Consider the following 72,089-nt stretch of genomic DNA (forward strand, 5'->3'; position numbering starts at 1 on the left):
CTACCCTTGGTGGGCGGTTCTAGAAGTACTCCTAGTGTGCAGTACTAGAACTACCCCTGGTGCCGGTGTGCGCTTCTAGAACTACCCCTGGTGCCATGATCGGTTGTAGAACTTCTTCTAGATTGCGGTTCTAATACTATCACTGGTGGGCAGTTCTAGTACTACTCATTGTGCTGGTGGGCACTTCTAGAACTACCCCTGGTGGGTGGTTCTGAAACTACTGGTGCCGATGGACTCTTCTAGAAATACCCCTGGTGGGCAGTCATAGAACTACCTCTGGTGCTGGTGGGCGCTTCTAGAACTACCCCTGGTGGGCGCTTCTAGAACTAACCGCAGTGTAGTGTGCGGTTCTAATACTGTTCCAGGTGGGCGCTTCTAAAGCTACCCCTGGCGGGCGCTTCTAGAACTACCCCTGGCGGGCGCTTCTAGAACTACCCGCAGTGTAGTGTGCGGTTCTAATACTGTTCCAGGTGGGCGCTTCTAGAACTACATCTTGTGGGTGCTTCTATATGTACTCCGTGTGCGGTTCTAGAACTACCCCTGGTGCAGGTGGGCGGTTCTAGTACTACCTCTAGTGTGCAGTTCTCGAACTACTGCTAACATGCAGTTCTAGAACTACCCCTGGTGCCCGTGGGGGGTTCTAGAGCTACCCCTGGTGGGCGCTTTTAGAACTTCCCCTGGTGGGCGGTTCTAGAAGTACTCCTAGTATGCAGTTCTAGAACTACCCCTGGTGCCGTTGGGTGGTTCTGAAACTACCCCTGGTGCTGTGAGTGGTTCTAGAACTTCTACTAGTGTGCAGTTCTAATAATGCTCCTGGTAGGTGGTTCTAGAAGTACTCTAGTGAGCAGTTCTAGAAATACCCCTGGTGCCGGTGGGCTCTTCGAGAACTACTCCCTCGTGGGCGCTTCGAGAACTACTCCCTCGTGGGCGCTTCGAGAACTACTCCCTCGTGGGCGCTTCGAGAACTACTCCCTCGTGGGCGCTTCGAGAACTACTCCCTCGTGGGCGCTTCGAGAACTACTGCCTCGTGGGCGCTTCGAGAACTACACCTAGTGCCGGTGAGCGGTTCTGAAGCTACCTCTGGTGGGCGCTTCTAGAACTACCCCTGGTGGGCGCTTTTAGAACTACCCCTGGTGGGCAGTTCTAGACCTACTCCCGGTGCCGTGAGCGGTACTAGAACTACTCCTGGTGGGCAGTTCTAGAACTACACCCTGGTGTCTGGGCAGTTCTAGAGCTACATCTGGTGGGCGGTTATAGAACTACCCTGGTGCCGTGAGCAGTTCTAGAACTTCTTTTAGTGTGCGGTTCTAATACTGCTCCTGGTGGGTGCTTTTAGAACTTCCCCTGGTGGGCGGTTCTAGAAGTACTCCTAGTATGCAGTTCTAGATCTACACCTGCTGCGTGACCGGAGGACGGTCCTGAACCACTCCTAGTGTGCAGCTCTAGAACTACCCCTGGGGGTGCTTCTAGAACTACCCCTCGTGGGTGCTTCTAGAACTACATCTAGTGTCGGTGAGCGGTTCTGAAACTACCCCCGGTGGGCGCTTCTAGAAGTACTCTTAGTGTGCAGTTCTAGAACTACTCCCGGTGCCGATGGAAGCTTCTAGAACTACCCCCGATGGGCGCTTCTAGAAGTACTCCTAGTGTGCAGTTCTAGAACTACCCGCAGTGCCGTGAGCAGTTCTAGAACTTCTAGTGTGCAGTTCTAATACTACCCCCGGTGGGCGCCTTCTAGAACTACCCCCGGTGGGCGCTTCTAGAACTACACCTAGTGCTGGTGAGCGGTTCTGAAACTACCCCCGCTGGGCGCTTCTAGAAGTACTCTTAGTGTGCAGTTCTAGAACTACTCCCGGTGCCGATGGACGGTTCTAGAACTACCCCCGGTGCCGATGGGCGCTTCTAGAACTACCCCCGGTGCCGTGAGCGGTTCTAGCACTTCTAGTGTGCGGTTCTAATACTGCTCCTGGTGAGCGCTTTTAGACCTACCCTTGGTGGGCGGTTCTAGAAGTACTCCTAGTGTGCAGTACTAGAACTACCCCTGGTGCCGGTGTGCGCTTCTAGAACTACCCCTGGTGCCATGATCGGTTGTAGAACTTCTTCTAGATTGCGCTTCTAATACTATCACTGGTGGGCAGTTCTAGTACTACTCATTGTGCTGGTGGGCACTTCTAGAACTACCCCTGGTGGGTGGTTCTGAAACTACTGGTGCCGATGGGCGCTTCTAGAAAAACCCCTGGTGGGCGCTTCTAGAACTACCCGTAGTGTGTGGTTCTAATACTGTTCCAGGTGGGCGCTTCTAGAACTACATCTTGTGGGTGCTTCTATAAGTACTCAGTGTGCGGTTCTAGAACTACCCCTGGTGCAGGTGGGCGGTTCTAGTACTACCTCTAGTGTGCAGTTCTCGAACTACTGCTAACATGCAGTTCTAGAACTACCCCTGGTGCCCGTGGGGGGTTCTAGAGCTACCCCTGGTGGGCGCTACTAGAACTACACCTGGTGGGTGCTTCTAGAAGTACTCCTAGTATGCAGTTCTAGAACTACCCCGGTGCCGTGAGTGGTACTAGAACTAGTCCTGGTGGGCAGTTCTAGAACTTCTTCTAGTGTGCAGTTCTAATACTGCTCCTGGTGGGCGCTTTTAGAACTTCCCCTGGTGGGCGGTTCTAGAAGTACTCCTAGTATGCAGTTCTAGAACTACCCCTGGTGCCGGAGGGTGCTTCTGCAACTACCCCTGGTGGGTGGTTCTGAAACTACCCCTGGTGCTGTGAGTGGTTCTAGAACTTCTACTAGTGTGCAGTTCTAATAATGCTCCTGGTAGGTGGTTCTAGAAGTACTCTAGTGAGCAGTTCTAGAAATATCCCTGGTGCCGGTGGGCTCTTCTAGAATTACTCCTAGTGTGCAGTTCTAGAACTTCCCCCTAGGGGGTGCTTCTAGAACTACACCTAGTGCCGGTGAGCGGTTCTGAAGCTACCTCCGCTGGGCGCTTCTAGAACTACCCCTGGTGGGCGCTTTTAGAAGTACTCTTAGTGTGCAGTTCTAGAACTACACCTGGTGTCTGTGGGCGGTTCTAGAGCTACATCTGGTGGGCGGTTATAGAACTACCCCTGGTACCGTGAGCAGTTCTAGAACTTCTTTTAGTGTGCGGTTCTAATACTGCTCCTGGTGGGCGCTTTTAGAACTTCCCCTGGTGGGCGGTTCTAGAAGTACTCCTAGTATGTAGTTCTAGAACTACCCCTGGTGCCAGTGGGCGGTTCTAGATCTACACCTGGTGTCGGTGAACGGTTCTAGAACTACCCCCTGGTGGGTGGTTCTGAAACTACCCCTGGTGCTGTGAGTGGTTCTAGAACTTCTACTAGTGTGCAGTTCTAATAATGCTCCTGGTAGGTGGTTCTAGAAGTACTCTAGTGAGCAGTTCTAGAAATACCCCTGGTGCCCGGTGGGCTCTTCTAGAACCACTCCTAGTGTGCAGCTCTAGAACTACCCCCGGTGGGCGCTTCTAGAACTACCCCCGGTGGGCGCTTCTAGAACTACCCCTAGTGTGCAGTTCTAGAACTACCCGCAGTGCCGTGAGCAGTTCTAGAACTTCTAGTGTGCAGTTCTAATACTGCTCCTGGTGGGCACTTTTAGAACTACCCCCGGTGCCGATGGGCGCTTCTAGAACTACCCCTGGTGGGCGCTTTTAGACCTACCCTTGGTGGGCGGTTCTAGAAGTACTCCTAGTGTGCAGTACTAGAACTACCCCTGGTGCCATGATCGGTTGTAGAACTTCTTCTAGATTGCGGTTCTAATACTGCTCCTGGTGGGCGCTTCTAATACTATCACTGGTGGGCAGTTCTAGTACTACCCATTGTGCTAGTGGGCAGTTCTAGTACTACCCATTGTACTGGTGGGCAGTTCTAGTACTACCCCTGGTGGGTGGTTCTGAAACTACTGGTGCCGATGGGTGCTTCTAGAACTACCCCTGGTGGCCAGTCATAGAACTACCCCTGGTGGCCAGTCATAGAACTACCCCTGGTGGCCAGTCATAGAACTACCCCTGGTGGCCAGTCATAGAACTACCCGCAGTGTAGTGTACGGTTCTAATACTGTTCCAGGTGGGCGCTTCTAGAACTACATCTTGTGGGCGCTTCTAGAAGTACTCTTAGTGTTCCGTTCTAGAACTACCCCCAGTGCCGTGAGCGGTTCTAGAACTTCTAGTGTGCGGTTCTAATACTGCTCCTAGTGGGCGCTTTTAGACCTACCCTTGGTGGGCGGTTCTAGAAGTGCTCCTAGTGTGCAGTACTAGAAGTACCCCTGGTGCCGGTGTGCGTTTCAAGAACTACCCCTGGTGCCATGATCGGTTCTAGAAATTCTTCTAGATTGCGGTTCTAATACTACCCATTGTGCTGGTGGGCAGTTCTAGAACCACCCCTGGCGGGCAGTTCTAGAACCACCCCTGGCGCCGTGAGCGGTTCTAATACTGCTTCTGGTGGGCGCTTTTAGCACTAACCCTGGTGGGCGGTTCTAGAAGTACTCCTAGTATGCAGTTCTAGAACTACCCCTGGTGCCGGTGGGCGCCTCTAGAACTATCCCTGGTGCCAGAGTGCACTTCTAGAACGACTCCAGGTGGGCGCTTCTAGAACTACCCCTGGAGGGCGGTTCTAATACTGCTCCTGGTGGGCGCTTTTAGAACTACCCGTGGTGGGCGGTTCTAATACTGCTCCTGGTGGGCGCTTCTAGACCTAACCCCGGCAGACGCTTCTAGAACTACCCCTGGTGGGCGCTACTAGAGCTACCCCTGGTGGGCGCTACTAGAGCTACCCCTGGTGGGCGCTACTAGAGCTACCCCTGGTGGGCGCTACTAGAACTACATCTTGTGGGCGCTTCTAGAACCGCACACGAGGAGTACTTCTAGAACTGCCCCCGGTGCAGGTGGGCGATTCTAGAACTACCTCTAATGTGCAGTTCTAGAACTACTGCTAATATGCAGTTCTAGAACTACCCATAGAGAGCGCTTCTAGAACTACCCCTGGTGTCTGTGGGCGGTTCTAGAGCTACACCTGGTGGGCGGTTATAGAACTACCCCTGTTGCCGTGAGCAGTTCTAGAACTTCTTTTAGTGTGCGGTTCTAATACTGCTCCTGGTGGGCGCTTTTAAATCTACACCTGGTGCCGGTGGACGGTTCTAGAACTACCCCTGGTGGGTGGTTCTGAAACTACCCCTGGTGCTGTGAGTGGTTCTAGAACTTCTACTAGTGTCCAGTTCTAATAATGCTCCTGGTAGGTGGTTCTAGAAGTACTCTAGTGAGCAGTTCTAGAAATACCCCTGGTGCCGGTGAGCTCTTCTAAAACTACTCGCAGTGCTGTGAGCACTTCTACAACTACCCCCCTCGTGGGCACTTCTACAACTACCCCCCTCGTGGGCACTTCTACAACTACCCCCCTCGTGGGCACTTCTACAACTACCCCCCTCGTGGGCACTTCTAGAAGTACTCCTAGTGTCCAGTTCTAGAACTACCCCTGATGCCGATGTGATCTTCTATAACTACCCTTGGAGGGCGGTTCTAGAACTACCCCTGGTGCCATGATCGGTTCTAGAACTTTCTTCTAGTGTGCGGTTCTAATACTGCTCCTGGTGGGTGCTTCTAGAACTACCCCTGGTGGGTGGTTCTAGAACTACTCCTGGTAGTATACATCTATTCTATATTTTTAGATTTTAACTATTGTATGTACATTGGTGTGAGTGCCTGTCTCTAGGGTGTCTTACTTAACCGTGTATTTATTATAGGTTTTTTAATTTCCTATTTATGCATAATTTGACAATTTTGTTCGGTTGTTCTTGATTGGTTCTTTGACATTCCTAGTTTGCCTATGGGGTCAATGCACCAAAATGAGTCATCTAGCGTCAATGAACTTTAACCACCTTCACTGCACACGTCAGTGTTGTGCCCTTCTCCCCCGCCCCCCCAAATAGCTGCAAAGTCCCACCTGTATACTGGAGCCCAAGACCACAAGATCACAAGATCACAAGATCACATGCTGGATCTCTGGCACTCATGAAGTCATGTGCAGGGGCCTCAGGAGCCTCCGAACACCACACTGACATCTGTCTGCTCTCCTCCACAACTGAGCAGCATCCGAAACCCAGCTAACAGACATTGCTGTCACTGCAAACACTCATTGGATTAACTGACACAATGTCAGCAAGTTGCTGAAGATCTGGATACTGCAGCCATGAGATCTGTGGCAGCATTAGGCAGATGGGACACTACAGCTAATAGAGAGTAAGAGTGCAACAGAGATGGCCCTAAACTGCATTTAAAGGGTGTCAGGAAAACTTAGTCAGACTTTGCAGCCCTCTGGCGCCCCCTTATCCTGCTGGTCAAACACGGTATTGACTGAGGATAAGCAACAGGGCGCAGCTGCTCTCATTTATGTCGACTATTGTGGCACGTGATGTGACAGGACGTATATATACCACCAGTTCCGTCCAGGAACGTATATATACCTCAATCCCACCACCCTCAACCACAATATCACATAAATACACCGTATGCTGCCACCACCGATCTCTTAACAGGTGGATCGGGTACCAGTTAGGTAACGTGAATTAGCGGGTGAGGAACGCGTTTGCTCGACATAGGACAAGAAGAACGAAGCTGGTAAATAATAATTTACTCCCGAAAGTTGGCAGTGTTTACAAAAGATATACAAGATTTTATAAAAGACAATTTACATATATGCATAAAACAGTTATTAAAATAAAAGGGGTAAATAATAGCAAAACCTGCGCCACGAGGTGATGGTCTCAGATTCTGTGGCGGGACGGCTCCCCGGAAATTAGGTGTGATTCCTCCATGCAGCGAGGAGTGCTTGCATCTGACGTCCCTGGGTTGGAATGAGCCAACATGGACATTCTGGTTTTTAGTAAGGAGGCAAAACACTAGGACACACCCATGTTGTTTACCTCACGCGGGGGCTCTGTTTTGTGAACCCACCCAGCTGCACAAGACATAAAAATCCTTCATCTTCCATATCTTGGTATGGGGGAGCCCCACATCCAAGATGAATACATCATTTTTTTATTTTTTTTTTTTAAGGTTGAAGGAAGACTAAGTCCATCTAGTTCAACCCATAGCCTAACATGTTGATCCAGAGGAAGGGAAAAAAAAACCATGTGGAAAACACTAAGCTCCACATTGGGGAAAAAAATTCCTTCGACTCCATACGACAATCAGACTAGTTCCCTGGATCAACGCCCTATCAAGGAATCTAGTATTTATAACCTATAATATTATACTTTTCAAGAAAGGCATCCATGCCCTTCTTAAATTTAAAAAGTGAATCACTCGTTACAACATCATGCAGCAGAGAGCTCCATAGTCTCACTGCTCTTACAGTAAAGAATCCCCGTCTGTGATTATGATTAAACCTTCTTTCCTCCAGACGTAGAAGATGCCCCCTTGTCCCCGTCTCAGGCCTCAGAGTAAAAAGATCAGTAGAAAGGTCTTTGTACTGTCCCCTCATATACTTGTACATAGTAATAAGATCACCTCTAAGCCTTCTTTTTTCCACAGTAAATAACCCCAAGTGTAATAACCTGTCTTGGTATTGCAGACCCCCCAGTCCTCTAATAACCTTGGTCGCTCTTCTCTGCACCCGCTCTAGTTCAGCCATGTCTTTCTTATATACCGGAGACCAGAACTGTACACAGTATTCTAAGTGTGGTCGCACTAATGACTTGTATAGAGGTAAAATTATGTTCTCCTCATGAGCATCTATGCCTCTTTTAATGCATCCCATTATTTTATTTGCCTTTGCAGCAGCTGCCTGACACTGGCCACTAAACGTGAGCTTGTCGTCCACCAATACACCCAGGTCTTTTTCAGTTACAGTTTTGCCCAGTGTTTTACAATTAAGCATATAATTATACATTTTATTTCCTCTGCCCAAGTGCATTACCTTACATTTATCCCCATTAAAGCTCATTTGTCATTTATCAGCCCAAGCTTCTAGTTTACATAGATCCTCCTGTAATATAAAATTGTCCTCCTCTGTATTGATTACCATGCAGAGTTTAGTGTCATCTGCAAATATTGAAATATTCCTCTGTATGCCCCCTACAAGGTCATTAATAAATATGTTAAAAAGAAGGGGGCCCAATTCTGACCCCTGTGGTACCCCACTGTTAACTGAGACCCAGTCTGAGTGTTTTCCATTAATAACCACCCTTTGTTTCCTATCACTGAGCCAATTCTTAACCCACATACATATATTTTCCCCTATCCCCATTGTTCTCATTTTATGTATCAACCTTTTGTGTGGAACCGTATCAAAAGCTTTTGAAAAGTCCATATACACAACATCCACTGCATTTCCTTGGTCCAGTCCCGAACTTGCCTCCTCATAAAAACTGATCAGATTAGTTTGACAGGAACGGTTCCTCGTAAATCCATGTTGATATTGGGTCATGAGGTTATTCTTCTTCAGATACTCTATTATAGCACCTCTTAGGAAACCCTCCAGGATTTTACACACAGTAGAGGTTAAGCTTACTGGCCTATAAATTTCCAAGTTCAGTTTGTCCCCTTTTTGAATATTGGCACCACATTTGCTATACGCCAGTCGTGTGGACCCTGTTATTATTGAATCTTTAAAGATTAAAAATAATGGGCTATCTATGACGTTACTTAATTCCTGCAGTACTCGCGGGTGTATCCCACCTGGGCCTGGGGATTTGTCAACTTTAGTGATTTTTAGACGCCGCCGTACTTCCTGCTGGGTTAAGCAAGTGACATTTAATGGAGAATTTTTGTTATCACTAATCATGTTTTCGGTCATGCGATTTTCTTGTGTAAATACGGTTGAAAAAAAAATCATTTAGCATATTGGCTTTTTCCTCATCCTCATCCACCATTTCACCCAGACTATTTTTAAGGGGGCCAACACTATTATTTTTTAGTTGTTTACTATTTATGTAGTTAAAGAATATTTTGGGGTTATTTTTACTTTCTCTGGCAATGATTCTCTCTGCCTCAATCTTTGCCGCCTTGATTTGCTTTTTACATAATTTATTTAATTTTCTATATTTATTTAATGCCTCATCACTACCTACATGCTTTAGTTCTCTAAATGCTTTCTTTTTGTCACTTATTGTGCCCCTTACAGCTCTATTTAGCCAGTGGTTTCCTCCCATTTCTAGCATGTTTATTCCCAAAGGGTATATATTGTGCACAGGTCCTATTCAGGAGGTTAATAAATGTCTCCCATTTGCTTTGTGCAGCTTTATGTCTCAGGATATCGTCCCAGTTTATTGCACTAAGATCATCTCTCAACCGTTGGAAATTAGCCTTCCTGAAGTTTAGTGTCCTTGTAACCCTTCTACTACACATCTTATTAAAGGTTACATGAAAATGTATTATTTTGTGATCACTATTACCCAAGTGACCCCCAACTCGTATATTTGATATGCGGTCTGGCCTATTGGTTAATATTAGGTCTAGCAGTGCCCCCCTTCTTGTTGGGTCCTGAATCAGTTGTGAAAGGTAATTGTCTCTCATAGTTGTCAAAACCTATTACCTTTGCTTGAAGTACATGTTTCTGTCCCCCAACGTATTTCAGGGTAGTTGAAGTCTCCCATAATAATGACTTCTCCTTGAGTCGCTGCTTCATCTACTTGCTTTACGAGGATATTCTCCGCTACTTCCATTATTTTTGGAGACTTATAACAAACCCCTATCAGTAATTTATTATTTTTTCCCCCTCCCCTTATCTCCACCCACAGGGACTCTACATTTTCATTAGATTCACATATATCCTCCCGCAAGACAGGTTTTAAGGATGATTTTACATATAAACACCCCCCCCCCCCCCTCGCTTGTTTGTACGGTCATTTCTAAACAGACTATAGCCCTGTAAATTAGTTGCCCAGTCATGGCTCTCGTCCAGCCACGTCTCAGATATTCCTACCATGTCATAATTATTTTCCAACAAAATTAATTCTAATTCCTCCATTTTGTTGGTGAGGCTTCTGGCATTAGTGTACATGCATTTTATGTATCTCTCTGTACCTCTATTCCTTCTTACTTTATTGGCTGTTCTAACCCCACCCCCAATTTATTTGTGCCCAGGTCACTATCTGCACTATCTTCCCCACCTATAAAATGAATACCCCCCCCCAATCCCTAGTTTAAACACTCCTCCAACCTTCTAGCCATTTTCTCCCCCAGCACAGCTGCACCCTCCCCATTAAGGTGCAGTCGGTCCCTAGCGTAGAGTCTGTAGCCAACTGAGAAGTCGGCCCAGTTCTCCAGGAACTCAAATCCCTCCTTCCTACACCAGTTCTTGAGCCACTTATTTATCTCCCTAATCTCCCGTTGCCTCTCTGGCGTGGCACGTGGTACCGGTAGTATTTCAGAGAATACCACCTTGGAGGTCCTTGCTTTCAGCTTGCAGCCTAATTCCCTGAAGTCATCTTTAAGGACCTTCCACCTACCTTTAACTTTGTCATTTGTGCCAATGTGCACCATGACCGCTGGGTCCTCACCAGCCCCTCCCAGTAATCTGTCAACCCGATCAGCGATGTGCCGGACTTGAGCGCCAGCTAGGCAGCACACTGTTTGATGATCCCTGTCTTTGTGACAGATTGCCCTATCTGTTCCCCTAATAATTGAGTCGCCCACTACCAGCACCTGCCTGGCCTGCCCTACTCTCCTATTTCCCTCTTTACTGGAGCTGACACTCCTCCGGCTTTCAGGATACATGCCTTGCTGCAGCAGTGCTACCCCTGTACCATCACTCCCCTCATCTGCCAACTTTGCAAACTTATTGGGGTGTGCCAGATCAGGACTAGCCTCCCTTGCACTCTTCCCTCTACCCCCCCTTCTAACTGTCACCCAACTAACGGCCTCACTGTCCTGCAGCTCCAGACTACCACCCTCCCCCACATCTACCCCAGTGAGCGGCTGCTCAGTGAGCAGCAGACTCCTTTCCATGTTGTCAATGGATCTCAGTGTTGCCAGCTGCTCATTTAGATCCAGTATCTGGGCTTCCAAACGCACAACGTGCTCACATCTCGCGCAGCAATAAGCAACCACGACCGGCTGTTCAGGATTGCCTACATGTGGCAAGATGTACACTGGATAGCATTGTCAATAATGGAGCTCATTTCCTAATGGGGATTGCAATAGACAGAATGTTAAGTAAAAAGAAAAGCAAAGAATTAATGAAATACAGACAGCAATTCAGTCCAAAGTCCTGCCTTCCAAACTTCCTGAATCCAAGTCACTGAAAAATAAGTCACACACTTACTTTCGTTCGCACTTACGCTCTGGTCACACTCCGCTCGTTCACACTCGCAAATTAAGAGATTTAAAGAGGTTTTGTTTTTTCCCCTTTTCCAGCAATACACCCTTCACCTCAATGCACTTCCAAAGGCAAGTTTGCCGTCACCAATATTGACGGAGATTGATATCAAATATAATATTTCTATGACGTTCAGAAGCTCAGAAACCATTTCCTAGGTTTCTGGTGGTTTCCCAGTTATGAAAGATACACCATCATAACTGGAAAAAGGCGAGCATCCCAAAAATGTGGTCCATGTGTTTGTGACAGTCATGTGCATTATTAAACTTGACATTAAAAGTTTGTACAGTTACACAATAGGGCTTTGGAGGGGAAATCCAGTGTAAACCAGTATGCTTGCCCTGGGCTGAGGTTTATGGCGGTTATAAAAATTCCTTGTTTGGGGGAAGCAAGAGTAGAGTTCTATGGAGGTCCCTTCCAAGTGAACAGGGGACGGAGATTTAAGACATCTCTGGCTGTCCTTTCAACATTTTTAAAACTAGGACAAAAATACATTTTGCCTGACAAAGGGAATGTCACTAGGTTTATTGCCACCTGATCTGAGCACAGCACAACGTGTGGACAAAGATCCCCAATTCCAACGACATGTTGCTCTCTGGGCTGACTGATGTAGTTTTGATAAGTGATCCTCCACCAGCAGGAGACTGCCACCAGAGGACTAGTAAAGCTGCTGCCATGTAGTCCAACCCTGTCCCCACAACTGATGAATAGCTCTGTACACTGTGCATTGGTAGCTTTCTGCCTATCAGTGGTGTGGGTTGGGTTATAAAGAGCCCAGCATTCAGAGAATTAGATCTGCAGCAGACACAGAGTATGTGCCCACGAAGCGTTTTTCAAGAGGATATGCTGCAGAATTTCCGCAGCGTAAAGGCTTTTTTAGCGCTATGTTATCCGCCCCCCATGGTCCCCAATGTGATTACGCAAGTTCAATGCCCATGCTGCGTTTTTTTCCGCAGCGTTTTTCCGGCAGGGAAAAATCCGCAGCACGCTCATTAATTTTGCGTTTCCGCAAGCGGAATTGCCTTTGCAGTGCAATTAAAAACTCAAGGCAATTCCGCATGCGTTTATCCGGGAGAGGACATGCAGAAATGAAGCAGAAAATTTCTGCTTCATTTCCACAGCATGGGAACATAGCCTTACTCTGAACTGCACCAAGCGATCCATCACTGTAATCAGGATCTCTGCCCCTAAATCACCCTGCTCTCAGATGGGGCAGCAAAATCCTGGTGACAAATTCACTAACCCCATCCAGCTTCAGATGCAAGTATTAGAATTGATTCTGATGCTCAAAATTAAATGTAATGGCCAGTGGCTAATGGCAGGCAATAGGTACAGCAAAGTGTGGAAAAGTTACCTGCAGGATTGTAGGGAACTAACTTCTCAGTGTCGGGGTACTGCTGCTCGTCTGTCTTATCAGAAGTGCCAGAAACCTAGTGGGGAACAGGAACCAGGTCACAAGCTTCATTTATCCAGGGTTTACCATTAGGTTCTCCATATAGGATCTGAAAAGTAGTGTTGAGCCACCCCCGTAGTGTTCGAGTTCGGTTCGTCGAACACCCGTATGTTCGCCGAACACCTTCGAACACTGTTAAAACCAATGGCAGGCAAACAAAAACACATAGGAAACACCTTCAAAAGGTGTCCAAAAGCTGACAAACTGCTCAGTAGACACAACTAACACATGGAAAAGTGACAAGTACAAATAGTCATGCGAAAAGAAAAGAGGTGGAGGAGTAAAAGGAGGGGGAGACACAGATATAGGCATGTCATGCCCTTCTAAAGCCAAAAAAATGCGAAGCTAACACGGCCAGTCCGTTCCTGCCCGTGCGACCTCCGTGACGCCGGGTTTGTGCCAGAGCTGCGGTGGACCCTGACGGCTAGCACCCTCTCCCAATACTGGTGCCTGTCTGCTGGTGGGTCGAGGGAGCCCCCCTGCGGTGGAGACAGGTCTAAGCTTTTTAATTTAAATTGTCTCTCTAATTTGAATGAGTACACTTTAAATCCTTTTACAAGGATCTATTGGAGGGCAAGTCTGATGCCAGTAGCCGCGGGAATTCCAGCTCTAGTAGCGTCCACTAAAGCTGCTGCAGTTAAAAAGCTTTTATAAGATCGAGCTCGGCGGTCCACCGCAAGGCGTCCTACCGCCAGTCCCAGGCCCTGTGCCTTGGGGTGCCTCCCCGAAGCTCTTCACTGAGTGTCCCGGGGGCCCGAGGCATTTCCTTTGAAAAAATTAAGTGTCCAAACTACAGGTGGTGCAGCTTGCTTAACAGTTGGGATAATCCGCTGACTAGCAGACACTGCTACTAGGTCCAAAGTATTTCCTGGGCTAGATACAGTTAAAAATTTGTAATTAGATACTCTCGTTGGATGCTGAGAAAGCATTCCATAGAGTCTCCTGGCACGCCATATATTATTTTCTTAAAAAGCTTGGGGTAGGGATCTAGGGGACCCTTTCATAGGCAAAATCACAGCCCGGTATCGCAATACGTCACCTAGGCTGAAGATGAATGGAACATTTTCATCACCTTTCATAATCACCAATGGGACAAGGCAGGGATGTCCTCTGTCCCCTCTCTTATACATCCTAGTGATGGAGCACCTGCTCTCATCAATTCGCCATAACCCCAATATTAGGTGGATTGAGGTGGCAGGCACAGAGTACAAGTGCTCTGCATTTGCTCATGATGTCCTAGTATATAGCACTCAATCACATATATCCATCCCTGCTGTTATGGCTGAAATAGATCACTTTGTTACATGGTCAAATTTTAAAATCAATGCAGCGAAGTCTGAGGCCCTCGATGTCTCCCTCCTCAAATCCATACAGGATTCCATCCAGTCCAACTTTCCCTTTGCCTGTCCCTCACAGGGTATCAAATACTTAGGAATTCGTATTCATAGAGACCTTTCCCGTCTAGGTTATCTTAATTTTGGGCCCTTTATTGAACAACTCCATACAGACCACGGTTGGCAAGTTAGAACTGTAAGATTCACTACGTGAACCACTGGTGTTTTGTGGAAAAGCACATGTACACTGTGTTCCAAATTATTATGCAAAAAGTGTTTAGGAGTGATAAGGGAAGAATTTGTTTGTTTGTCAGTTAAACTCATTGATGGTGATGTGTGTCAGGGCTCTTTATATCACTGTAAGCAATTGCAGACACCTGTGCTAATTAGTTTGGCAGGGGTGTCCAATGAAAGGCAAGACTTCTTAAGAAGGCTGTCCCACATTATTAAGCAGCCTACATTTTCTGCCAAAATGGGAAAGAAAAAGGATGTGTCGGCTGCTGAGAAGCAACAAATTGTGGATTGTTTAGGTCAAGGCATGACTACAATCAACATTGCCAAGACACTTCATCCTGATCATCGCATAATCAAGAAGTATGTAGCTGATTCACAGTACACATGTGTGCGTGCTGATAAGGGAAAATTGAGGACTCTTTCCTACAGGCAATTACGTCAGGTTAAAAGAGCAGCGGCAAAAAAGCCTTGTCATAGCAGCAGACAAGTTTTTGAAGCTGCTGGTGCCTCCAACGTCCCCCGAACAACAAGATGCAGGGTCCTTCAGAGGTTTGCAGCTGTGCGCAAGTTATCCTGTCGACCTCCTCTATCTAATGTACACAAGCAGAAAGGGCTACAGTGGGCCAAACAATACATGAAGACTGACTTCAAAACTGTTTTGTTCACCGATGAGTGCCGTGCAACGCTCGATGGTCCAGATGGATGGAGTGGAGGATGGCTGGTTGATGGACACCCCATGCAAACACTGCTACGGCACCAACAAGGAGGAGGTGGAGTAATGTTTTGGGCTGGAATCATGGGGAGAGAGATTGTCGGCCCCTTTAGGATCCCTGAAGGGGTAAATATGAACTCCATAATGTATGTGGAGTTTCTCAAACAGCACTTCCTGCTATGGCTCAAGAAGAAGAACCGTGTATTCCGCAGCAAGATCATTTTCATGCATGATAATGCACCGTCTCATGCTGCACATAACATCTGCATCTCTGGCTGATATGGGCATAAAAGGGGACAAAGTTATGGTGTGACCCCCATGCTCCCCTGACCTCAACCCCATTGAGAACCTCTGGAGCATCATCAAAAGGAGTGTCTATGATGGCGGGAGGCAGTTCACATCTAAGCAACAGCTCTGGGAGGGTATTCTGTCCTCATGCAAAACAATTGAAGCAGAAACCATCCAAAACCTGACAAATTCAATGGACGAGAGAGTTCAGAAGCTCCTTTCGAACAAGGGGTCCTATGTGCAAATGTAACATCACCTAGAATAAAGTTTTGAGCTGAAAACTGTTTGATTACAGTTTGTAATAACCGGCTAATGCTTATAATTTCAAAAATGACCATTTTTTTGCTCTTTATTAAAATGAAAAGGTTGATCGTAGAGTGTGGGGGATCTAAGAGTGTGGCAACCCAGTAGTCAGGATTATTTCGAATTCTCACAATTCGAGGGTCATGTTGCAGGTAGTGCAGCAAGAAGGCACTCATGTGTCTTGCGCATCCAGGAGCACCAAGTCCCTGTTGTGTTGGTGGCGAGGTAACAATCATGCTTCCTTCCTCTGCCCTCTCCCCCCAACCTCGCACAACAGAAATGTGATCAAGGTCTCCCTCATCTGATGAGTCTTCCATCAGTTCGTCCTCCACTCCTGCACCTTCCTCACTAGTTTGGCTGCTACCATGCGCCCTGGTAAAACCATCTCCCCCACCCTCACATGCCTGCCGCCTTGGTGCTGCCGACCATCTGGACCTTGCAGATGTTAGCCCTTCCTCATGCAACTCCTCCTCCTCTACTTCCTCCACCTCCTCTTCTGCCACCACCTGACTCCGAATTCTGTTTAACATGTGCTCCAGCATGTAAATCACCGGAATAGTCATGCTGATAATGGCATCGTCAGCACTAAACATCTTCTTCGCCATTTCAAAACTGTGCAGAAGGGTGCATAGGTCCCTGATCTGAGACCACTCCTCCAGCGTGATTTGCCCCACCTCTGGATCTCGTTGGCCCAGGCTATACGTCAGAACGTATTGCACCAGGGCTTGTCGGTGCTGCCACAGTCGCTGCAACATGTGCAGAGTTGAATTCCACCGGGTAGGCACATCGCATTTTAGCCGGTGAAGTGGCAGGCCCAACGACTTCTGTAGAGATGTAAGTCGCTGAGCTGCGGGATGCGAATGGCGGAAGCGAGCACACAGCGACCGTGCCCTCTGCAGAAGGCCATCTAGTCCGGGATAGTGGGCTAAAAGTTGCTCGACAACCAGGTTCAACATGTGAGCCATACAAGGCACGCGTGTGACATTGCCTCGGCAAAGGGCCGCACCCAGGTTTGCAGCATTGTCGCACACGACTTTCCCTGGTTTCAGGTCCAGTGGAGACAACCATTCATGAAATTGGTTCTCCAGAGCTGACCACAACTCCTCAGCTGTATGACTCACATTTCCCAGACATTTCAAAGTAAAAACCGCCTGATGACGTTGAACCCTGCTGCCAGCATAGTAAGGAGGTGTGCAGGATCCCTTCTGCGCAGTTAGAAAGCTTGTGGAATGACCAGACAGGCTTTGGGTGCAGGTGGAGGACCGAGAGGAGGTTGAGGAGGCAGAAGCAGTGGAGGAAATTCGAGATAAATAGGATTGACGCACAACTCATGGGGACGGCAAGACTTGGACAGCAGCCCCTTGTCCTGCTGTCACCATAGTTACCCAGAGCCCAGTCAGCGACATGTAACGCCCCTGTTCATGCCTACTCGTCCAAGTGTCTATGGTGAAATGCACCCTGTCACACACAGTTTCTCAAAGAAGCGGTGATGTGTGCGACATGCTGGTGGAGGAGCGCAGGCACACCTTTCTTTGAGAAGTAGTGCCAACTGGGCATCTGGTACTGGGTCACTGCGACAGACATAAGGTCTCGAAAATCCTCTGTGTCCACCAGGCGGAAAGGCAGCATTTCTGTAGCCAAAAGCTTGCAGATGGTGAAATTCAACGTCTTAGCTTTCTCATGGCTAGGAGGAAATGGTCTTTTACTTGTCCACATCTGAGGGACCGAGGGCTGGCTGTTGTGCTTAGACGGGGTTGAGAAGGGTGTCACCGGCAAACTGCCGGTCCGTGAGGAAGATGCAGGCGGACATGTTAGGTTGCCTTGATCCAAAGGTGGTGCTATCGATGTCGGACAGCGCTGAACACCAGCTGGTGTTTCCACCTCCAAAGAAAATGATGACCTGCCAATCACGCTGGCTGTTGCAGGTAAAGAGGTGGCAGGTCTGCGTCCCAAAACAGGTGTGACTGCTGTCCCCCCAGTCACAGAGGATGAAGAGGCCGCGGATGCACAAGATGTGGCAGACGGCGGTTGGCCCGGCCGGCTAGGCCGCATTGTAGCACAGTGAGCTTCCCACTGCAATTTATGCTTCATATCCATGTGCCGGTTCATGCATGAAGTGCTCAAACTATGTATTTTTTGGCCTCTACTTAGCTTTTGCTGACAAATGTTACAGATAACACAAGTTGGGTCATCCTCATCGATCTGAAAAAATGCCCAGGCTATGCAAGGCTTAGCACCCATGCGACCTGAAGAGCCACCACGACTTGTGGTCAGAGGCAGAGTTGTGTTTGAGGATGCAGTTGTTGACGTGCTTCCAGTACTACGTCTGTCCAGGAAGGCGCAACCTGACCTCGTCGTCACTAGCATCCTCCTCCACCTCCTCTGCTGACCTCATCGACTGGCTAACTGTGGGTTGACAGTAAGTGGGATCTCCAACCTCATCATCATCACCCTGTGTGTTATCACACCCGTCGTCCTCAGAGCCAACCTCTTCCTGCCCTGACAAAAAACTAAAGTTGTCGCTCCAATCAGGTATATGAGTCTCATCATCATCTTCCTCATTGTCTCCACCAACAGGAGTTACAGTTTGGGAACGAGGGTCTACATTATGGTCAGAACCTTCTGCCTCTGGTCCTGGATCCGACTCAAAGATTCTGGGCATCAGTGCAGATCATTTCCTCGTCTGGATTCACAGAAGCTCTGGAGCCGACCTCTAATTCCCAGGCTATAGTATGAGTAAACAGCTCTGCAGACTCCACCATCTGTGTTACCCCATACTAAGACGGGCAGCTGGAGACTTGGGAGCTGTGAGGAAGCAAGTGCGATTGGGGTGACACCTCTGAGGACTGGAGTATTTGTGATGTTGAAGTTGAGGTGGAGGAGAGCCCACTTAAAGGAGCACTTGATATCTGTTGAAGCACATGCTGTTTTTGTGCCTCATCTGGAATTTGTAGCGATTGGCGTGGCCGTAAGAAAGGGATCTTCTCACATTGTCCGCTAAAAGAAGTAGACATCTTAGTTTGGCTGGAAGATTGTCTTTCTTCAGCAGATGTTACTGTTGCTTTAACACCTACCCCATGGATACAACCTTTCTTTCCCTTCCCAACATGCCTATTCCCCTTTCCACAAGCAGCAGGCCTTTTTCCACTCATTTTGGTGGTTAACTAATTGACAACTCTGGAGTTGTTTGCACAAAAACAATGAATGGGAACCGAGCAGAGCTGAGTGGCCAAACTGTGGTATTAGCCCAAAAGTATTGGCTGGGTTAGATGCAGAAAAAAATTATTTTGAATTTGCAACCTGGTGGAGGTTAGTATAGATGGACTAATAGAACAAGTCCCACACACTGCTACAAGCCAAAATATTTTTTTTTCAGAGCAAGATGCAGATAAAAATTATTTTGAATTTCCAACCTGGTGTAGGTAAGTATAGATGGACTAATAGAATGATGCTATGCCCAAAAGGTTTTCCTTCACTAGGTGCAGTAAAAAAATTTGCATTCTATACACAGGTGGTGTAGCTTGCAACACAGATAGGCTACTCCACTGACTAACACACACTGCAAGAGGCCAAAAAGGATTTGCTTTGCTAGATTTAGCCAAATGCTGTGAAAAAAACTTGCACAGCACTAGTACAGACCTGCCTGGCAAAAAGTGATAGGAACTGATGTAACCTAGTCCTCAAAAGGACTGCAATCACAACTATTCCCTACTCCCAAGCTATCTGTAGATTTGTGCGAAAATTGGCTTGAAATTAACACAAAGTATAGCGCACACAGCAACAGCAGTGCAGTCTAACACGCAGCTGCAACAGTGAGAAAATGGTGGTGACGGGGAAAATGGCTGGGTCTTATAGGGCAAGGACATGTGACATACACTGCCAATGACATGCCCTTGCTTGTGTGAAAAAAAGCAGTTCGCTCCATGTGTGCGCTGCTGATAGGCTGACAGATTGCACCTCCCTACTGTAAATGCGGGAAAGAGAAAAAAAAATGGAGATCTTCATTATTTATGCAGAGATCCATCCCCTGCCCCTCCCCCCACCCCGCTGTACACTCAAACTGCGTATTTACATTAATTTTCAGCATTACTGAGAAAAAATCCAGTTATGATTTTGGTGCACGAACAGTTATCGAACATAACCTCGAACAGCCGAATTTTTCTCAAATTGTTCGTGTTCGCCGAACGGCTCGAACACCGCCCAAAACAGCTCGAAGTTGAGATTGGCGAACAGTTCGAGTCGAACACCGCTCCTCTCTACTGAAAAGGAGTCAGCCAAGTCCTTGTGGCATAGCTGTGGCCTGGCCATACACTATTTGGCTAGCAGCCATCTCTCCCAACATACAGATGAGTTCTCATGTGTTCTGTGGGGAGGAGGGTAATCGCCTGCCTCTAAGCAATTTGTGCCTAGAGAACAAGGAGCGGGTATTTGAACTGAACATTTGTTAGGGCAGCTATATTAGCCAGATATTAGCCCACTTTAATCAAACAGAAAACAATGGGACTTGTAATTGTGGTGCCCCTGATGGTTCAGTCACCACAGAGATAGTGCACCTCACCCAGAGGTGTGGAGTCTCCTTCTCTCAGGTGAGGAGGGAGTGCTGCCCAGAACCCCAACACCCACATTCAACACTACACTGCTCCAGGCCGGCTGGAGGGGCAACATGCATGAGCGCAACTGCTGAGCCCTGTCCCAGGCTGGAGTAGGGGGAACCCAGAGGTAGGGGGAACCAGTAGTGGGTGTGGGTGGAGGAAGTAGTTTAAGGGAGCACTATAGTAGTAGGTATATAAAGGGGAGCCATTTTAGGGTGGCAGGAGAGTTCGGTAGAGGAGTCAGTGGAGAACAGTCAGGGATCAGAGTCTCTTTAGGAGCTCTGCTCCACAAGCAGGGCCCAGTGCTAGAGGCCCAGGAGGGGAGCAGAGGAGTAGGCTCCGATCTAAGGAAGGGATCCTAGGGGGTACGGCGAGTGCAGGACGGCACCCGTATGCCCCGCATCTGTCAGAAGACAGGGATCGTAAGCCGCAGGAAGGGGACGGACCCCTGGTCCAGCCGTGTAACTCCAGGTCTTGGCTGGGAGGCTTCTGGCTTATATAGTCATTTGCTGAAGCCTCATTCTAATCCCCGTGAGGGACAAGCAGGTCCGGGAACTCCAACGTACAGGAGGGGCTTCAGAGCACCCAAATGGGATTGAGAGTGGGAAGCACAGGGCAGGAGGGAGACAGACCCAGTGTGAAGACTGTCTAGCTAGGAACACAGAAAGTGGAGTTCTGTCAGGTGCTCCTAATCTACCTGAGGAAGTGCTGAACCCCTGCCTGGTGAACGCAGCGCGACGTGGGGAGGCTGACAACTGTACAGTGCACCAATGGAACTGTCATAAGAACTGTGAGAAAAGACTCGGATGACTGCATCGCACTGCCTCAGTCCATTCTTTATCTGCGCCATCTTTCCCTCCCTGCACTACAACGCCCAGTGCAACTTTCACTGCCTTACACTGCCCAGGAGCAAGCTCTACCTGTGGAGAGCCACACCATCCCTGCTGCCGTAACATCAGCTCCAGAGGACTGCTCCGCAGCGGCAGCTCCCTTTGGCTGCCTTCCACAGGTGGCGTCACAAACACTTTCCCCAGATCCTCCAATATCTTCCCCTTTTTACTGACCGCCCTGGGTCACGGACCGGGCCAGCCACGGTGATATCCCCTATACCGGCATCCATAGGCCCAGCTGCCAGGGGGCGCGTCAGCTCTGGAGTCATGAACAAGATAAGTGACCAACCCGTTATCGGTGGGTGAAGTGTGCCTAAGGAACTGTGTAATGATACTGATGTGGTGCCCGCCCCAGAAGAACGGGCGCCATTATGTGCGTGATCAAAGACAACAGTATGGAACCTCCCATCGTGGGCCGGGTCCCAGAATGGCGCCAAAAGCATACCCTGCCCCTTGCAACTGTGACTGTCCGCATAGATGTGTCCGTCAAGGCAGGGAGGCCGTCACAAGGAGTGACCGACAGCAGATTGCCATGGGACCGACCCCGAAAGAGGAGGAGGAGGAGGAGGAGGAGGAGGAGGAGGAAAGAAGGAATGGAGACAGGGTGTGGTCTTAACCAGTCTAGACCAGGGTTCCCCAACTCCAGTCCTCAAGGCCCACCAACAGGTCATGTTTTCAGGATTTCCTTAGTATTACACAGGTGATAATTGCAAAGGAAATCCTGAAAACATGACCTGTTGGTGGGCCTTGAGGACTGGAGTTGGGGAACCCTGGTCTAGACAGACCGCACCCGGCAGACAACATGGACGGAAGTCAGGATCAAGCCTCCGCCTCTGGCCTGCTGCCGTGGCAAGCGACCCCCCTCACCCTGGAGGGAGAAGCCAGTAAGTTATCCCCGGAGGACGCGGAGTTCCTCCAGAGTGAGATTCTGGAGCTGAGCCAACAAGTGGACCGGGCCCAGCAAGCCGCAGTTACCAAGTGGAGGAGCGAGCTGTTGGAGAAGTTTGCAGCACGGTGTAGAGCAGCACAGGATGCCAGCAGCGGCAACCCAGCGGAACCCGCTGAATACCAGGAGGCCGTGTGCAGCACAGGAGCAGGTGGGAAGAAATCCCCTGTCCCAGACGCTGCAAGCGCCGACCTGCTCCTGGGCTTCCTACACCAACACTCTCCGTACCCCGCCATGCCCTCCCTGGAGCAGCTGCTCAGCCCGGAACCTCCACCCCAGGGCACTGACTGAGGACCTTCCACTTGTTGCCCTCCCGGAACCTCCACTCCCAGGCACTGAAGTCAGGAACCTTCTGCTGGGTTCCCTCGCGGAGCCTCCACCTCCGGCACCTGAGTGGGTGTACGGCGCGCCGGGCTTAGATTGGTCCACCCGGTTTGAGGACCAGCAGCCGTGCACGCTAGTGTTGATCGAGCACTAAAATGCTCGGGTGCTCAAATCTCGGGCCGAGCTCGCCGTGATACTCGGGTGCTCGACCCGAGCAACGAGCCCAATGTTAGTCTATGGGAGACCTGAGCATTTTTGGCATGGCACTCCCGGACGTCTTTTAAAAGCCTAACAAGTGCCCAAAACAATAGTGACAGTGCTCAAATGACATGGGGACAGCATGGGGATCGCCCCAGGAAGCATTTCTGATGCCCAGGTCACTGCTGTCAACAACGTGGTCAGAGGTATTAAGCCACTTTTAAGGGCTCACAATAAAACATTCAAAAATGAAACTGAAACTGCTTTCCTGTGAAATATGTTAAGGAACTTCCTTTCCAGGGTAAAGACTTGTGTATAAGGTAAAATAAATAACCCCCCCAAAAAAATACTCCTCCACACCTTGGGCTATGTTAACAAGTAGCATTTTTTAGACGTTTTTGCACTTTTGTATTGCTTTCAACCGTGACAAATGCATTCACCGGGAAATGTCATTTTAACATTTTACAACCTTATCTGACCATGTGCTGTGTGACACATGCATACAGTGCTGAAAATACATGGGAACAGCATGGGGAATACCCCTGGAAGCATCTCTGACACCCAGGTCACTGCCTAAAAGTGTGCCCATCAGAAATGATCCTTGCCGCGTCAGAAGATGCAGACTTGCAACTATCCCCGTGCAAGTTCTTGTCCCAGGGTATTGTTCAATTGTACCTCCCCCATTCCTTGCAATGCAAGCGCAAGTATGCAGCCTGCCACCCACCCACCCCCAGGCTGCAATACCATACTGCTTGCTTGCTTTCACTTGAAATTGGGCCTTTTAGGCATATGGAGGCGAAATCTGGCCACCACGTCATGGCTGCGTTGGCGGCCTGGAATCCATACTCCGTCCCCAGCCGCCAGGTAGCCGGGCATCCACACTGGGTCCCCAGCCGCCCCGCGGCCGGGTGTCCACACACGGTCCCCAGCCGCCTGGGGGCAGCCGGGTGTCCATAAACGTTCCCCAGCCGCCCCTATTTCTCCTGTCAACTTCCCCCCACACACTTTTCTTAGCCCAGCCTGCTTTAGGGCAGCATTGGACGACACCACCAGAGAACCAGACTCCTCTGGTAGGCCCTGGCTTCTCCATCAGGGGAGTTGAGAATGCCAAGGTGAGGAGCATGATGATGATGAAAGTTAGCATCTGCTTTGTTTTCTTGGAATGCAAGCATAAGTGTGCAGCCTGCCACCCACCCCCAGGCTGCAATGCCATACTGCTAGCTTGCACTTGAAATGGGGCCTTTTAGTTTGGAGGAGGCCGAAGCTGGCCACTACCTCATGGCTGCTTCGGCAGCGAGGTATTCAAACTCAGTCCCCAGCCGCCCCCATTTGTCCCTCTGTGCCTTATACATAAGATTAAGCGCGTATACCAAAACATTACCTGTGCCCTCCCCAGTGCATTTAGTGGGAAGGACAGCCTATTCCGCTGTAGTGTGTGCATGCCAAACCCCTGTTCATGGTACATGCGAAGATGCCTCCCACCCTGCACCTGTCGTTGCAGACTTGCAACTATACCCGTTCAAGTCCTTGTCCCAGGGCAGTGTTCAATTGTACCTCTCCCATTCCTTGCAATGCAAGCGCAAGTATGCAGCCTGCCACCCACCCACCCCCAGGCTGCAATACCATACTGCTTGCATAAACGGTCCCCAGCCGCCCCCATTTCTCCTGTCAACTTCCCCCCACACACTTTTCTTAGCCCGGCCTGCTTTAGGGCAGCATTGGACGAGACCACCAGAGAACCAGACTCCTCTGGTGGGCCCTGGCTTCTCCATCAGGGGAGTTGAGAGTGCCAAGGTGAGGACCATGATGATGATGATACAAGTTAGCATCTGCTTTGTTTTCTTGGAATGCAAGCGCATGTATGTAGTAGCGGCTAGGCCTGAGGTGGTCAGCGTTTTGGCGCATATCCTACCTCCTCCGAGGATTTCTGGATGTTTTCCTGCTACTATCACAGTTCTATGACTCCCATTAAAACAAAGCTTCAGGTGAAAAATGATGGATGAGGTAGTGGCAAAGGAGAAGGAGGAACAGGGACCATTCACATCAATATCAGGCCAGTCAACCACATATGTCTTGTAGGATATGTTTCTGTAACAAAAAGGAGCAGTTCGGCTACACAGTTATAGGGCATACAGTGAGTGCAATGCCTACCAAAAATTTTGAGGCACTCCAATGCCCCTTGGAAATGACATGGAGGTCAGAGGGCCTTAACTAAACAGTTTTTTCCATTTATACCAACTGGGTCTCCTGTACACTGTTAGCCTAAGCAGTGAATGGAAGGCTTTCCAAAAATTATGAGGAACTTGCAATGCCCCTTACAAGAGCCATGCAGTACAGCATATTACAAACATAAGTCCCATTATTGGGGAGTGGGTCTCCCATAGTATTTGCTTATGCCTTCCAAGCAAAAGCTTCAAAAAATTAGGAGGAAATGCAGAGCCCGTTCAAAGACTCGTGGAGGTCCCAGTAGCTTAACAAGACGGTTTTAATGCCCCTTACAAGAGACGTGGAGGTCAGAGTGGTATAACAAGACGCTATTAATGCCCCTCAGAAGAGACGTGGAGGTTAGAGTGGTATAACAAGATGCTTTTAATGCCCCTTACAAGAGCCAGACAGTACAGCATCTTAAAAATAGTATTCCCATTATTGGGGAGTGGGTCTCCCACAGTCTTTGCTTATGCCTTCCAAGCAAAAGCTGACAAAAATAAGGACTGAGAAACTTTCAATAATGGCAACACGGACCACGGTCACCCTGGTGGTATAGTGGTGGTGGAGGCTGAGGATAAGGAGAACATAAAACAGCCGAAATGAGGAAGCGTATACCCATGTGTGGGTGTGAAGTGGTGCATGGGAATACACCTCCCGAAATAACACCGTGGATTTGACTTTATGTTACTCTGCTGTCATTTGGTGGTGATGAGAAGTCTGGCCCAATCTAGCCCTTGTTCATTTTGATAAGGGTCAGCTTGTCAGCATTGTCAGTTGACAGGAGAGTGTGCTCATCAGTTATAATTCCCCCAGCGGCACTAAAAACAAGCTCCAATAACATACTAGCGGCAGGGCAGGCCAGGACCTCCAAGGCGTACAGAGCGAGTTCATTCCAAGTGTCCAGCTTGGATACCCAATAATTAAAAGGCACGAAGGACGCTGGTACGGTCGGCAAGGTACTCCCTCACCATCTTTTGAAACTTTCCACTCCTTGTGAGAGTACCCCACGCCTCAGGGTCTGAGAAAACTGTCCCAGAACGTTGACAGTGTTCCCCTGCCTCTACTAGATTGGAGTTGCCTCTCTCTCGCTTGTACGCTTTGGTTGGTCAACGAACTGTGACCTCTGCCGCTAGCGTGTTCAGATGGGAATTTTTTTTTAACAGTTCTGCAGCAAGGGCCTTCTGGTACAGGCCCATTTTTGTAGACCTCTCCACCTCAGAAATAAGACAGTGAAAGTTCTCCTTGTAGCGGGGGTCTACAAGTGTCACCAACCAGTAATGACTGTCACCCAACATTTTGACAACGCGAGGGTCACAGTTAAGGCAGCGCAACATAAAGTCAGCCATGCGTGCTAGACTGGTAATGGGCAAGATTTCCTTGTCCTCACCAAGATGACGACTGACCATGCTCTCCTCCTCCCCCCTGTCCTCAGGCCACCCACGCTGAACCGACGGTATAACACTTGTACAGGTACTACCATCTACAGCACTTGATAGCAGCTCCTGTTCCTCCTCTCCCTCTGTCCCCCAATGCACGTTGGGATGAGATGAGGCTGGGCTGTGTGTAATCGCCCACTACGGCTTCTTGATCCATCTCATCATACTCTGGCTGCAATGCCTCCTCTTTAATTCTCTGCAGAGAGCGTTGCAAAAGACAGACAAGTGGGATGCTGACACTAATGATGGCGTCATCGCCACTCACCATCTTGGTGGCCTCCTCAAAGTTTGTCAGGATGGTACATATGTCAGACATCCAGGTCCACTCCTGAGGTCTTATGTGTGGAGTCTGACCTGAACATCGACGGCCTTGTTGTATCTGGTACACCACAACTGCTCTCTTCTGCTCACAAATCCTTTGCAACATGTGGAGGGTAGAGTTCCAACGTGTGGGGACATCACACACCAGTCGGTGTGCTGGAAGCTGCAAACGCTGCTGCAACACAGCAAGGGCGGCGGAAGCTGTAGCAGACTTGCAAAAATGAGCTGACAGGCGGCGTACTTTCACGAGCAGATCTGGCAACTCGGGGTATGATTTAAGAAACCGCTGAACCACGAGGTTAAGCACATGAGCCAGGCATGGTACGTGTGTGATCTCACCTCAGAGCCGCCACCAGGTTACGGCCATTGTCACACACGACCATGCCGGGATGTAGGTTCAGCAGTCTCAGCCACAGATCTGCCTGCTCTTTCACAGCTGTCCACAACTCACAAGCAGTGTGAGGTTTATCACCTGAGCTTATGAGTTTCAGCACAGCCTGTTGCCACTTGGCGGAGGCAGTACTGCAGTGCTTCCAGCTTGTAACTGATGTGGTGATATCTGAGATGGAGATGGAGGCTGAACAGAAGGAGGAGATGGGGGCTGAACAGGAGGAGGAGATGGAGATGGAGGCTGAATAGGAGGAGGAGATGGAGATGGAGGCTAAACAGGAGGAGGAGATGGAGATGGAGGCTGAACAGAAGGAGGAGATGGAGATGGAGGCTGAACAGGAGGAGGAGATGGAGATGGAGGCTGAACAGGAGGAGGAGATGGAGACGGAGGCTGAACAGGAGGAGGAGACGGAGATGGAGACGGAGGAGGAGGCTGAACAGGAGGAGGAGCTGGAGGAGGAGGCTGAACAGGAGGAGGAGATGGAGATGGAGGAGGAGATGGAGATGGAGGCTGAACAGGAGGAGGAGATGGAGATGGAGGAGGAGATGGAGGAGGAGATGGAGGAGGAGATGGAGGAGGAGATGGAGGAGGAGATGGAGGAGGAGGCTGAACAGGAGGAGGAGATGGAGATGGAGGAGGAGGCTGAACAGGAGGAGATGGAGGAGGAGGCTGAACAGAAGGAGGCGGCTGAACAGGAGGAGGAGATGGAGATGGAGGCTGAACAGGAGGAGGAGATGGAGATGGAGGAGGAGGAGATGGAGGCTGAACAGGAGGAGGAGATGGAGATGGAGGAGGAGGAGATGGAGGAGGAGGCTGAACAGGAGGAGGAGATGGAGGAGGAGGCTGAACAGAAGGAGGCGGCTGAACAGGAGGAGGAGATGGAGATGGAGGAGGAGGAGATGGAGGAGGAGGCTGAACAGGAGGAGGAGATGGAGATGGAGGAGGAGATGGAGGCGGAGATGGAGGAGGAGATGCAGGCGGAGATGGAGGAGGAGGAGGAGCTATAAACTATGGGGGCAACTATGACTGACATAGGGCCCGCAATCCTCGGTGTGGGGAGGATGTGTTCCGTCCCAAGGTCCGACTGGGTCCCGGCTTCCACTATGTTTACCCAGTGTGCCGTCAGAGAGATGTACTGTCCCTGGCCACAAGCACTTGTTCATGTGTCTGTTGTCAGGTGGACTCTCCCAGTAACTGCGTTGTTGAGGGCACGGCAGATGCTTTGGGACACGTGCTTGTGTAGTGCGGGGATGGCACACCGGGCAAAATAGTGTCGGCTGGGGACCGAGTACCGAGGGACGGCCACCGCCATAAGATTGCGGAAGGATTCCATCTCCACCAGCCTAAAAGGCAGCATTTCCAATGCAAGCAGTCGTGAAATGTGCGAATTTAGGACTGTGGCCTGTGGGGCGTTAGCTGCGAATTTCCGCTTTCGTTCAAAGGTCTGGGATATGGACAACTGAACGCTGCGGTGGGACGTGGACGTGGATGCTGTTTCTTGAGAAACTGCCATAACAAGTGAAGACTGAGAGGAGGGGGAATCTTTACATGCAGTATGGACAAGGGATTGCCTTGCACACACAACAGGGGGTTCTATTGCACGCACAACAGTAGAAGAAGCAGTGGTGACACCCGCTGACACTGGTCGTGGACCCTGGGTTTCGCCCCACAAAGTCGGGTGCTTTGCTGCCATGTGCCTGATCATGCTGGTGGTGGTCAGGCTGGTAGTTTTGTCACCCCTGCTGATGCTGGCATGGCAGGTGGAACATATGACCTTTTTGGGGCTATCAGCAGAGTCTTTAAAAAAATTCCAGACTCTGGAAGACCTACTGCTTGTACTGGCAACGTCCCTCGTGTTGGTGTTACGGGGAACGGTTGCCCGCCTTCTGTCTGCGGCCACCACACTGCTTCTTCCTGCCTGTTGAGGTACTCTGCCTCCCTCCCCCTGTGTGCTGCTGGCCTCACTCTGCATGTCCTCCTGCCACGTTGGGTCAGTTACTAGATCATCCACCACCTCCTCCTCTTCCACTTGCGCACCACGATGCTCCTCCTCACTTCCTGGCAATTGTGTCTCGCCATCGTCCACCTCTTGTGACAAATTGGCAGCGTCGACTTCCTCTGGCCGTGGCTGTTCAAATATTTGGGCATCGCTACATGGGATCTCCTCTTCCACCACAAGCGTATCAGGCGAGGGGCACAAATATGGAAATGGACCAGTGAACAGCTCTTCAGAGTGTCCAAGTGTGGGATCAATTGCTGTCTGACGACATTCAGCATGGTGGGAGGAAGGAGCATCAGGGTGAGGAGGAGTATGCGGTCGAGACTCACGGCTACTAAGAGCTGACTGTGTGGAAGACAGAGCGGAGGTGGTGGTGCCCATGTAACTGGAAGTATTATCTGCTATCCAATTAATAACCTGTGCACACTGATCAGTTCTCAATACTGGTGTTGTTCTGTGCTTCCCTAATAATTCGGTCAAGAAGTGGGAGCGAGAAGATGTGGCGTTGGTTGTGGCACGTTTTCACCTTGGCCACGGCCCCGTCCTCTGCACAAACCATTACCAGAACGTCCAGTTCCACGTTCCTTGCCACGCGCCTTGCCCATTGTAAAGGAAGTAAAATAGCTTACACTCACACTATCAATGGAAAAAGGGTAATAAAAAGTAGATTAGATCCGTGGAAGAGGAAAACCACAGTTCTATTTCTCTGGCCTACACCCGACTCTTTTAAACAATCTGAACAATCAGGGAGAAACTATTACTGTTTTTCTTTACGTAAAAACTACTAAAACCTGAATAGAGATTTTTTACCATGGGATGGCAAAACCACAGTTATTGTTTACTGGGGTATACCAGACTTTTTTAAATAGATATAATTGCGGCTGAACAGTGAGCGACACACTCAAACCATGTTTTTTTTTAGATACAAATGGGCCAAAGTGGATAATACAGAGGTTTGAACCGTGGAAGTGCAAAACAACACTTCTGTTTCTCTAGCCTACACCTGACTATTTTCAACAGATATATTTGTGTCTGAAAAATCAGACACGCTTTTTTTTTTTTTGGGGGGGGGGGGGGGGGGGAACAAAAGGTTAATAAGATGGGTATTTGTACAGTGTGAAGGAGGAAAAAAAAAAAAAAAAAAGGATTTTTCCTGTCCCCTGAGACCTGGAGCTAAGTCCAGCAATTTCAGCAACAGGAGCACACAGGACTGTAATGCAGAGTTTGCTGCTATAACCACTGTGTCTCCTATACAGCCTGCCTGCCTGGTAACTGGGATGGATATTAGTCCTGAGAAGGACTGTTTGTTTGATCTGGCAGCCTTTACAGACCCTACACTAACTATTTCGCAGTTTATATCTCTCCCTAAATCAGCAGCGCTGTCTCTACACTGTCTGATCCGGAGCGACTGTGTCCAAGATGGCGGCGCCCGGTTTTAAATACTCGAGGTGACGCTGTGCGGCCAACCAATCACTGTAATGCCCACAAACATGGCTGCGGCATTACAGTGACTGGCTGGCAATCCCTGCATGTTCATTGGCTCTGTAAAGAGCGCCAAACATACAGGGCGGAGACCCGAGCTCCCGCCCGAGTAACCCGGAAATGCTCGGTGCTCGCTGAACATCCCGAGTAGTGAGATGCTCGGGCGAGTACTGAGCAGTGTCGAGCATGCTCGCTCAACACTAAAAATGACCTCTTGAACAAATTGAAGTTTAATAACAATAGGACAAATTTCATCAGAATTTCTTCCTTTGTTTTTATATTATAAAATACTCATCTGAAGACTTAATAATACAGATACATGGATACAATCAGACACTGATACAATCAGAATAAAAGTCATCCCAATGTCTATTATTATGGACATATTGATACGATCAAATGAAATGAACTTTGAGGAAATAGACGTCCGCAAGCGTTTGCTGGTGCGGAAGCAGTGACATAGCCAGATGGCATTTGTCACGATGAAAGGAAGTTCTGCATCGATCTAAGTGTAGGTTGGACGAGGTAGCACATGAAACAGGCAGATCTGTCTGTAAACCAAACAAATGACAAACTACGAACAAACACTATTAACAACTCATAGCAACAAACTCGTAGACACTACATTATAAGATGCAATGCAATATACCAGTCTCCTTCCCTAGATATAAAAGACATATTAATACTGTGAGATCGCAGTGCAGCCAAGACATCTGTGAGAAAAAGATCCTACTGGAAGAATGAGACGAGTCCCTGCATGATTATATGATCGCAACATAATACGCCTGCAACGCACCCGAGTCACTCGATTGGATGACAGAAGGGGGGGGGGGCGCACAAGAGGGGGCACCAACTTTCCTATAAAGTCACGCTGGTTTAGCCGCCAGACGCTGCCGGCAACCCTGCCGATAAGTTTATTACAAAACTATCGTACTATCAAACCAAAAAAAGATCATAGACTGTGAGCCCCTGATGACCATGAGAGTCTCATAAGAATGATGAAACGCGTAGGGCTGAGCATTTCTATAGAAAGTACTACAAGAGATGATTAGCCAGGCTACCTCAATATAAAGCTCCTAGATCAGGAGAAACAAGCACCGCACCGGTATATGACGGCAGCACTATAAAGCCGTTCTGAAGAGAATAGCACAGGACATGGTAAAATGAAGATTATTAATGCCATTATCAGACTGCAGACTCAATGAGGAGAAATGAGATGGCATGATTTCTAATAGCCAGAGGCCAAATTGAAAAGGGAGTTATACATATAAATAAAGAGATACCCCTAGGAATTGTGACTAATCCCTGGCCTCCCAACAAGACAATATATATAAATGGTTAGCCGGTGAGATAAATTAAAACCATTCACAATAGTCCTATGTTTAGGATAATTTTAGGAAATTTGTGACGGATTTTGGACACTTAAAATCTTTTTAAAATATTGAATAAAGGTTATTTTTTATATTTTACACCCATTGGATTTGACTGTGAAATACTGCAGAATTATCTTGGAGCATATTTATACTACACTGCTCAAAAAAATAAAGGAGACACTCAAACACCACCTCCTAGATCTGAATGAATGAAATATTCTCATTGAATACTTAGTTCTGTACAAAGTTGAATGTGCTGACAACAAAATCACACAAAAATCATCAATGGAAATCAAATTTATTAACCAATAGAGGCCTGGATATGGAGTAAACCCCAAAATTAAAGTGGAAAAACACTACAGGCTGATCCAACTTTGATGTAATGTCCTTAAAACAAGTCAAAATGAGGCTCAGTATTGTGTGTGGCCTCCACGTGCCTGTATGACCTCCCTACAACGCCTGGGCATGCTACTGATGAGGTTGCGGATGGTCTCCTGTGGGATCTCCTCCCAGACCTGGACTAAAGCATCCTCCAACTCCTGGACAGTCTGTGGTGCAACGTGACGTTGGTGGATGGAGCCAGACATGATGTCCCAGATGTGCTCAATCGGATTCCGGTCTGGGGAATGAGCGGGCCAGTCCATAGCTTCAATGCCTTCATCTTGCAGGAACTGCTGACACTCCAGCCACATGAGGTCTGGCATTGTCCTGCATTAGGTTTCACCCAGGGCACCAGCATAAGGTCTCACAAGGGGTCTGAGGATCTCATCTCGGTACCTAATGGCGGTCAGGCTACCTCTGGCGAGCACATGGAGGGCTGGTAGGTCCTTTCACAAGCATTTTGGTCGTACTATCACTTCTGGTCGGCCTGGGCTCGCGTCATTGTCGTGCACCAGCTGTGCCAAGGCCTGCATTTTGTCATGGTAGCGTAAGACATTCAATGACTGACACTCCAGGGGAGGCCAAGTCCCCTTCCCAGACCTCCTTCACCAGAGCCAGGCGCCCCGCGCACGCCAGTCGTACAGGAGCTCAAAAGGGAGAACCCCGTTGAGGCCCGTGGAACCTCCCGGTAGGCAAGGAGCAGGTGTGGGAGGTACCGCGCCCAGTCGTGCCCCTAGGAGTCAACCAACATCTTAAGCATCTGCTTCAGAGTGCCAGTTCGCACAGGCCATTGGTCTGTGGGTGGTATGGGCTGGTCACCAGATTTTGCACCTGTATTTGCTTACAGAGGGTCTCCATCAGCTGCGACATGAACTGGGTTCCCCGGTCGGTGAGCATTTCCTGGGGAAAACACACTCTGGAGAACATCTTCAGTAAGGCGATAGCCACCTTGTCTGCCCGAATGGATGACAAGGCTACCGCTTCCGGGTACCGGGTGGCATAGTCTACTACCATCAGTATGAAGCGTTTCCTTGAGCTGCTGGGAGTGGCCATCGGGCCAGCCAAATCCACAGCCACCCTCCTGAAAGGCTCTTCGATGATGGGCAGAGTTACCAGTGGGGCTTTGGGCCACCGCCCCACCTTCCCCACCCTCTGACAGGTGTAACACGAACGGCAGTAGACAGTTACCTCAGCCCCCAACCTTGGCCATTAGAAATGCTGGGCTAGCCTGGCCTTGGTCTTATGGATCCCTAGATGTCCAGCCATCGGAATTTCGTGTGCCATCTGCAACAAACTCCACCCTGAACGGATAGGGTACCACTAACTGTCGATCCCTGGGCCACGCCTCCGGTGAGCCTCGCTGGACTGCTACCCGGTATAGCCATCCTTGGTCCCAGACCACCCACTGGAGGACCGAGTTCGAGGGAGGCTGTGCCGCCCGCTCCTCACGAGGCTTCAGGCTGTCAGTCTCTAACGCCACCTGAAACCCCTGACTGGACATGGCCAGAATAGACAAACCTGCCACGTCTCCTGGCCTCCGTCTGACCCGGCAGCCACTTGGTCGGAAGGGGAGAAGCCGTCGGACTCCCGAGGGGCCACTAGGGCCCGGGTGCCGCCACTGCAAGCAACAGTGGCTACGGCCGCTGAGACCGCGGGTAGCGCCCGTTTCTCCTCTGCTTCTGACCAAGCATCTGGTCTAAAAGGACTACCCTGGCCCTCTAACATCCTGGTTGTGGAGGAACCCTACCATGCGGCCTTACCTGGGAGCCCTATCTCTCCTGGAACTGCCCCGCCCTCCATGGCATGCTCCCCCTCTGCAGCTGTTTGCCCCTTGTCTGCCCCCTCTGCAACAACCTCACAGGACAAATTTCTCCAGCCTGCCGTATGGCCACATTCTGAGGCCTCATCACAGCTGACTTGATTGATCTCGTCCCCCATGGGGAGAGAGGTGTTAGGGGCTCAGGGTGGTAGTTGTGGTGAGGGGCTGCTGTGTTCCCACACTCTGGCTCCCTGATAAAGACACATGTCCCAATTCTCCTGTGCTCTGTATGTGGTGTGTAACACTCACGTTTTGGTCGCAGATCTCTGCTGTCTTCGGTTCTTCCACCTCAGGAACCACCGCACACACATTAGGGAACTTCCACTCCATTTTATAAAAAAGAACTTTACTTGAACGTTTGAATACAACTTCATACAGCATTGATCACATACACCTTGGCGATGGACAGCGCCGGCTTGATGCCTCCAATCCCGGAGCCGGCGAAAGTTTTATCAGGTATCAAATCCTAGGGTGACACCAGTTCGGGCCGCACAAGGGTCATCTCAGCACCGGTGTCTCACAGTCCCATTGCTCTGGCGTGGCCTATGGTAACAGTCTGAAAGTTGTCAAGGGACCTCCCACCACCCCCACTCACACACAAAACAGTGGACAGATTCTGGGACGAGGATCAACTGCTCTCATTAGGGCCCACATGTGATCGACCCAGCAGTCTGCAGGACACCACTGCATACTCTGGAGCTTCTTCTGGTATGACTCAGGAGTCAAGTTGTACTGCCAGACCAGAGCCTGCTTGAAGTCCTCATAGCTCAGGGTGGTCTCACTGTGCAAGTACCCAAAGATTTCCAGGGCCTTACCCCTAAGCTGAGGGGTTAGGAACCGGACCCACTGTTCCTCAGGCAGATGGTACTGATGGCAGTTTTTTTCAAATGCCAGCAAGAAAGTGTCCAAGCCCCCTCCTTTGTGCAGAAGGGAGAAGTCATTCGTCCATAGCTTCGGGACTCGGATCTCAGGTGACTTGCGACTGGCTGGGGCCTGCAGTTGGAGCTGGAACACATCTTTCTGGTGCTCGTGCTCCCGCTGACGTTCTGCCATGAGGGTCTCATAGGTGGCCCTGTCTCCAACCTGGAGACTCGCTAGGGAAACTTGTATGAGGGGGTCAGGTGGTGGGTAGCCCACTGCGGGACCGACCACTGGTGAATCTCTCTCTGGGGGGCCTAAGTTGGACTCCCCTTCTCTTAGAGTAACATGGTCTTCCACCTCCTCAACACCATATGGTGCATTGGCCATCTCCTTGGTTTTGGCCCTGGTGCCACTGGCCATCCTTGCACTCTATGGTCAGTGACACCGAACTGCCACCTGATGCACCCACACACACCTTACAGTATTTGCACTCGGACTGTCTAGTGCTGAGCTGATCTTAAGTGTCTGAGTATGCGTTACACACACACACTATTATCTTGATCCCACCGCTTGCCACCAATGCAAAGAAATTGGCAGCAGGAGGGACCCCGCAGAATCCTACCACTGCCGGAACTGATGAATCCACACCCCACCACCTGCCTGACGTCACAATTACGTGAGACGGAGCACGTGGTACGGATCTGTCATTTGCACCATCGTGACATTCCGCACCCCCTCGAGGACGTGTAAGGTCAGATTGGTACAGTTCTACACAGACAATGGGACCTCTGCTTATAAAATATATAATTCCCGGCATGACTATATTCTCAACTACAGCTGGAACTTTTATGCTGAAAGGGGCCCTGCCCACACATTCCCCTGTCATGACTTCACTGTGGGCTTGGCACCACTTCATGGTTTTATTAAGATCTCTAACTTCCACAATAACTCCTCGCTGGTTGATCGCAGAAGTTTCCATGTAATATCACATTTCTTATTACAAATTTACCTTTCTTTAGAGACTAGACATGACATATCTTCGGTTGGTCATTCCTGCCTTCTTGCATCATAGCGCACCCGTACTGTTCTCAGATAAGGAAAAATATGTATATTGTTCCTTAGCTAACCCTGCCACTAAAAATATGTATCCTATCACAATCAGTGTTATAGAAACTCTGATATTCCATATTTCATTTCAGTGCCTACCAGACTGCAGCTTGAATACATGTGCAAATGGAGATGAGCTAAGCTTCAAAGGAATTCTAGGAGCTGTATCCTTTTCACCCAGGTGTCAATTCATCACTCCTGTCTCCATTTTATATGGTGATTAGCCTGAACACTTGGTGGATCCCGCTATTTGCATATGGGCAATTGGGAAGAGTGTAAGCTCTTGCTCCTTTGACAAATGGTAGATAGGGGAGGAGGGAAGAGTGAGTGGGATTTCGGAGGGGGAGAAAGAGATTCTCAATATTTCTATGACCGTGACATTTCCCATTCTCTTGGGATCTCGAAAATCTAGATTATGAATAACTAGGACATGCTATAATTCAATACCGAGTTATGGGAATACTGTATCTGACACAAAGGGCATGCTGCATGGCTGGGGTCCAAAGGGGGTCTTGCTGTGGCAGCTTCTTGGCTGAGAGCTGCTGTGAGACATTTGTCACTCGCTGCCTCTCTGCCCCCTCCCTTCTTAGCTGCAGAAGTGTCCAGTTACAACTGTATGCTGTAGACCTCTATAATCCCGCCAAACAGGGCACAATGATTGACATGGGGTTAAATTTTCAATATTCTTCTCAAGGCAAAATCACATTAAAAAAAGATGGCATCACTTGCTAACTTCTGTGATCAACCAGTGAGAAGTTATTGCAGAAATTATAGATTTCATAAAACCATGATGGACAGAGATGAGCCCACGTGAGGTCATCACAGGGGAGTGTGTGGGCAGGGCCACCCCTTCAGCATAAAAGATCCAGCTGAATATGGGTCTATACTCATGCCGTGAGATACATATTTGTAAGCACAGGTCCTGCTCCATAACAGTCCATTGGAGCACCTCTCCTCCAGGTAAATTGAATAGTCTCTGATCTGTCTAGTAAGTTCTTCCATTAATACCTTTTATTTTGTGTAACTGTATATGTATTGTACTGTCCCTCTTTGTAAAATCCTTTGTATATTTTTTCATAAACCCTGCCTCCCTTTGGATTAAATATAAAATGTATTAGTCCTGTTTCTTCTGTTCTGTAATCGTTCCTCCCCCGAAGCCATACGCTACCAGAAAGCAGGAGTCCGATCAGGCCTGTATTTAGAACTGATCGGTGGTGGCAGTGAATACTATTAATTGGGTTATCGTGAAGCTGGCAATGATCGTATGGGGGCATATACACATTCAATGCGTTGAAATTCGGAGGCGTGTACGCCATACGCTCACGGCTTGCTTGCCGGTAACTACATAGTGAGTAATCAGGATAGTCTGTGTGTGCAAATCCCTGACAAATTGGTGGCAGCGGTGGGATATTGTAAGATCTCGCCGATGCCTTCCCCCATAGTTCACTATCCAGCTACATCTAATTTTCCTACTTGTCAACTGGGCATTCTGCATATGGGCTGCTTAGATTGCCCTCTTTTGTCCTATTGCAAAAGAGGAGGTGAGAGGGGTGAAGGAATGCTCCTTTACTAGTGGCTTCAGAAATTGCAATATTTTCTATGACACGGTGCAATACCACATTATTATGCTATATAGTGAAAATACCAGTTTCCTTCAAAGCTCTGATTCAGATCAGTTCAAATATAGTCGAGACAGGGACCTTCAGCATGCCACCAGCTTTCATTTTAACTCATCGGCCTCATCCCAGAGTGCAAATGGGAGCCAGCGGCATTTAAATGGTTAACAGCTGCGGCCGAAACGAAGCTCTGACTGCGACTGTTAGAGATAAAATGTCAGCTATATAGAAAGGGTTGTCCACTACTCAAACAGCTCTCAATCACAATATTTCCTACATATAAAACAGCTATAATCACCTTTTGTGCTGTTGCTGTTCTACCCAAGTCTGCGCTTAGTCTCCCAGGACTCGAGTGACCTCATATCACGCAGTCAGTAGCCATTTCACTCTCACTTCCTTCAGACGAAAGGGACACCCTAAAGAAGTGTAATCTGCTGCTGCTCTCTGGCTGTCAGTTCTGTTCAAAGGATGAGAGAGTGATGCAGTTGTAGCGCCCAGAGGGTTCGGTCGCTACAGGGGTATTGCACCTTAACCAGAGGTGTGATATTCCACTCCCAGGTAAGGATGGAGTATGGACCAAGGCTCAGTTAGCTGCATACACACACTCCTCATTTCTGGGGAACAGTTCGCAGATGCTCCCATTTATTGCAGGCACAACTGACCATGTCCCTGGCTGGAGTGGGGAGGGGGGAGAGAACCCAGTGATGCAGGAGCAGAAGGGGACGATTTCTGGAGCATAGGAAGGAGCTCATTGGTTGCAGGTCACCTGAGCTCAGACACAGTGAAGCAGATAAAAGGTGGGGGCCATCTTAGGAGAGTGTTCAGTCGGTTAGTTCAGAGAGGGAAGAAGTTCAGCCAGAGAGGGCTGACAGGGAGCTGAGGCTCAGCTCCACGAGGCAGGCCTAGAGAAGAGGCCGGGGCCAGGAAGGAGAAGGGGAGAAGGAGAAGGAAGGTGGAGAGAAAGGAGTAGAAAGGCTCCAGAAACAAGAAGGCAGAAGGGACCCTGAGAGAGAGAACTACATAACCGGACACTGGGATCCGAGGCTGTCAGGATTGCAAGCCCGGCAGCAGATAACCTACCTGCGAGGGATTTTAGATCCCTGGGCCTGAGAAGCCTGGAGGCTCCGCCACACAGAGGGACTGGTACAGCACAGAGAAGCAACATGTACCTAAGGCCAGAGTCGCAAGCCATACAGGCGTAGTACACGGCCAGCTCAGGGACGTGGGCTATCACACCACTAAAGGGGGAGATAGTCAGCAAGGGCAGAGAGAACGGTAGGCCTACCCACTCACCCTGACCAGTGGGGCTCACCTGAATGTTCTCAGACACCCAGGCCCATTCCTACCCTGTACTCCTGTTGGGTCATAAGTACCACCTTCAATAAAGACCCTGGACTGTTTGAAGTAGACTCTGGACCTTTATTATTGCGGCCTGCACCATCACCCCCAGCATCCTATTACCTGCTCTGAGGCTACACTCTTCCCGTGGGGAGTTATCCTATCCCTGTGCTGCATATCTACATCAGCCTCAGCGGTCTGCCTTGCAGCGGCGGTCCTCCCTGACCGCAATCCACGGGTGGCGTAGTCTGACATTCAAAACCCTACAAATAGATTGTCACAACATTTGGTCTGACCACCCTGAGCCACGGGATCAGGTTGCCACTACTACCCCCATCATCACACTGAAGCCCGGTTCCAAGTGCCCCACGGCCCAGGGGGTGAGTCACAGTCACTGATTGGCTGCAGGGATCCTATGATTAGTCATGCATGTGACTCGCCCCCTGAGCCGTGGGGTACCCGGAACTAGGCCTTCTAGTGTACGGTGCTGATGGGGGTAGTAGTGGCAACCCGATCCCGTGGCTCAGGGTGGTCAGACCAAATGCTGTGGCAGTCTATTTATAGTTTTGTGAATGTCCGACTACGCCACCCGTGGATTGCGGTCAGAGATAACCGCCGCTGCGAGGCAGACCGCTGAGGCTGGTGATAGTGTGCAGCACAGGGATAGGATAACTCCCCATGGGAAAAGTGTAGCCTCAAGGCAGTGAAAGTGAATGCTGGGCGTGATGGTGCAGGCGCAGCATAAATGACAGAGTCCAATGATGCAGTCCAGGGTGTTTTACTCACAGTTGATATCCAAGTCACTTCTGTCAGCAAGGACTGCCCGAGCCGTGCTGTGTCCACCAGGTGAGGAGCTCGGTCAACCCCCAGGCAATTCAGGAGTATGGCACAGGACCCCCTTCTGTCCTTTCTCTGGCCTCTCGTGCCCCACCAGTGTCCTGACTTCTGTCCGGCTACCGCGGACCGTGTCGGGTAAGCATTGGCCTTCACTTCCCGCTATCCTATATGGTGCCTCCCTAGCAGGTTTAGCGGGGGGGGGTCGCACCAATAAATGGTCACAACCTCCGGTTCTTGGCTGAGGGTAGATTCGCCTCCACCAACTTAGGGATCCGGTACCTTTCCACGGCCTGACCCTTTCACCCGGTATAATGGGGTTTGCAATGGTTGCTGGCCGTTCTGCACTCTTAGGATCCCTCCTGCCTTCTTGTTTCTGGAGCCCTTCCACTCCTCTGTCTCTTCTCCTTCCTTCCTTCTTCTCTTCTTCTCTCTGGCCCCGGCCTTCTCTCTAGGCCTGCCTCATGGAGCTGAGCTCAGGCTGAGCTGCTGCTCCCTGTCAGCTCTCTCTCTTACTACTCCTACTATTCTCCTAGACTTGAGATGGCTCCCACCTTATATCTGCTTCTCTGTGCTGAGCTCAGGTGACCTGCACCCAATGCGCTCCTTCCTATGCTCCAGAAACAGTCCCCTTCTGCTCCTACACCACTGGGTTCTCTACCCCCTCCCCACTCCAGCCAAGGACATGGTCAGTTGTGCCTGCAAAAATGGGAGCACCATCGAGCTTTCCCCCGGAAATGGGGAGTGTGTGCGTGTGCAGCTAACTGAGCCCTGGTCCACACTCCATCCTTACCTGGGAGTGGAATATCACACCTCTGGTTAAGGTGCAATACCCCTGTAGCAACCGAACCCTCAGGGTGCTACACATGCCCCAGGAGACCAGACACAGACATCACTGGAATGGCGTTGGCTGCAGGGTTCCCGTGATATGTCATGCATGCTCCAGGAGACCAGACGCCGACATCACTGGAATGGCGCCCGCACCAGAGGAGAGCATAGCTGCTATTTCACATGATTGAAACCGTAATTAAGAAGGGGTTGTCTGAGTAATGGACAACCCCTTTATTTCAGTCTGCATCAGACACGTGTGGAAGGAGTTCAGCTCCTGAGCCGCCTCCACATGCGTTCACCTCAGCGCGGACGTACAGTTACGCCCATATATGCAAAGGGGTCAAATTCATATAAAACATTAAATGTTATTCTGAATTTATCTGCCTTTCATTCATTTCTAACAGTAAATCCTCATAGTAGTTGGTGCTCAGTTTTTCAGATTCAGAGCTCCAAATTTTCATAAGCAAAATTAAAGGGGAGGCATCATAAAAAAAGTTTTCTTTAAATGCATTCAAAAAAGTTGGCAATATTTTCCCATATCAAAATTTATATTTAAAATTAGAAATCTTAGAATTTTTTACACTGACCCCTGAGGCTATTCTATGTTCATATGTCCTGTTCTTTCAGGAAATCTACATTAACAGCAATAAACTCACTTAGACACTAAGGGCCTCATTCAAAGCCAGAATACTAGTGTAAAAAGCTTTGAAAAGTCACAAAGTTTTAGCACAACTCGAAGCTGGGCTGAAATTGTGACTTTTTAGCGTTCACACTCCATTTTCACCCAGCCCTGATAAAGTGGGCACCAGCAAAATTTTATAAGCTGTGGCATTCTCTGTGCGACATATCTTACTCCAGTCACTGACTGGAGTAAGATTATTGGCAAGGCACACATGGAGACACACAAGGCGCTCGCTAGTTCTCGGATAGTCCTGATTCATTGACCTCTGCATGACTCTAGCACACCGACCTCATCAAGATTAGCATGAACACCACCGGTCTGAAGTCAGGGCCTCTGTTTTGCATTGAAGCGTCCAATGAGCTTGTACAAAGATCATTGGGTGAAGGGGAGTAAGGTCAGGTGTGACATCAACTGTGATTGGTGGAACCTGCGTTATCAGCTGTATGTTACCGGTCATTGTAATCCGGCCTCTGATAAAAACCTTTGCTGAAAATTCTTCCTGAAAGGACAGAAGTAAATGTCTAAAATAGCCCTGGTGGCCAGTGTGAAAACTGCAAGATTGTGAGAAGAAAGTATGAAAACATTAAAAAAACACACAGAAAACAAACTAATTGAAACATTTTCTGATGACTAGATCTGAGCGAATCCATTCAACGGGAATCAAGTTCATGTTGAATTTTTGTGCCTAAAATGAATGTCACCTTTTGAGACATTGCAGAAGATTGCATCAGTCAGAGAAGACGGGCTTTCCCAGAATGCCTTGCTGCCATCATATTAGGTCTCATCTGCATTGCACGCACGAGTTGTAGCAGTTTTAATGGATAGAACGTGTACTCAATGTATGGTGCTATTCACACGCCAGTGTTTTTACACACCCCTGGTGTCCATACAGAACACACAGAGCCATGTCCATTTTTTTTCCGGCAGCACGGATGACACAGAGGTCCAATAGTGGTCTATGGGTCTGTCAGTGTGCCATCAGTGTCCTGTACAAGTTTAACATTGTATAGGAGAAGCTTTGTAATTTCTTTATCCATCGGTGAAAAACACTGATCGAAAACTGAGGACACCGGTACCATTTTTTCACGTACAGGTTTAAACCCTGCACATGTGAATGAGGCCTAACATAGTATAGCTCAGACAATTAAGAAGGACTATTATAGCAAGTATAAAAGCAGAAGCAGGAAAGGAAGCAGCCATTTTGTGGTGAACCTGGATAGAGAAAAGTACATCACAGCTCACAGCCTAGCCATAGAAATAGGGAGAGAAAGCCATGAAACATGATAGAAAACAGACAGACAGAGAGGGCGACATCAATGCAGTGAAGGGGATTAGTGTGTTAAGGAAAAAAGGGAATGGCGTCATACATGTTTTTCAGGGCAAGTAGAGGCTTTGGAAGACATTTGCAGAGAATGGAATTTCCTGGGAAAACTCTGCAAATGTAAGTTTCAAAAGTCTTGCTCATCTTTACTGATCGGTCATTATCCATTGGTGGCAGTTTTACCTATAGTATGTTCCCCTCCATACAGGGCAGTAACTCCCCTGTGGGCCTCATTGTTCCAGTTACCTTACACATCTTCCTTCCGTGTAGTGCACATTCCCATCATCTTCATGCTTTCCCATCCTGCACAGCCGGCTGCAGCGGAGGAGGATCAGGACAAATTCCTATCCTCCTCCTTGAGGGATAAGAGGGAATGCGGAGCCATCACCCTGCTCCATGCTGCTCTGCTCCTCCAAGCTAATTACTCTAAAGGCAAAACCTGTGACTGAGCTTTATATTAACTCTTCTCCTCCCGCCTTCTGGATGCTACATAGCTAATCTGTTGGGTTAACCCTGTAGTGTGTAAAGTGCTGAATTATACAACAGTGATATGTCTTCTACTCACAAAAATGGTGTAAGTGTGATGAGTGTTTTTGATCAGTTTCATCACAGTTTGGTCAGGGTTCATTAGCTTTTCTCAGCTGAAAATAAAACTGATGAATGTTTCTCCCCCTTCTCATAACCAACAGTCCATTTCATGACTGGCACACAGATGACATCCAAATGCTGTCCACATTTTTTGCGGACTAATAGACTTGCATTGGTGATACTGTATATAATTTTGTGTGGACCACTTAGGCCTCATTCAGACATCAGGTTTTTTCATGTACGAGAAAAATGGAGCGAGTTTAATCAGTGATTTTTACCTTAGGTTGGTCAGAATTACATCAGTACTTTTCCCATCGGTCAGTCAAAAACGGACAAACTTCATCCGAGTTCTGGCCCATCTTTTAACAGACCCGGACACTTTCATTGATGAATTTGATCTGACACTTGAATCAATATAAAACATATCTCAATGAAAAATCATGGGCATGTGAGCATCCCCATAGACTGTCATAGATACACATGCTGCCTGTGAAAAAAATAAAAAATAGCATAGAAACTAACAGGTGAATGAGCCCCAAGACTGTGAAAATACACTGGCATGTAAACAGGCCCATAGACATGGGTGTACATAGAAATCATGGGATCCCATAGCAGAAGTGCTAGTTGCCCCCCACCCAACAAAAAAAATAACATTCGACGGGGTCACAGAAGAGCATATCTCACAACTTTCCAGCCTTTAGAAAGTAATTTTCCTCCTACTGAAGCCCCAGATTCCTCTTTCATTGCATGTTTAAAGTATGATACCAACAAAAGTGCCCAACAAACACAGTATGTGAATTCTTTCACAGTACCCTGGACATGCACATAATGATGACCCTACTGTACTCGACTTCAACTCCCCCGGCAAAGTATGGTGACCGTGACACAGTGTGATCCCCCAGCTTTGGCCCCCACACAGCCCTCTATAAAGTATAATAGGTCATCATACAGTATAATGGCCCCACACCTCGCCATGCTGTATAATGGCCCCCACTAGCTCTCCAAACAGTACAACCAAACAGTGCAATGACCCCCACGGCCCTCCACATGGTATGATGGTCCCCACTCAAACCTTCACACTGTATAATTGCTTGCATACAGTATATTGGCCCTCACATAGCCCTCCACAAAGTATAAAGGCTCCCACATAGCCCTTGAAATTTTATAATAGCCCCCACATAGCCCTCTATATACTATAATGGGCCCCATATTCCTCCATATTGTATAATGCAAAATCATAGTCTTTTATATAGTGTGCTGAACCCTATAGTCCTCCATATAGTATCATGCACTCCCCATAGTCTTCCATATAGTATAATGCACTCCCCATAGTCCTGCATATAGTATAATGCAATCCACATAGTCCTCCATACAGTATAATGCACCCCATATTCCTCCATATACTATAATGCACTTCCCATAATCCTCCATATAGTATAATGCACTCCCCATTGTTCTCCATATAGCATAATGCACTCTCCATAGTCCTCCATATAGCATAATGCACTCCTCCATATAGTAAAATGCACTCCTCATAGTGCTCCATACAGTAAGATGCACTCCTCATAGTCCTCCATATAGTATAATACACTCCCCATAGTCCTCCATACAGTATATGGCACTGCCGATAGTCCTCCATGTAGTATAATGCACTCCCCATAATCCGCCATATAGTATAATGCACTCCCATAGTCCTCCATATAGTATAACACACTCCCCATAGTCCTCCATATAGTATAATGCACTCCCCATGGTCCTATATAGTCCATACAGTATAATGCACTCCTCATAGTCCTCTATACAGTACTATGACCACCACAATGTGTTCATTGATTTAAAAAAAAAATACTCACCTCTCCTCCATGTTCTCCGCTGCTCAGGTCTATGCAGCAAGCATTCTGAAGTGCTTGCACATCTCAGGGCAGTGGATGCCATGTAATGATGTCATAGGGCCCGCTGTACTGAGACGTCAGATGCTGAGGAAGAATGACGAAGTAGGAAGTCACAGGCCCCATAGTACTCGCGTGGCCTATGTTCCAACAATGAGCTTTTGGTTTGCTTTTGACACTAATTGTTTTCTGTGGCAAAAACTGAGTGTTTTACAATTCAAGCAAAGTGGATGGAATTTATAAAAACCTCATGGCCACTGTGCTTTAATTTTATTCAGCGTAAACTGAGCTGCGGTGTGTGTATCAAATCCACATCATGTCAATTTCTCTTGTGAGTATGCTGAGTTTTATGTGTGGATTTTCCCCATAGATTTTCATTAGATGCCGAAAATCTGCAGGTAAAAACGCACATACATAGTCCTGCATATAGTATAGTGCAATCCACATAGTCCTCCATACTCTATATAGTATAATGCACCCCATATTCCGCCATATAGTATAATGCACTCCCCATAGTCCTCCACATAGTATAATGCACTCCCATAGTCCTCCACGTAGTGTAATGCACTCCCCATAGTCCTCAATGTAGTATAATGCACTTCCATAGTCCTCCATATTGTATAATGCACTACCCATAGCCCTCCATACAGTATAATGCACTACCCATAGTCCTCCATATAGTATAATACACTCCCCATAGTCCTCCATATAGTATAATGCACCTCCATCGTCCTCCATACAGTATAATGAATTCCCCATGGTCCTCTATACATTACTATGACTACCAAAATGTGCTCATTGATTTAAAAAAAAAAAATACTCACCTCTCCTCCTTGTTCCCCGCTGCTCCGGTCTATGCAGCAAGCATTCTGAAGCGCCTGCACATCTCAGGGCAGTGGGTGCCATGTAGTGATGTCATCAGGCCCGCTGTGCTGAGACGTCAGACGCTGAGGAAGAATGATAGAGGAGGAAGTCACAGGCCCCATAGTACTCTTGTGGGTTATGTTCCCACAATGAGCTTTCGGTTTGTTTTTGACAATATTTATTTGCTGTGGCAAAAACAGAGTGTTTTGCAGTTCAAGCAAAGTGGATGGGATTTTATAGAAACCTCATGGCCACTGTGCTTTAAAGGGGTTGTCCACTACTTTCACATTGATGCCATATCCATAGGATAGGGCATCAATTTATGTTTGCCCGGGGTCCCGCACACAGCACCCCCGCCATCAGCTGTTATCGGTGCCGGCGGTGGCCGCCGGCCGGAAGTGCTTACCTTCCGGTGACTGGTCGCCATGTTGTAGTGGTCGGCACTTGTTAGTGCACATCAAACTGCCATTCAATTGAATGGGAGGCGGATGTGCAGTACCCCGCGGCGGCCACTACAGATGGATGGCCAAACACCGCAGGCAAGTACTTCCGGCCGGTGGCCGCCGCCGCCAGCACCGATAACTTCTGATCGGCAGGGGTGCTGCGTGCAGGACCCTGGCCGATCATACATTGATGCCCTATCTTATGGATATGACTCGCCCCCTGGGCCGTGGGTTACCCGGAACCGGGCAATAAGGCAATAATGGGGGTAGTAGTGGCAACCCGGTCCATGGCTCAGGGTGGTCATACCAAATGTTGTGGCAGTCTATTTGTAGGGTTTTAAATGTCCGACTACGCCACCCGTGGATTGCGGTCAGGGTTAACCGCCGCTGCAGTGCAGACCGCTGGGGCAGATGTAGGTGTGCAGCACTAAGTAGTATAACTCCCCACGGGAGGAGTGTGGCCCCAGGGCAGTATATAGATGGATGATGGAGGGGATGATTCTGACCGCAATAGCCAGGAAACGGAGGCCTCTTAAACAGTTCAGGGTCTTTATTAGAACAGGTGAGACGACCCAAAAACAGTCCCGGCTAGGAGGGGGCCTGGATGTCTGAGAACAAGTGGGAAGCTGGCCCTGGTCAGGGTGAGGGTGAAGGCCTACCATGCTCTCTGCGCTCTTTCTGGCTATTTCCCTCCTTGTGGTGTAACAGCCCACGTTCCTGAGCTCACCGTGTCTTCTCGCCCGTATGGCTTGCAACTTGGGTCCCTTTCTACTCTTGGCCTGGTGCAGCTTTGCTGGTCCCTTCTGCTGTGGCGGAACCTCCGGGCTTCTTAGGCCAAGGAACATACAGTCCCCTGCAGGCTGGTTATTTGCTGTAGGACTTGGATTCCTAACAGCCTCGGACACCAAGTCCGGTAGATCAGTTTCTCTCTCAGCCAGGACAGGCTCTCCTCGCCTTCCGTCCCTGGCTCGTGGCTCCTCTACTGCCACACGACCTCCTCAGCTTCAGCTGAACTGGCTCTCCGTTCTCTGGGACACCTCTCACTCCAGAGACAGGTCGTCCAGAACTCTCTAACCCTGCCCCCAGTTCCAGCTTTTATAGGGTCAGCCTGCTCCCCCTACTGACTTGGGACAGGAGGTGCTGCATGCTAATGGTCCCTGACCGGAGAACCTCCCCCTTGCTCTCAGACACAGCTTTATTATACATTTGTGGCATCCAGGCCAGGGTGACACATTCCCCCCTAGTAAAACTTAGTACTCCGGGACTAACAGGAAACACAAATATAGGTTATAAACAACAACATAACATATGTACAAGTGCATTTTGTCCTTAAGGAAACGGCGCTTCCGCGACCGGGTATCCATTTCACCCAACAAGGCGAAGTCTTTGAGCGATGTGGGGACCTGTCCAAAGCAAACCCCAAACGTTGGGCGTGGCTGCAAGGCAAAACTACCTACTTTGGACCACACGGGGCCACGCCAGACAGGTTTTTCTTCCGTGGCCGTCTTCGCAAGAGGCACCAACTGCAACTATCTACATGATAGTTCTGGTTATTCATCGTCCATAACCTGTCAGTCCATGAGCTAGAAAAACTAGAAAAACATAATTAATAACCAGGGTACAACATAACACATTAAATACATACATTATCCACTTAGATCTTCCAGCGAGCTGGCATTTGCCCCTTAGTGCTTCGGGTTGACCTACGTAACCCACTGTCTGGTGGTGGTCTAACCTGGTTTTTCTCACTAGCGCTCGGGGTGCAGTCACTGGCTAAACTTACAGGCAGGGCAGGCAGCTGTCTGCGGGTCCTCTGGCTTACCGCAGGCATGGCAGGCTCACTGTCAGCAGAGGGTTGACTCTCCTGGGCTGCTGGTACAGGCCCTTCTGCCTCTGGAACTGCTTGTTCTTCTCCACCTTCCTGCTCTGGTGTAGGTTGTTGCTGAACCGGTTGCAGGAAATGCAGGACGGGTACCACTATGGCACCGTTTATTCGAGTCCAGGACTGAGGGAATTCTCCGAGAATGGTGCTGATCATTTCTTCCTTGTCCTCTGCGGGTTCAAGGTCACTTTGATCCTCTTCTGCACTACGGAGTTGCTCGGGGCACATTTTTAGGTGGTCTCTGGAGACGGTACTAGTGGTTTCTCCTCCATCCTTAGTGACCACGCACACCTTCGGGTTGTCGTGATCAGACTGCAGTACTGTGTAGGGTTCCCTTTCCCACTGGTCATCCAGCTTGTGTAGCCTTCTCTTTCGCTTCAGAACCTGCTCACCAGGTTCCAGGGGACAAGCAGGGACGTGTTGGTTGAAGAGCCTCTCTTGCTTTTGTCTCGCCTGGGCCAGGCTCTTCTCCACACTCTCCTGTACCTTCTTGTACTGCAGTCGCCTTTCCGTATCCCAGTCCGCATCTGGGAAGGTGTCCTTGGGTGTTAGGACTCCCATCTCCAGGTCTATGGGCAGCTTACCTGGTCTGGCTCTCATCAGGTAAGCCGGGGTGCAGTTTGTAGCATTCACCGGGATATGGTTGTATAAGTCTATCAGGTCCGGCAGTTTTTCTGGCCACAGGCTGCATTCCTCCAGGGGCAACGTCTTCATGAGATCAATGACTATATTGTTCATTTTCTTACACATCCCGTTGGTTTGTGGGTGGTAAGGCGTTGTCCGAATCTTCTTACAGCCATAGAGGTTGCAGAACTCTTGGAAGATTTTGGCCTCGAATGCAGGACCTTGGTCTGTCAGGACCTGTTCTGGATACCCGTGTGGGTGGCAGAAGGTTTGCTGGAAGGCTCTGGCCGCCGTTTGAGCTGTCAAGTCTTTTACCGGGACCACCACTAGAAATCGGGAATAGTGGTCCATGATTGTCAGGGCATAAATGTATCCTGACCGGCTTGGAGCCAATTTGACGTGGTCCAGAGCTACCAGCTCAAGAGGCTGCTTGGTGACGATGGGCCTCAAGGGTGTCTTCTGGCTGGTGCGGTCCTTCCTCCTTAGATTACAAGGGCCACAGTCTCTGCACCACTTCTCTACAGCCCCTCTCATGCTGATCCAGAAGAACCGTCCTCTTAGCAGGAACTCCAGTTTCTTCCAGCCGAAGTGCCCCGCTCTGTCATGGTAAGCCTCCAGGACCACAGCTGCATCTCGCCTTGGGACGACTTGCCAGGTCAGCTCGTGCGTCCGGTGGTTGACGAGTCTTCTGCACAGCTTACCTTCATAGAGGAACAGCCTGCTCTTCTCTTTCCATAGCTGCTTGGCTTCCTCTGGGGCATCCGGATCTAGACGGACGTCTTCTCGGGTCAGCAGGTCTTTCACCATGCGGACTGCAGGGTCACTATCTTGGGTCTTGGCCCAGCTGTGGTGAGGTAGGGGATTGATCATGATGGTTGTTAAGTCTTCCTCCTTCACGCGGTGGTAATATTGAGTGGCCCCATACCGGTGGAATGCAGGGAGCTGTTATGAACTGCTACAAACACTAAGGAAAGAAAGGAAAACTGTCCCTACCATAGGACTAAGCTGATTCCCTACGATGCAGCGGGGGACCTGTTCCTTGTGAACAGACCCGCCTAAGTCCTCGGCTAGTCCGAACGCTGACCTATAGATATAAGGGAGGGGTCCCTACAAGAACTAAGGACTGGGATATAGTTGGACACCTCCTAGCAGAAATTGTAGCAGAGCAAAGACAAACAAACAAACAGAAGTACTAGTGGTCAAAAGACCAAGCAAAATACAGAGTAAGGTACAAGGCACCTGGCTAGCTTAAGAGTAAATGTAACACTGAAGTCCTGCAAGGCCAGGAGGGCGGAGCTGGATAATATAGGCAAAAAGTCATGTGACCAGCAAAATAGAACCCTCCTGTTAGTTTTTTCTAACAGTACCCCCTCTTCAATGAGGATCCTCCGGATCCTCCAGGCCCAGGTCTATCAGGAAACCTCCTGTGAAACGCTCCGACAAGTCTAGGAGCAGAGACATCATCCGCCCTTACCCAGGAGTTATCCTCGGGACCGAAACCCTTCCAAGCGACGAGATACTGCAATCTCCCTCTATGCCATCTAGAATTAAGAATGCGAGAAATTTCATATTCACCTTCTTCCTCCACCGGAGGAACAGAGACAGTGGCGTCCCTATCAGAAACATCAGCTTTTTTCAATAAGGAAACATGAAACACCGGATTAATCTTCCAGGAGGTAGGAACCTCCAACCTAACAGCAGATTGGTTAACTACCTGAAGCACCTTAAACGGACCTACAAACTTCGGGCCCAATTTCTTAGAAGGAATCCTCAACCGCAGATTCCTAGAGGACAACCAAACCATGTCACCAACAGTAAACAAAACCTCTTGACGTTTCCTGTCAAAGTACCTCTTGGATTTTTTGTTGGCCTCTTGAAGGTTACGACGTACATCAGTCCAAACTCTCTCCAAATCATCGGAAAAATTCTCCTCCTCCGGCACAGCCGATACCAATTTGGAGAATGACCCAAACGACGGATGTCTCCCAGTACAACAAAAAAAAGGAGAACACCCAGCAGAAGAGGATGTATGGTTGTTAAGAGCAAATTCAGCCAGTGGCAGAAACTCAGACCACCCCTCTTGATTGTCAGCCACAAAACAACGCAAAAACTGTTCAACATCCTGGTTCTTTCTTTCTGTCTGTCCATTAGACTCAGGATGATAACCAGACGAAAATGACAAATGGACTCCCAACCTGTCACAAAAGGCACGCCAAAAACGAGCCACGAACTGAGGTCCCCTATCGGAAACAATGTCGGAAGGAACGCCATGGAGCCTGACAATTTCTTTAACAAAAGCCTTAGCGAGTGTCCTGGCGCAGGGCAGTTTGATGAAGGGAACCAAGTGACACATCTTGCTAAAACGGTCCACGACCACCCAGATAACAGTGAAACCCTCAGAGGCAGGAAGGTCAGTAATAAAATCCATAGCAAGATGCGTCCAAGGAGCACTAGGAACCTCCAGAGGGCAAAGCAACCCCGCAGCAGGAGCATGTGAAGACTTAGATCTAGCACACACAGTACATTGACGCACCCACTTAATGACTTCCTTCTGCCACCCAGGCCACCAAAAACTGCGACCTACAAGTCTCTTAGTCTCCGAAATTCCTGGATGACCTGCCAACCGAGACTTATGACACTCCACAAACAAATCTCTCATAAAGTTCCTAGGCACAAACAACCTTCCATGGGGAGTGTTAGATGGGGCATCCTCCTGGGCTTTCAGAATCCCATCTTCCAAAACGGAGTCCAATGCTGCTATCACAACACCTTCCTGTAAAATGCTCTCCTCCTCCTCGGTACCAACCATGGGAGAAAAACTGCGAGATAAAGCATCAGCTTTTACATTCTTGGTACACGGGATGTAAGTAACAGAAAAATTAAACCGCGAAAAAAAAAGTGCCCACCTAGCTTGACGGGCATTCAAGCGCTTGGCAGCATCAAGATAGATCAGATTCTTACGATCAGTAAAAACCTGAATGGTAAATTTAGCACCTTCCAAGAGATGACGCCAATGTTCAAATGCGAGTTTAATCGCCAGCAATTCCCGATTACCGACATCGTAATTAAGTTCGGTCTCAGAAAATTTTTTTGAAAAAAAAAGCACAGGGATGTACTCCATCCTTGTTTTCCTGAGACAAAACAGCACCGACCCCCACCGAAGAAGCATCAACCTCGACCAAAAAAGGCTTGGTCTCATCAGGCTGCATAAGGATGGGGGCAGAACTGAACCTCTCCTTGAGATACACAAAAGCTTCAATGGCCTCAGTAGTCCACTGAACCGTATTCGCACCTTTCCTGGTGAGATCGGTCAGCGGCTTAACAATTATAGAAAAATTCTTAATGAATTTTCTGCAATAATTGGCGAAACCCAAAAATCTCTGTATTGGTTTCAAACTAATAGGTCTAGGCCATTCCTGCACCGCCTGAACCTTCACCGGATCCATCTCAAAGCCCTCACTGGAGATAATGTAGCCCAAAAAACTAATTCTCTGCACAGCGAACTCACATTTCTCCAGCTTAGCAAAAAGTGAATTGTCGCTTAACAACTGCAATACCTCACGTGCGCTCTGCCAATGAGACTCCAGATCCGGCGCAAAAATCAAAATGTCATCCAAATACAACACCACATTCTTACCGATCAACGGTCTTAGGATGTCATTAATAAGGTTCTGAAAAAAAGCTGGTGCGTTGGTAAGACCAAAGGGCATAACCAGATTCTCAAAATGACCCACTGGAGTGTTAAAAGCAGTTTTCCACTCATCACCTTCCTTCATACGTAACAAATTGTATGCCCCCCGGAGATCAATCTTAGAGAACCACTTGGCCCCCACTAACTGGTTGAACAAGTCAGGAATTAATGGCAGTGGGTAGGAATTGCGTACTGTAATTTTATTAATTTCGCGAAAGTCCAGACATGGACTTAAACCACCGTCCTTTTTTTTTCCAAAAAAAAATCCAACAACCACAGGTGACTTAGAAGGTCTAATGTGACCGGCGGCCAAGCTTGTCTGTATGTATTCCTCCAAGGCCTTTCTCTCAGGGATAGTAAGATTAAATAAGCGACTCTTGGGAAGAGTTGCTCCAGGGACAAACTCAATAGTACAATCATAGTCCCTATGAGGAGGCAAAACTTGCAACTCCTCCTCTGAAAAAACCTTCCAAAAATCCTGAATAGGTACAGGTAATTCCCCTCTTTCCACAGCAGCAATGCGACCGTTACAACATCTATCATAACACTTAGGACTCCAAGACTTAATTTCATTGGTAGACCAGTCCAGTACAGGATTGTGCAATTTTAACCAAGGTAACCCCAAAACCACTGGAGCAGGCAAATTATTTAACCGGTTCCCGACCGCCCACTGTAGATAAACGTCGGCGCTTGCTGGGCTCTGTGCAGCGCCGACGTTTAAAAACGGTGGGTGGTCTCGCAGCGCTCAGGACCCCCAGGGTCCTGCAAGCGCTGCGATTCCGGTGCAGAGCGTTAGCTCTGACAGGGGACATCATCGGGACCTGATTGGATCAGGTCCCAGTGATGTTAACCCTTTGCTATGTTCTATATGCCGCGATCTATAGTGATCGCGGCATATAGAAGATAGACAGAGGAGAGGGGGTCGTCTTACTTACCTCTCCGACGACCCCTGATACCTTCCAGGACCTGGGGTAGCTATGGCAGCTGGAGGTCACATGACCAACTCCAGATCTGCCATATATGGTGTCCTGCCTGGCTCAGCCTGCAGCTGAAGCCTGGCAGGAGACACGGTGTGAAACAGTCAGCAAAGATCTCATGTAATGTAATACATGTCTATTACATTACATGAGATCAGTGATCAGAAAAATAAAAATTAATGTCCCATACAGGGACTAAGTAAAAATGTAAAAAAAAGTTAAAAAAAAGTTTTTAAACTGTTAAAAAAAAATCACAAAATAAATAAAATATTAAACCAATAAATCCGTATATTTTTACAAAACCAAAAAAAGTACACATATTTGGTATCACCGCGTCCGAAACAACCCAAGCTATAAAAGTGTCACACTAATTAACTCCTTCTGTGCACACCGTAATAAAAATAAATAAAAAACGGGGCAAAAAAATATGCTTTTTCATCATATCGCCAAACAAAAAGTGGAAAAAAATGCGATCAAAAAGCAAAATAGAAATAAAAATGGTACCGCTGAAAACGTCATCTTGTTCCGCAAAAAAAAAGCTGCCATACAGCTCCATCAGCCGAAAAATAAAAAAGTTATAGCGCTCAGAATAAAGCAATGCAAAAAAAATATTTTTTTCTATAAAATTGTTTTATTGTGTAAAAGCGCCAAAAAATAAAAAAAATACAGTAAGTGTAGCATCGCTGTAAATGTACTGACCCGAAGAATAACGCTGCCTGATCACTTTTACCACACGCAGAACGGCATAAAAAAAAACCCTCAAAAAACAATTCCTGAATTGTTGGTTTTTGTTAATTTTACCTCCCAAAAAACGGAATAGAAAGCGATCAAAAAATGTCACGTACCCAAAAATGGTACCAATAAAAATGTCAACTCGTCCCGCAAAAAACAAGCCATCACATAACTCTGTCAGCCAAAATATGGAAAAATTATAGCTCTCAAAATATGGTGATGCAAAAACTAGATTTTGCAAAAAAAAGCGTCTTTTAGTCTGTGACAGCTGTCAATCATAAAAACCCAATATGATTCTGGTATCGCTGTAATCACACCGACCCGAAGAATAAAGTAATCTAATCAGTTATATCACACGAGGAAAGGAGTAAAAAATAAATAAAACCAATTCTTCACCGGCTACTGATTTGTTTATTATGTCTCCCAAAGATCGCAGTAAGGCTCTGCCCACATTTATCCTGCGCTCTGCGCTGAGCGCTTACACAAGAGTTTCCGTGTAAATCTCTGAAATACGTGATTCAGACAAAACCCATGACGGAAGATTCCCTCTAATGAGGCAGATATAGGCCACTGTGGATGCCGTCTGGCCTGGGATCCCACGGTGTCATTTGTTTTAGGCGTGCATAAAAGTGCGGTTGGCCACAGTTTTGTGCACTTCTGAAAAAAAGGACACCGCTAAACAGAGGCCAGACGGAGTCCAGAGTAACTCTGCTGCCTCATTATAGTGAATGGATCCCGCAGGGGTTTCATCTGAATTACATCACTTGGAAATTTAGATGGAAACCCCGATGTAAGTGCTCAGCCTAGAGCGCCGGATAAATGTTACGTAAAATGTTCCCAATAAAAGCTTCAACTCAGTCCTCAAAAAAAGCTAGTCCCCACTCAGGTCCGTCATCTGTTAAAAATATAAGGGACTTCCAAGTTACTGGTAGCAGAAAGGCTCTGGAAAAGCGAAATGGCCCTTGCCCCCCAAAAGAAATTCAGAAAATGTTGTGCTCCCAAATTCAAATGCCTATTCTACAATAATTTGTTCTCCAATTGTCAAATAGCACTCCGTCCCCCCAGATCTCGCCGTATGGCTGAGCGGTACAATACAGCCACATATGGGGTATTGCCACTTTTAGAAGTAATTGTGTGACACATTTCGGCACCATTTTTACCCATTGCCCTGTGTGAAAATGTAAAATCTGAGGGTAAAACATTTTTTTGTGGTAAAAATATAATTATGCTTTTTTCACTGCCCAATGGTATAAATTTAAAAATTAAAAAATACTCACTACTTCCCTAGATGAATTCCTTGAGAGATGTAGTTTACAAAACGGGGTCACTTGTGGGGGTTTCTGCTGTTTAGGCATGTCAGCGACTCTTCAAATGTGACATGGTGTCTGCCACCTATCCCAGCCAACATAGCGCTCCTTTCTCTTCCGAACCCTGCCGTACACCAAAGCAGTGCTTTTCCCCCACATATGGGGTATCGGCGTACTCAGGAGAAATTGCACAACAAATTTCATGGTGCAATTTATCCTGTTACCCTTATGATAATGCAAAATTAGGGAATGAAAAGCATTTTTTGTGGGAAAATTGTATTTTTACGGCTCAATATTATAAACTTCTGTGAAGCACTTGGGGTGCAAGGTGCTCACCACACATCTAGATAAGTTTCCTAAGGGGTCTAGTTTCCAAAATGGTGGCACTTGTGGGGGGTTTCCACTGTTTAGGCACATTAGGGGCCCCCCAAATGCGACATGGCGTCTGCTAATTATTCAAACAAATTTTCCATTCAAAAAGTCAAATGGCGCTCCTTCCCTTTCAAACCCTGCCATGCGCCCAAACAGTAATTTGCCTCCACATATGGGGTATCGGCGTGTTCAGGAGAAATTGCACAACAAATTTCATGGTGCAATTTATCCTATTACCCTTATGATAATGCAAAATTAAGGGATGAAAAACGGTTTTGTGGGAAAAATGTGAAAATTTTATTTTTACAGCTCAATATTATAAACTTCTGTGAAGCACCTTGGGGTTCAAGGTGCTCACCACACATCTAGATAAGTTCCCTAAGGGGTCTAGTATCCAAAATGGTGTCACTTGTGGGGGGGTTCCACTGTTTAGGCACATCAGGGGCTCCCCAAATGCAACATGGCGTCCGCTAATTATTCAAACAAATTTTACATTCAAAAAGTCAAATGGAGCTCCTTCCCTTTCAAACCCTGCCGTGCGCCCAAACAGTGGTTTGCCTCCACATATGGGGTATCGGCGTGTTCAGGAGAAACTGCACAATAAATTTCATGGTGCAATTTATCCTATTACCCTTATGATAATGCAAAATTAAGGGATATAAAACGTTTTTGTGGGAAAAATGTGAACATTTTATTTTTACAGCTCAATATTATAAACTTCTGTGAAGCACCTTGGGGTTCAAGGTGCTCACCTCACATCTAGATATGTTCCCTAAGGGGTCTAGTTTCCAAAATGGTGTCACTTGTGGGAGGTTTCCACTGTTTAGGAACATCAGGGGCTCTCCAAACGCAACATGGCGTCTGCTAATTATTCAGACAAATCTTACATTCAAAAAGTCTAATGGCGCTCCTTCCCTTCCGAGCCCTGCAGTGCGCCCAAACAGTGGTTTTCCCTCACATATGGGGTATCAGCGCGCTCAAGAGAAATTGCACAAAAAATTTTGGGGTCCATTTTTTCCTGTTACCCCTGTGAAAATAAAAAAAATTAGGTCTAAAGTAACATTTTTGTGAAAAAAGTTAAATGTTAATTTTTTTCTTCCACATTCCAAAAATTCCTGTGAAGCACCTGAAGGGTTAATAAAGTTCTTGAATGTGGTTTTGAGCACCTTGAGGGGTGCAGTTTTTAGAATGGTGTCACTTTTGGGTATTTTCTGTCATAAAGACCCCTCAAAGTGACTTCAAATATGATATGGTCCCTAAAAAAATGTTTTTGTAAATTTTGTTGGAAAAATGAGAAATCGCTGGTCAACGTTTAACCCTTATAGCTCCCTAACAAAAAAAAAATTTTGGTTCCAAAATTGTGCTGATGTAAAGTAGACATGTGGGAAATGTTATTTATTAACTATTTTGTGTGACATATCTCTCTGATTTAAGGGCATGAAAATTCAAAGTTTGAAAATTGCAAAATTTTCAAAATTTTTGCCAAATTTCCGATTTTTTCACAAATTAACGCAAGTGATATCAAAGAAATTTTACCACTATCATGAAGTACAATATGTCACGAAAAAACAATCTCAGAATCAGGGGAATCCGTTGAAGCGTTCCACAGTAATTACTTCATAAAGTGACAGTGGTCAGAATTGAAAAAATTGGCCCGGTCACGAAGGCAAAAACAGGCTCTGGAGCGAAGTGGTTAAAACATTATCTTTCTTATTATTCTAACATTTGGCAAATATTAAAAATTATGGTAATCCTAATTGACCTAAAATGGGAAAGGTTTATTCTTATTTCATGTCAGATTTTGAGAAAAACATGCATATGTGTCTTTTTATATAGTGTATGTAAACTTCTGGTTTCAACTGTATATATGTACAGTACAGACCAAAAGTTTGGACACACCTTCTCATTTAAAGATTTTTCTGTATTTTCATAACTATGAAAATTGTACATTCACACTGAAGGCATCAAAACTATGAATTAACACATGTGGAATTATATACTTAACAAAAAAGTGTGAAACAACTGAATATATGTCTTATATTCTAGGCTCTTCAAAGTAGCCACCTTTTGCTTTGATGACTGCTTTGCACACTCTTGGCATTCTCTTGATGAGCTTCAAGAGGTAGTCACCGGAAATGGTCTTCCAACAATCTTGAAGGAGTTCCCAGAGATGCTTAGCACTTGTTGGCCCTTTTGCTTTCACTCTGCGGTCCAGCTCACCCCAAACCATCTCGATTGGGACTGCGGAGGCCAGGTCATCTGGTGTAGCACTCCATCACTCTCCATCTTGGTCAAATAGCCCTTACACAGCCTGGAGGTGTGTTTGGGGTCATTGTCCTGTTGAAAAATAAATGATGGTCCAACTAAACGCAAACCGGATGGAAAAGCATGCCGCTGCAAGATGCTGTGGTAGCCATTCTGTTTCAGTATGCCTTCAGTTTTGAATAAATCCCCAACAGTGTCACCAGCAAAGCACCACCACTCCATCACACCTCCTCCTCCATGCTTCACAGTGGGAACCAGGCATGTAGAGTCCATCCGTTCACCTTTTCTGCGTCGCAGAAAGACACGGTGGTTGGCACCAAAGATCTCAAATTTGGACTCATTAGACCAAAACACAGATTTCCACTGGTCTAATGTCCATTCCTTGTGTTCTTTAGCCCAAACAAGTCTCTTCTGCTTGTTGCCTGTCCTTAGCAGTGGTTTCCTAGCAGCTATATTACCATGAAGGCCTGCTGCACAAAGTCTCCTCTTAACAGTTGTTGTAGAGATGTGTCTGCTGCTAGAACTCTGTGTGGCATTGACCTGGTCTCTAATCTGAGCTGCTGTTAACCTGCGATTTCTGAGGGTGGTGACTCGAATAAACTTATCCTCAGAAGCAGAGGTGACTCTTGGTCTTCCTTTCCTGGGGCGGTCCTCATGTGAGCCAGTTTCTTTGTAGCGCTTGATGGTTTTTGCAACCGCACTTGGGGACACTATCAAAGTTCGCCCAATTTTTCGCACTGACTGACCTTCATTTCTTAAAAGTAATGATGGCCCCTTGTTTTTCTTTACTTAGCTGTTTTTTTCGTGCCATAATACAAATTCTAACAGTCTATTCAGTAGGACTATCAGCTGTGCATCCACCAGACTTCTGCACAACACAACTGATGGTCCCATCCCCATTTATAAGGCAAGAAATCCCACTTATTAAACCTGACAGGGCACACCTGTGAAGTGAAAACTATTTCCGGTGACTACCTCTTGAAGCTCATCAAGAGAATGCCAAGAGTGTGCAAAGCAGTCATCAAAGCAAAGGTGGCTGCTTTGAAGAACCTAGAATATAAGACATATTTTCAGTTGTTTCACACTTTTTTGTTAAGTATATAATTCCACATGTGTTAATTCATAGTTTTGATGCCTTCAGTGTGAATGTACAATTTTCATAGTCATGAAAATACAGAAAAATCTTTAAATGAGAAGGTGTGTCCAAACTTTTGGTCTGTACTGTATATATGTGCACATCTCATTGCTATAGCAAATCAGTGGGAGTCATCAACAGTGATAAAATAATAGAAAAAAAGGAAGAAAATTGAATCCTTAGAGGAAAAGTAAGATGATTTGTCTAAAAAATGCCAGTGTAAGGAGGCTCGTAAGCTCCCCGGGGAGCCATTGCATGGTTTATAAGCCTCCTTACTCTAGCATTTCACTCTCCTCACTAGGATCTAAGGGGTAAAGTTTTTCCTTCTGAAGTCTCTCACACAGCTAAATCAGATCTCATGCTTTGCACTGCTGAGGGGCAACACCCCGAAACACCCTGGCTGCAAATTGAGATTCTAGTTTCTTACAGACTGGACCAGTCATTGGGGAAGCCCTCACTGTTTCTTTCTGGATAGATTCCACTTCCTACCACTATGAAATGGAATAAATGCTATGTTTTAGAGAAATTAACAATAGTAATGGTAATAATCTGACACCATATGATAGCAAATCCAAGCAACATGCCGTCATTTGTAACAATGGGAAAGCCTTTTTTAAGAGGTTGTCCAGAATAAGGATGCCATATTTCATCGCTTTGTGGAAGAATAGGTAAATCGTTTCTCATGTTATATTCTCTGAACTGTAAATCATAAACGGTTTCACAAATTTGGTTGAATGCCAGTGGACCCAAAAAATGCTAATTTCTAATAGTAAATTTAAAAATGACTTTTTTTTACTTTTATTTATTTCCAGATAAAGTGAAAGATCGAGGCTCTAATACAATTGGGTCAAGATTGAACCGTGTCGAGGACAAGGTAAGAAAATAAGATAAAACCATATATATTTATATTATGCACAGCTACTACTTACACATACACACATGGAGTACAGGATATACAGACAATTACCACATACTACATACAGAAGATTCCTCACTCTCTGAAAAAGTGTAAAATACATAATGGTGCATCCAGACACCAATTCTACAGTGCTGCTCATACACTGCAGAGAGTCTAAATACCTGTGGTCATCTGTGACTTGCACATACAAGTTAAGGTGGCCACACACAATAACTGAACGTTGATTGCTGGTTCGGCCGTCCACTACCTCTCCCAACTCTCATACACGAGAAGGTTTGGTTTGGTTAAATGTTCATGTGTTTTCAAAGTGGAGAACTGTGAAAATCACTGCCAAACGGCTCTGGCAGCAGCTTATCACCTGAATAACAAAAGGGTCAGGCATTAAGGGTCAGGCAGTTTGAATTTTACCTCCTCTGACCTCATCTGTCAGGGAAGAGTCTGGATGTCCCCTTAGACTATTAGCTTAGTCTATTGTCTATGGAGGCTTAAAGGGGTTTTCCATTACTCAGACAACTCCTTCTCAATCCATATGTGTGTCCCCCAGTAAAATAATAACACCTATACTCACCTCCAGTGCCAGCACTATTCCAGCGGTGTCTGCACTGGCTCTCCTGGGGATTGCGTGTGTCATGGGTGTGTCAGAAGTGACAGACAGTCATCCTGCAGTTGGTTGCAGGAGATCTCTTCATTTGGCCTTACAGACAACTTCTTAGAATATGTATCTCTAGGACCCAGGGGCTAGCTTCCTCGGGCTAATTAACACCCTGGCCTGGATGTATAAATACCTGTTGTGAGCCAGAGGGAGGTGCCAGCGATATTCATTGCCCCTTGTGAAGGCTTGAGCAAGAGCAGTACTTCTATCTCTCTGGTGCTAGAGAACGTGTGCGCATTTGTCTGGAGTCGAGTAAAGCTAAGCGATTTTCCCTTGTTTATCCCCCCTTGTTGTCTTTAGTGTTCAGTGGGGATCAACTAGTGCTCATCCTTTCTGTTCCCTAGCCTGAGCCTAATGCCAGGGATAGACAGGCTGAGGTATGCGTGCGGCGATTGGTGAAGAACCAATAAAGGGACATTAGTGGAGACAGGGTGACACTAGATCAGCCTAGGAGTTCTCCACTCCCCACTTTCCCTAGTCTGGGTTCCCTTTCCGTTTTCCCTTTGTGTTGCACTTAGTCTTTCCCACACCTTGCGTGACAGCATGACATTATGTCTCATGATTCCTAGGGGCAATCAGTGCTGACTTTACTCTCCCCGCCTTTGGCCAACTTGCATACATCCAGAGGAAGTGAGAGATGTTGCTGCTCTTACTTCCTCCGGATGTACAGGTATGTGCTATAACTGGAGGCAGGAAGAGTGAAGCCAGCGCTGATTGGCAGCAGGGATCACTTGACATAACAATGTCACGTGATCCCAAGGAGAGCCAATGCCGACACGGCTGGAACACTGGAAGGGAATATAGGTGTTATTATTTTACTGAGGGCAAAAATATATATATGGAGAAGGAGATGTCCGAGTAGTAGAAAACCCCTTTAAGTGTTGGCTACTACTTTCATGGATGTGGACAGAAAGCTCTTTCTGAGTTCATTAAGTAGTTCAATCTGACAAAGGTTTCCAATAGAGTTGGTGCGAGTCAATTCGCAGGACCCAGTCCATCAGCCACATCCATAATCTGTGACGGCTGCATCGGAGCCCTGAGAACCACCTCCTACATCCCGGCATCCACAGCTGTTCTACTGATTAGCCGGCCTGATGCAATGTCACATATGCATCATGCTGTAACCATAAAGATGCAGCTAATCAGAAGAGAAGCAGGGAATCTTGGAAGGTAGAAGGCAGGTCTTGAGGCTCCTGTCCAGCATCCAAAGATTACTGACGTGGCTGATGGACCCAGTGCTGCGAAAAGAATCGCACCAACTATAGTTTTCAATTAAAACAACAATGTCTAAATGGCTAACCAATATTGCATTAAAGGATCTATCTACTTTATTTCTCCCCAAAACTGTGCCTCTCTTGTCCATGGGGTGTGTCTGGTATTGCAACTCAGTGCCCCATTGATTTGGTTAGGGATAAGCTACAATATCAGGCAGCGCTCATGGGTAGTGTAAAATGTGTATGGAGTGTGGTCTGTATCTATGCTATTTTCTTTGTTTGAATTTTTTTTTATATATTTGTAGGTAACTCAAATGGATCATAAACTCAATCTCATAACCGATATGATTCACCACCTGATAGCAAACCAACAAAGCGGTCAGTCTACCAACAGAACACCGCATCGGAGCAACTCTCTGAATGACGGGAGCAACCTCTCCAGTACTCTGCCTACCTACCAACAGTTACAGTGCCAAGACGAGACCAAGATAATGCATCTTGATGAACAAACACAAACTAGTTCTTCTACTGTCCTCAATGCAGATATTCATTATTTTAATGAATGCATTTATAAGCAGAAAGTAAAATGAATGATGAAATTAGACTGAGTATCGAGTAAGTGAGTAACACTGTAAAGGACGTCTTGTCTATTCTCTGTAGATCCTATCAGGGTTCATTGAAGGTTTCTTAGAGGAAGGGACATGGAACATATGTGTATTGCTCCATGTAGAAACATGCAAGAAAGCATCTGATACATTGATGAATCCTTTCTCAGGAAGATTGTAGCTCATCGGCCTGTGGGATCGTAAATCGCTACGGGTCGTGCTGTAAAACTGGCAATACAACTGAACAATTACCCTGATTTTTTTTATTGTATTAAAATACACTTTTTACATTGATTTTCAATTTTTGGGGGGCCTAAAATGAAAATTCATTTGAGAAAAATAGAAATAAATATTGTACTGTAGAAAATTACACTTCTTTTTTTTTACAATGTATTTTTGGTAAAAATGGTATTAAAGAGTTAATTTTTCTTTATGATTTCTGATCACAATTTTTTTTTTCAGGAATATTTTTTGACATCTGATCAAATGTATTGTATTTTCTCAAAAATGTTGATATTTGCACATTGATTGGTTTAAAACAGAGATGGCGAATCTTTTAGAGACCGAGTGCCCAAACTGCAATCCAAAACCCACTTATTTATCGCCAAGTGCCAACACGGCAATTTATCCTAAATATTGAGGTTTTACTGATACAAACAACTGATACAAAGAGCAGGCGAGGGCAGCATAGAGCAGCCACAGACAGGAGCAGGGGTAAGAGACTGCAGAAATAGAGAATGTGCTCACCCACATCCTGGTGTATAAGCTGGCCCTCCCCTCAATCCTGGTATATATGCTGGCCCTCCCCTCAATCCTGGTATATATGCTGGCCCTCCCCTCAATCCTGGTATATATGCTGGCCCTCCCCTCAATCCTGGTATATATGCTGGCCCTCCCCTCAATCCTGGTATATGTGCTGGCCCTCCCCTCAATCCTGGTATATATGCTGCCCCCCCCTCAATCCTGGTATATATGCTGGCCCTCCCCTCAATCGTGGTATATATGCCCCCCCCCTCAATCCTGGTATATATGCTGGTCCTCCCCTCAATCCTGGTATATATGCTGGCCCTCCCCTCAATCCTGGTATATATGCTGGCCCTCCCTTCAATCCTGGTATATATGCTGGTCCTCTCTTCAATCCTGGTATATATGCTGGCCCTCTCCTCAATCCTGGTATATATGCTGGCCCTCCCCTCAATCCTGGTATATATGCTGGCCCTCCCCTCAATCCTGGTATAAATGCTGGCCCTCCCCTCAATCCTGGTATATATGCTGCCCTCCCCTCAATCCTGGTATATATGCTGGCCCTCCCCTCAATCCTGGTATATATGCTGGCCCTCCCCTCAATCCTGGTATATATGCTGCCCTCTCCTCAATCCTGGTATATATGCTGGCCCTCCCCTCAATCCTGGTGTATATGCTGGCCCTCCCCTCAATCCTGGTATATATGCTGGCCCTCCCCTCAATCCTGATATATATGCTGGCCCTCCCTTCAATCCTGGTATATATGTTGCCCCTCCCCTCAATCCTGGTATATATGCTGCCCCTCCCCTCAATCCTGGTATATATGCTGCCCCCCCTCAATCCTGGTATATATGCTGGCCCTTCCCTCAATCCTGGTATATATGGTGGGCCTCCCCTCAATCCTGGTATATATGCCGGCCCTCCCTTCAATCCTGGTATATATGCTGGCCCTCCCCTCAATCCTGGTATATATGCTGGCCCTCCCCTGAATCCTGGTATATATGCTGGCCCTCCCTTCAATCCTGGTATATATGCTGGCCCTCCCCTCAATCCTGGTATATATGCTGGCCCTCCCTTCAATCCTGGTATATATGCTGGCCCTCTCTTCAATCCTGGTATATATGCTGGCCCTCTCTTCAATCCTGGTATATATGCTGGCCCTCTCCTCAATCCTGGTATATATGCTGCCCCTCCCCTCAATCCTGGTATATATGCTGCCCCCCCCTCAATCCTGGTATATATGCTGGCCCTCCCCTCAATCCTGGTATATATGCTGGCCCTCTCCTCAATCCTGGTATATATGCTGCCCTCCTCTCAATCCTGGTATATTTGCTGCCCTCCCCTCAATCCTGGTATATATGCTGGCCCTCCCTTCAATCCTGGTATATATGCTGGCCCTCTCTTCAATCCTGGTATATATGCTGGCCCTCTCCTTAATCCTGGAATATATGCTGGCCCTCCCCTCAATCCTGGTATATATGCTGGCCCTCCCCTCAATCCTGGTATAAATGCTGGCCCTCCTCTCAATCCTGGTATATATGCTGCCCTCCCCTCAATCCTGGTATATATGCTGGCCCTCTCCTCAATCCTGGTATATATGCTGGCCCTCCCCTCAATCCTGGTATATATGCTGCCCTCCCCTCAATCCTGGGATATATGCTGGCCCTCCCCTCAATCCTGGTGTATATGCTGGCCCTCCCCTCAATCCTGGTATATATGCTGGCCCTCCCCTCAATCCTGGTATATATGCTGGCCCTCCCTTCAATCCTGGTATATATGCTGGCCCTCTCCTCAATCCTGGTATATATGCTGGCCCTCCCCTCAATCCTGGTATAAATGCTGGCCCTCCCCTCAATCCTGGTATATATGCTGGCCCTCCCCTCAATCCTGGTATATATGCTGGCCCTACCCTCAATCCTGGTATATATGCTGCCCTCCCCTCAATCCTGGTATATATGCTGCCCTCCCCTCAATCCTGGTATATATGCTGGCCCTCCCCTCAATCCTGGTGTATATGCTGGCCCTCCCCTCTATCCTGGTATATATGCTGGCCCTCCCCTCAATCCTGGTATATATGCTGGCCCTCCCTTCAATCCTGGTATATATGCTGGCCCTCCCCTCAATCCTGGTATATATGCTGGCCCTCCCCTCAATCCTGGTATATATCCTGGCCCTCCCCTCAATCCTGGTATAAATGCTGGCCCTCCCCTCAATCCTGGTATATATGCTGCCCTCCCCTCAATCCTGGTATATATGCTGGCCCTCCCCTCAATCCTGGTATATATGCTGGCCCTCCCCTCAATCCTGGTATATATGCTGGCCCTCCCCTCAATACTGGTATATATGCTGGCCCTCCCCTCATTCCTGGTATATATGCTGGCCCTCCCCTCAATACTGGTATATATGCTGGCCCTCCCCTCAATCCTGGTATATTTTCTGGCCCTCCCCTCAATCCTCGTATATATGCTGGCCCTCCCCTCAATCCTCGTATATATGCTGGCCCTCCCCTCAATCCTGGTATATATGCTGGCCCTCCCCTCAATCCTGGTATATATGCTGGCCCTCCCCTCAATCCTCGTATATATGCTGGCCCTCCCCTCAATCCTGGTATATATGCTCCCCCCCTCAATCCTTGTATATATGCTGGCCCTCCCCTCAATCCTGGTATATATGCTGGCCCTCTCCTCAATCCTGGTATATATGCTGCCCTCCTCTCAATCCTGGTATATATGCTGCCCTCCCCTCAATCCTGGTATATATGCTGGCCCTCCCCTCAATCCTGGTATATATGCTGGCCCTCCCCTCAATCCTGGTATATATGCTGGCCCTCCCCTCAATCCTGGTATATATGCTGGCCCTCCCCTCAATCCTGGTATATATGCTCCTCTCCCCCCCCCCCCAGCCATTGTGCATCCCATATTAAAAAAAAAAAAAAACACATAATAAACCCTCCTCCTCACCTTCCTTCTTCTCCCGCGCAGCGTCCTCTCCTGTAGTCGGCACATCTAGCTGAAGTGTATTGCTGCGCACGTACTAGCCAGGTCCGTGCGCGCTGCAGTACACGCTGCCGGCCAATCAGAGGCCAGCGGCCGATGGCCTCTGATTGGCCAGCCGACGTCATGCTGGCCTCTGATTCGCCGGCAGCCGCTTCTGATTGTCCGGAAGTCGCTAGCCTCTGATTGGCCGGCCAACGTCATGCTGGTCTCTGATTGGCCAGAAGCCGCAGGCCTCTGATTGGCCGGCCGAATTCATGCTGGCCTCTGATTGGAAGGAAGCCGCTGGCCTCTGATTGGCCGGCTGACGTCATGCTGGCCTCTGATTGGCCGGCAGACGCTGGCCTCTGATTGACCGGTCGACGTCATGCTGGCCTCTGATTGACCGGCCGACGTCATGCTGGCATCTGATTGGCCGGCAGCCGCTGGCCTCTGATTGGCCGGCAGCGTGTATTGCAGCGCTCGGGCCTGGCTAGTTCGTGCGCTGCAATACACTTCAGCTCGATGTGTTTCCGTCCGAGAGAGATCGCACATCTAGCTGCAGTAGCGGAGCTGGTGCCGGCACTCGGCGGCTCAGAGTTCTCCCCGCCGGCCCGATCCAGTAGCGCTAGTGCTGCGGCCATGGTGCCCCCCAGGAGGGCTCTGCTGCCCCCTCTGCACGCTGCCATAGGTTCCCAGCACTGGTGTAAAGCATTTCTTCTTCTACAGCTGACGACCCAAAATTGGTGATTTTCTGAAAAAATAAAATAAAATGTCCAGTCTGCATTATATATGGTGGAAGTGAGAATGTATCATCTGGATAAGGGGGTGGTCTTCACAGAGGGGTCTATGGAGAGATGTCACTTTATAAGGAGCACATAGCATGGAATACCGGGGGGAAGCCTTCTGGCTCCTTATGTTGCTCCAGTCCGGAATGCTCCACTATGGTCCATCCTTCTATAGTTCTTCTCTTACACTTTCTGCTGGTCGGTATATGGACGTATTCGCTCTATGCTGACAGGCGCTCCCTTAGTATAGCTCATGTAATGCACGGCACCACAATGTTGTAGGTTCTGACTACTGTGTAAAAAAACACCCACCCAGAGACCTGCCATAATCTTATAGTCTGGGTGTGAATACGCTGTAGGTAGAGCTACACTTTTGTTGTGGAAATTTTGGTAATTTTATTTACCTTCTTGCATTTAGGCTATGTGCCCACGATGCAGAAATGAAGCAGAAAATTTCTGCAGCATTTCTGCATCTCCCTGGCAGAAAAAACGCATGCAGATTGACAAGCGCTTTCCAGGCGATTTTAGCATCACATGGAAAGTGCTTGACAACTAGGTCACACTGTATAAATCCATGCAAACAGCATGGATTTATATAGTGTGAACCGTAAAAATGAAAACAAATAAAGCTATACTCACCCCTGATGCCCGACGTGGCTGCAGCGCTCGTTCCTGTCTGGTTCCTGGATGCCGGCATATCGCGAGACAGAGCGGTGAAGGGCCTGCGGTCACATGACTGTGACGTCACCGCAGGTCCTCAAGCGATGCCGGCATTCAGAGAGAAGCCGCCGGACAGGTGAATATAAACTTTATTTGTTTTTTTATTCTTTTTTTACAGGTACAAAGGTACAATGGTACCCAGGTCTGGAGGATTGTCTTCTCTCCTCCAGAACTGGGTACCATCCGCACATAGAGACGCATAGAAGCCGCTTGTAAAAATGTACAGTCGCGGTTTCTATGCGTCTCAATGCAAGTCAATGGCGGGAGTTCCGCTGCGCTTCTGCAAAATTAAATGACATGCTGCGGATTTTTGCATAGAACATGCGGAATCCCCTTGGGGACCATGGGGTGCGGATTACCTAGCGTTTCACAAGCGAAATTCCGCAGCATAAACGCTTGAAAAACGCTACGTGGGCACTCAGCCTTACCCGAATGAGGCTTGTGAGAAATCCTTAAATATGCAGCAGATTTCTCCTGTATGATGCTGACCAATCATAAGCAAGCAGCAACACTCAAAGAAAAGAAGAACACGCCCCCACCATAGATCAAAGCGGGTTTCTTAGGGTATAAAGCTACGTTCTCACTATGAGTTTTCAGTGAGTTTTTACGCTGCATATTTTAGAAATAATGCAAGTAACCTATCTTAATGGGTGCAGAAATTCTGCAACATCAAAAACTCACCAAAAGCTCATCGTGGGAACCTAGCCTAAGATGTGTAATGATGGAGAGTCCTGATCTCCTGGTCTACCCTTCTGCATGATTAGAAAGCAGAGGTAACAGCTCTTAGACAAGGAAGGAGCCGCACAGCTGAGTTTCTCTGTGTCACATTACAAACCCTTTTATTGACTCTCCTGATTATGGAGTGTGCCAGTATCACACTTATGTCTTCTGTGCTCAAGCAACTTGTATTCTTTCTGCAGTGATATTAGGCTGTTATTACACCTCACACAGGAGCAGTGTGTTCTGGGTTACTTCTATGGTGAAATGCAATGACAGTCTGCTCTAATCTCACTGCAGAATGAGTACAAGTTGAGCACAACGGATCTAAGTGTGATACTGACACTGTGCTCTCATTTCTGGACAGGCAGTTTGGGATAGGCGCAGAACAGCAGAGGTGAGAGTGCCATAAGAGGAGGAAAGCTGTTAGAAAGGTTTGTAATGTTGCACAACTAAACTCTCTTGTGCTGCCCCTTCACCCACAGAGACCTTAACTGAAAGGTATTAGTCAGTTGTGTGCTCTAATCATGCAGGAGGTTAGCCCAGGAGACCAGGTCTGTATCCTTACATCTTAGACACTGAGAAATCTGCTCTAAGCTATGGTGGGGATGTGATCATCTTTCTTTTCAGTGTTGTCGTCTGCTTATAATTGGTCAGCATCATGCAGGGAGAAGAATTTCGCACCCCCAGTGAAAACTCTGATAACATCTACTTGGACTTAATTTTTTTTAACTCATTAGGTGCCAAATACTTTCATTGCTAATATCTCTGCAAATGAAAGATAAAATAGAAAGAGCATGGATGAGATACCAGGACACTGTGTGTGGCACTTTATTATTATTATTTATTATTCTAGCTCCATTTATTCCATGGTGCTTTACATGTGAAAAAGGGGTTATACATAGCAAACACAATTGCAAAAATCTTGAACAAAAACGCAATGGCAAACTGGTACTGGAGGAGAGATAACCCTACCTGCGATGTCTCATAATCTTCAAGGGATGGGTGAGGATACAGTAGGTGAGGGTAGAGCTGGTCATGCAGCGGTGTGGTGGAGCAATGATTACTGCAGGTTGTAGGCTTTTCGGAAGAGGTGGGTTTTCAGGTTCCTTTAGAAGGTTTCCACGGTAGGCGAGAGTCTGATGTTTTGGGGTAGAGAGTTCTAGAGTAGGGGGGATGCACGGGAGAAATCTTGTATGCAATTGTGAGAAGAAACGATAAGAGGGGAGTAGAGAAGGAGATCTTGTGAGGATCGTAGGTTGCGTGTAGGTGTGTACCGGGAGACTAGGTCACAGATGTATGGAGGAGACAGGTAGTGGATGGCTTGGTATGCCACGGTTAGGGTTTTGAACTGGAGTCTCTGGGCAATGGGGAGTCAGTGAAGCATTTGACAGAGAGGAGAGGCCGGGGAGTAGGCGGAAGGCAGGTGGATTAGTCGGGCAGCAGAGTTTAGGATAGATTGGAGGGGTACGGGAGTGTTAGCGGGGAGGCCACAGAGCAGGAGGTTGTAGTAGTCGAGGCGGGAGATGATGAGGGCGTGCACTAGTGTTTTTGCAGATTCATGGTTGAGGAATATGCGGATCCATGTTTTTGAGTTGGAGTCGGCAGGAGGAGGAAAGGGCTTTGATATGTGGCTTGAAGGAGAGGTTAGAGTCCAGGGTTACTCTGATGCAGCGAGCTTGTGGGACTGGGGAAAGTGGACAGCCATTGATTTTGATGGATAGGTCAGATGGGGAGGCTGAGTGAAATGGGGGAAAGATGATGAATTCTGTTTTATCCATGTTAAGTTTTAGAAATCTAGCAGAGAAGAAGGATGAGATAGCGAACAGACATTTTGGGGTTCTGGTTAGTAAGGAGGTGATATCAGGTCCAGAGAGGTAAATCTGTGTGTCGTTAGCATAGAGATGATACTGAAAGCCGTGGGACTCTATGAGCTGTCCCAGGCCGAAGGTTTAGATGGAGAAGAGCAGGGGTCCTATGACTTAACCTTGGGGAACACTGACAGATAGGATGCGAGATGAGGAGGTGGTGTGTGAGTGAGAAACACTGAAGGTTCTGTCTGTTAAGTATGAGTAGATCCAAGATTATTATGATCTGCAACATAAACTAGGGAAAGAAGGGGAGAGCTGTCCCCACAGTAAGACTAAGCTGAGTCCCTACGTTGTAGCAGGCAACCTGTTCCTTGTGAACAGACCCGCCTTCGTCCTCGGCTAGTCTGAACGGAGACCTATAGAGAAAGGAAGGGGTCCCTAAAAGAACTAAGGACTGGGACAAAAATGGGACACCTCCTAACAGAAGTTGTTGCAGAGCAAAAGAAAAACTGACAAAAGTACTAGAGGTCCAGAGGACCAAGCAAACTAGAGATAGATAGGCACAAAAGCACCTGGCTAGAAAGACAGTCTAAACAACACTGAAGTCTAGCAAGGCCAGAAGGGTGGAGCTGGAATAAATAGGAAGATGGTCACGTGACCGCAAAACACAAGATAGAAACAAAAACAAACAGGAGGGTTCTAACAGTACCCCCTCTTTTATGAGGATCCTCCGGATCCTCCAGGCCCAGGCCTATCTGGAAATCTCCTGTGGAAAGCTCTGACAAGTCTAGGGGCAGAGACATCATCCGCCTTAACCCAGGAGTTATTCCTCGGGACCGAAACCTTTCCAAGCGACGAGATACTGCAATCTCCCTCTATCCTCTCTGGAATTCAGGATACGAGAAATTTCATATTCGCCGTCTTCCACCACCGGAGGAACTGTGACAGTGGCCTCCCTATCCGATACATCAGCCTTTTTCAACAAGGAAACATGAAACACAGGATTAATCTTCCAGGAGGAGGGAACCTCCAACCTAACAGCAGACTGGTTAACCACCTGAAGCACCTTAAAAGGCCCCACAAACTTCGGACCCAATTTTTTAGAGGAAATCCTCAATCGCAGATTCTTTGAGGACAACCAAACCATGTCACCCACAGTAAACAAAACCTCTTTACATTTCCTGTTAAAATACTTCTTGGACTTTTTGTTAGCCTCTTGAAGGTTACAACGTACATTAGTCCAAACTCTCTCCAAGTCACCGGAAAAATTCTACTCCTCCGGCACCGCCGACCGCAATTTGGAGAAAGAACCAAAAGACGGATGTCTCCCAGTACAACAAAAAAAGAACACCCAGCAGAGGAGGATGTATGGTTGTTAAGAGCAAATTCTGCGAGTGGCAGAAACTCAGACCACCCCTCTTGATTGTCTGCCACAAATCAACGCAAAAACTGTTCCACATCCTGGTTCTTTCTTTCAGTCTGTCCATTAGACTCAGGATGATAACCAGACGAAAATGACAAATGGACTCCCAACCTGTCACAAAAAGCACGCCAAAAGCGAGCCA

The sequence above is a fragment of the Phyllobates terribilis genome, unplaced genomic scaffold, assembly GCF_046119375.1.
Source record: "Phyllobates terribilis strain yellow unplaced genomic scaffold, ASM4611937v1 Scaffold_232__1_contigs__length_3120203, whole genome shotgun sequence".
Taxonomy (NCBI): Eukaryota; Metazoa; Chordata; class Amphibia; order Anura; family Dendrobatidae; genus Phyllobates; species Phyllobates terribilis.